Below are 67,983 nucleotides of genomic sequence, written 5' to 3'. Positions count from 1 at the left end.
TGATATTGTGTCTAACAAAGAACAACGAGCCACTGTAGGTATATATACACTTATTTCTTTCTCGCTCTGTGTTTTGCGCGTGCAAAAGAAAGTTATACTATGAAAGCACTTGAGTGGTACTGAGAGTTCCCAACGAGGCTGCTAATAGTGTTGAGGTTTCCCGAAGCGCCGAGTGTGTCCGTGTGCGTTTTCTTTCATTCGGTTGTTTGCTTACCCCATGGAATGCCTCTACTCGCCACGCGTTACCTTCGAGCCCACACTGTATCAGTCCCGAGGCAAGCTTGGCTTCCCGTTGCGTTCAGAGAACACGTGCTTCTCGAATTCGTAGCTGGCCGGACCGTAACAGTTTGCAGGAGCAGTCACTTTAATTCCTCCCATGGTGTAGAAAAAATAATTCCCTAAATGCCATCTTCACGTTACTCAACGTGTAGCCCAATTATCCTAACTCAAAAAACAATTGTATCGGGCCCGTTGGTAAGGATCCATCTTGCTAGGAAGTGCAGCCACTATTACAAGGAACACACAACACAAGCGCTCAACTTCAACTAAACGTTTATTGCAAACGTCAGAGTTTATAAAGGGGGTGAAAAGAGAAAAAGAATAAAAAATGGTAGACAACAAAAAGCACCCGTGCGAGTCCCGTACATTCCTATCCGTTATTGTCTATCACCCCATCCAAAATACATAGTTCGTTCCGCGTGAGCGAGATAGAGGGTGCACTAACACAATCAAAATCATCGCGTGTCATTTCAGCCGCTTCTACTATCAAACGGGTTAACAAATCTCTGTCCCGATAGAGCACGCACGTGTTACCGAAATAAGGCACACAACCGCACTCCTTACAATGAATCGCCAAGTGACCATCGGTACCCTTCTGCACTTTATTGTGGTGCTCTTTTAGCCTTTCATTAATGCATCTTTCGGTTGTTCCCACATAAACAAGACCACATGACAGGGGCACTCTGTAAACAACCTACTGTGCACACTCAACATATTTATTGCGATGCTTAATTTGGCAACCTTTCTTTTCTTTTGAAATAGGACAAGTTTGGTGACATATTCTGGACCATTTTTCAGGAGCAGACATAACCACTCGGACGCCCACTTTATTACCAATCTTTTTAAGATTGTGTGCCACACTATGGATATAGAGTACAACAGCCGTTTTACGCTGCTGCAGGGAAGTGTTAATACGCTGCCAATTTTTCTCGTTAGGTCCCTATGTAGCAATTCAGCGACGCTTATAACCATTCGTTGCGGGTGGCCTGCTGCCTTCAGTCACAAAACTTAATGCTCAAACCTCTTCTTGATGAGGTGAAAACAGGACTTCTTCAACGAATTAAAAAGGCACATTCGTGCAACAGACCTCTTCACTATTTTGGTATGGGCAGAAGAGAAAGGCAGCAATGGCTTTTTGCTCCTGGGCTCATAAAACCAACAAACGTGGTCATCTTGAAATTGCAACGACAGATCTAGGAACCTGAGCATATCCCAATAGGGCACTTCATGTGTTAGTTTCAGAGGCTGACAAACTGTCTCAAATGCTCCAAATGTCAAAACAGCAACACTTTGAAACTCTTTGGCATCACACTTCAAAAAAACCAAATAATCATCCACAAACCTGAAGATCTTTAATACCTTAGTTCCCGACAACCTCTCATCAATCGATCGATCTAAGTGGGCCATAAAAATATCACAACTCATCATCTTGTTAAAACCAAAAAAGTCAAAGTTCGGAAGCATATTAGAGTGCATTATTTCAAGGCGAACACCTGTTGCATACTTGGTTACGCGTTATGTTATACTTGCGAGGATCTGAGTTCTTGAAACAGATAACTGACCACAGTGTGACACTAGCAATAAATTACTTTCTCGTTCTTAGACGATTGCGTTCTTCCTCCCTCCCTTCTTCCAATAAATATTTCTGTGCATCACGAGGGCCTGCATGACCTCCTGGATCGGCTCAACCTTGACCAAACGATGCTGTTATTTGACGATCTACTAGTGTGACTTTAACGGCGCAACAACGGTTTCCTCTCCCTGTAGGCACCTTTTCAATTACCTGTCGTGTTTCGCCCAAAATGTTGCACTGACACCATTTCACGATGACCAATTTTCTCCATACGAACCCCCTGTATCCAGATAAGGCTCTGAGCAAGAGTGAAGCTCAGCAGATACTGATAAGATACATATTTTCAAAGCCGATTTTCCCATGGCACAACTGCTGGCGTCGACACTAGCTTGAAGTCAGGCTACAGTCCTGATTTCGGTGACTTGAGGCAGCAGTCTGGCTAGTTCCGATGGCGTCAGGTGCCACAACTCTCACAATGGCCGCTCGTGCAGCCCAAACTGATCCGAAAGGCAGAACAGCCATGAGAACTTCACGATATTTTGCGTGAGCCTGTGACGAGGGCCTCATACAGCATTCTGACGTCTGGGCACAGTAGGAACCGAAACTAGCTTTTAAAAAAGCATAATGCTGTAATTCCTTTTGCAGGGTGCGCTGACGCATTGCAGCACTTTTTCAAGGCTCTTAAGAGTTCAGCCTTTCATTTGACGCAGAAAACGACAACAGCTAGTTTTCACGTCATTGTCCCTTTGTAGTCACCGCATAAGGAGACACTTATAGGGATTTCGCCTTAAGATATATGGTTGCGTCTACTAGGTGAGTCAGGTACCTTATAAATAAGTGAACTTTGTATGCCGGTGCTTCTTCCTGTGAGTTCTAATCAATGTTCTGCGAACCAGCATAGCAATGGGAGGTTCATCGATTTATTACACAGGGCCCTGCACGTTTCTAGATTGGGGACGAGCCGTACGAAAGTTGTTTCTAGTAGCCATAAAGGCTATTCGCATTCGCGAAGCCATTGAGGCTGATCTTGATAATCTGTCGTCAAGAAAGCACGCCGCAACGATTAGTTCGAGCTTTTCAGCACGCAGAAGATGCTGAGCACGCTACGAGTGCTCTAAATGGTCCGGTCGAAATATTGAATGACCTTTCGGGGAAAAGAGAAAAATAATCGTTTTCATTGGTTTTCACATACACACACATGGCACGCCGGCGCCTAACGAAAGCTGGTGGCAGTCTGAGAATATCGAAAAAGGCGCGAATGCTTGCCCTGCATAATAATATGTGCTGGGGCTTTAACGTCCTATTAGCCATAGGATTAGGAGGAATACCGTAATAGAGGGCCTCGAAAATGTTGACCACATGATGTTTATTATTTTTTTAGAGTGCACCTAAACTTAAACACACGAGCATTTAGCACCTCGCTCCCAACAAAATGCTTACTCTGAAATTGAGAAGCGTACCTATAAAATATCCCCTATACTTTCAGCGAATTCATTGTACGTTGCAGTGACGTACGAAGAAATTGATTTCGAAGGGGGAAAGGTTGAAGAGTGTCCTCTAGGGCTCTGTATCTCATGGAAAATATGACCACGAGTGCAAGTTTGCGCAACTTACAGAAGGGAACCAAAGAAAAGAGACAGAGCGCTGATGTGTCAGCGCTGTGTGCCCTTTCTTGTGTCCACTCCCGTTGGTTGCGCTGATTTACACTCATAATCATGTTGTGTTAACACGCCCTATCCAACAGTTTTGAATGGCTGAAAGATATTTTGGAAGACGTGTATGCCCGATGCGCCACTCCATGGCTACACGACGGGGTTTTTTTAGCTTAGTTAAATTCTGTCTGACAAAAAAAAATGAACGCCTTCATTCGTTTCCCTACCTTTTTTCTGAGATGACACTTAGAACAATATGCTTTGGAGCAGAACAGAAGCGAACTGAACGTTGAGATTGTCGAGTCTAAAAAATTCCTGCACGTCGTTCACAACATGAGCAGTGTCAAAATTTTGTCTTGTGACATCAACACATGACATCGTCATTTGGCCTGTAAGGTCGCGCCGAGCAGGTGTGTATAGCAACTGGAGGGGCTATCTTTGAGAAAATAAACGCAATAAATGTGGAGTGGGGGGAGCAGGAAATAAAAGATGATGGCACTGTGGCTGTTAAGATCTAGCAGCTGGAACCTAACTGCAGCGATAGATGAGACAGGAGCAAATATAGAGAGAGAGACAGAAAACGTAGAGACAATTAACGTGATAGCGTTTAAGAGCTCGTTTTGCTGAAATTCCAGCGTCGGTGTCTGCGTCGGCGTGGAAGTAGTTCTTTGTGTGCAAAAAATAGTCGGGACTGAAAAATTAAGAGAGACGCAAATAAAATAAATCATCAAAATTTCGGGTCTGAATGAGCATCGAACTACAGGCCGTTAACGTGGAAATAACCTGTTCTTCCACACAGCCACGCGTCTTCGTTAAAATAATTTCCTGTGCTTAATGATGCAGTGAAATATTGTTCATGTGCAATATGCGAGGGCTTTACAAACACACGCGTCCTGTATGCAGGCTTCACAGCACGCCATGTATGCTATCGCAGTAATATTGCGTGGTACAAGCGTTTATTGCCATCGGGCGCCAGAACTTGTGATTATCATAGTGACCTCATGATTTAAAGCCATGCCACCAATTACAAAAGGCACACACGTTACTCCACATATTGGGTGCATAGCAAGTTCGAAAAGATACCACGCGCATAATTGCTCGTGATTCCAAGCATGATACTCATCACACAGAACGCAGCTATACGCGAAAGCTTCGCTGACACAAGCCTTTTGAAACTTTATCGATAACGTTGTAGTAATGCACAATTTAAACTTCTTGAGTAGCAGCATGCAGTAGTAACAATGCACTAAAATGACACTGAAGCGGTTTAAGATTCGAGAACTTGACGTGAATTCGGTACCTGCGACCTAATACAACATGCACGCGATGTCTTCTTGCGCGATTTTCGAATAAACAAAGGCGCTATATGCGAGCAAACTTTAACCAAACGAATGACCCCCCTTGTTTAATTGAGGCACAATCCTCAAGTAGGCAAGCTGGGCCGCCTGCGTCGCTCAGTCAGCCCAGCTTGCTTACTTGAGGATTGTACTTTATTTCTGCTGTGATCTGCTACCTAGAATAGCATCAAATGTGCCAGTTTGTTAGGATTTCTCGCCATTGCACCGTTCTGTTCTTCTAATTAGAGACTTTCGCCATCCGACATTCACTAGTTGTGTTTGTGCGGGGTCGAAGGATTACCAATTTCCGCTCAGCATATGGCTACCATAAAACTTTCGGTCAGCATCAGGTCGCTTTTCAAAAAATTCCTGGTGACCAGAAGATGACTGCAAAATGGGCCGCTGCAGTTTAAAGAAAAGACTTCCAACCAATGAGAAAGTCAAAGGGACTGACGACCAAGCGTGTGCGACAGAACAGTGGCGTGGTTCCTTCTGCATTTCCGCACCTGAGGGAGCCTTCGCAGCCACCATAAGTTGCCTTCCCGAATAGAAAACTGAGGCAGGGCTGTAAGACTATTTATGTCCCATAATAGCGCTTATAGTTAGTTGGTGAGCAAGCGCTAACATCAGCCGTGATCAGCTCACGGTGCTGCTTGGCTATCGCGAGCTCACTTCGAATTTAGATGGAACACGTGGAACGCAAGCGGTTACGCAGACACAGTTCATCATAGATTTTTTTTTTGCTCGTTCTGGGACCCAGTAGGCAGCGATTTCCAATTTGCAGCAAAAGCTCGAGATCGCACCTTTAGACAATATTTATCAGAGCCCTTCATCGCCAACGAAAGGCACCGTGCCACACGGGCACTTCATTTCGATTCTAGCTCGGTAATATTTTCGATCAAAATACAGAATTATCAATGCATTGATGCAAAAATCACTCAAAAGATGACCAAGACAACATTTAGATGCTACCATAACATCCAATCACTGCCGAACGCCACCACATGAAGCAAAGTCCAAGCTGTCCGCGTATAGCAGCGTTTGATCAAAATAAAGACTTTCTTGATTTTGATTATTGCATGCGTGTCCTATTTGATAAAGACGAATACTTCCGAATGCGCATATTGTAAGCGAACGTACCGCTGGCACCTATAGTTTTCATGCCCCTATAGCTTTCTTCTTCATGAGATAGGCCTGTACAACATTATTCTGCTGCTTACCATCTGCTCTGTGCTGAATTGGGCTCGTCATGGCAGTAATGCCGAGATTTTTATACAGACGTGCTGCATAACAGTATATTAAAATCAAGGTGACGGCACCTTTATCACACTGCACAGAAAAAAGAAAGAAAGGCGGGAGAGAAAAATAATACCCCAGCATGAATGTTCAGGCACGTCTTGTTATGCATGTATTCTCTTCTGCCTCCATTTGAACACCGTGCTTACAGGAGCACCTATTGTGAAATTGATTGATTGATATGTGGGGTTTAACGTCCCAAAACCACTATATGATTATGAGAGACGCCGTAGTGGAGGGCTCCGGAAATTTAGACCACCTGGGGTTCTTTAACGTGCACCCAAATCTGAGCACACGGGCCTACAACATTTCCGCCTCCATCGGAAATGCAGCCGCCGCAGCCGGGATTCGAACCCGCGACCTGCGGGTCAGCAGCCGAGTACCTTAGCCACTAGACCACCGCGGCGGGGCTCCCCTTACGGAAACGCCATACATGGCCCATATATAAGTTATATCTGGCCATATATAAGCATATATGGCAGCATATGTGGCCATATATAGGCATATATTGCAGCATATGTGGCCACATATAAGCATATATGGATGTATATCTGGCGTAGTCAGTTCATGTATGGGGTTATATACGGCCATATATGACGCGGTTGGCCCATATAAGGAGTCGAATCCGGCCAAATAAGGCACGGCCACACCATATATAACATATCAAGTGGATCCTTATATGTGGAAGTGCTCTCTTATTTGGGATGAACCACGTATATATTTAGCACCGTGATCACACTTTTATGCGAATTGTAATATATAACAATTTGTACACAAAGCTGACCTGCTTATTTTTCATAACAATAGGAGTATTAAATATATATGTTGTTTCTGCCGTGCAAAAAAAACCGAAATTTCAGGTCAGCTTTGTGTACGTGATAGTTGCAACTCAGTTGAATGCATATATGCATGCATTCGTGTAATTTAACTCGTACATTTTTCATGGCATTTAGGTTTGAAACAATAAGTTGCAATTAATACGACGTAAATAATGTATACAAGAGCAGACATGTTTTACGAGGAAGGAATCGTGTCAAGTCACAAAACGTATTGAAGATTCCGAACCTCGCTATTATTATAGAGCAATCCTATATAGTAATATGTAAATACAAAATGCATGCAACTTATATTGTTCACATTAATGCATTGTTTAAAGTGGCAGCAAGAAATAGTAATTTCAATGCGCTTTTAGCTTCCACATCGGTGGACAAAATTCCTGATTATTTGAAAGGTTTGATGGCTATATGCTCCCTTCATATAACAAGATTTCTATTAATCCTGTTGACCCCTCATCTGCGATTGCTTTCAGCAGCCATTTACTATAATTGCATGTGCAGTGCAATGTTTAAGGGAGTATTTTCAAAAACAAAAAGAACTTACGTGAATGAAACTTCCAGGCACCATTATGATTACATTAAAGATGGAACTTGTACTAATTTATTGCAAAAATACATCTTGCGTTTCCTTTGGCTACGTATAATGTTCCTGGCTGTGCACATAGTAAATTTATCGAAAATTTTATGATTGCACAAGTGAACAATTAATTTAGTGTAATGTTTGCAAGCGTCAAATAAATCTCACGTCATAGACATGTACGTTAAAAAAGGTGCAGCTGACTCACATGTGATACATATTTAATGGACAATGTAATGAAATGCTGAAGCTTTATAGCAACATTTAACGTAGGCTGCCGAATTCACAAAACTCTATTTTGTGTCGGTGTGTCATTACTTGGTCGAGGTCACTAAAGCGCACGTGCCATTATCAGGATTAGCCTAAACATTGCCTTGTGAATACAATTAGTATGACACATTTTTTGCGGGCTGGCGTGATACCTAAGCCAAACTCTACATTATGTAAACAGCCCCTTTCTGCAGGGCGCGTAACGATTCAACACGGTAGTGCACTTATAAGATATGCATGCCGGTACATACCCACCAAACTGACAAGTGTCCACTCGCGTATAGAGATTCATGGGCACCCGGACAGTGGCATTTCATTCAATGTGGCTAGATATTTTTGGACATGTCAGAATGATATGAGTGTATTAATATTATTATTAATATTATTATTATTATTATTAATAATATTATATTATTATTATTAATGGTGTTGTTGTTGTTGTTGTTGTATTTCGCAAAACGTCCAACAGCGAATTCATATGCTATCATACTGTGTCGTTATGTAAGTTTTATGAGATCAGTTATCTTGGTGTTCTTTTTGATAGCATGCTGAATTTTTTCTACTTGCATTAAATGTGCTGCCATGCGAGGCCTTCATTCTCTTCCTGTTGGCTCAACATCTCGCGAGAATCCAGTTCTCCTACAGCCTTCTACAAATTGTACACCGCGATATGTCGTCGTCAACTTGAGTACATATGCATATTTGATTTGGAATGGCCCTGCTAAATCCAGCAGTAGCGCCACTGAGTGAGTCCAGAAAAGTTTCATAAGCATTTACCCTTATCGTTTCACTAGAATCCTTTCAACACTGCTAGAATATTATATTTGCCATCAGTTAACGGCCGGCAAAATCGCGCTGAGCTGTTATTTCTTTACAAGCTAGTTCAGGGTGAGATATTCTGCCCTTCTCGGTTGTAATAATTTTGAAACTCCGCGTAAGTTATCGAGAGAGAATCGACCGTTGCATGTACCTGCCAGCTTCTTTCAACACTCTATCCTTTACAGAATATTGAGTCTATCTAACGTCAACTTTCTTAATTCGTTATGTTTTTCATAGTCTACAGTCATTTTCTTTTTGTCAGTGAGGGCTGCCCTGTCCTAACGTAGCTTTGCACATGCACAGATTCTTCCCTTTTCCGTCTTTCAGGAAGCCTTGGGCACGGTTATGTATATTCTACATTATTTTTCAGTCCCATTCCATGAATATCTACTCTTTTATTTGTTGTTTTCATTGTGCGTTGATTTCTTTTTGACTGCTCGTCTTTGCTCTTTTTATTGATTTGCATTTCTGTGGACAGTCTGTAATGTATTGTTTGTTTTTGTTTTCTTTTCGCGCACGCCAGCATGAAAGACCCTATGGTTGTTCTTGGGTAGGTTAAAAAATGATTGATTGATTATTGGTTGATTGAGTATTATTATTATCATTATAAATGCTTGCGAAGTAACATGATAATTCGGCAGAAACGCGTCTTCGTAGCCAGCGTACACGAAGCAGCGATTTCAGCTCCGCGGAATGCCTGTCTCAAAGGACTTGCACGTGCAGCTTTCTGGGCCCGCAGAAGGAAGTTGAAGTCCATTGTACGAAAAAACTCGCCTGACTGCTAGGTTGCAAGGGGTGCGCACAGAAAAAAAATACAAAAAAGGGCGCCCATCGGATGGGTGGACAATACGGAGAAAGTTGTTCGAAGGAGCGCACGTAGGCACCGTGAAGCCCTGCCGTGGCTTACACCAGTCTGTGGACAGAGCAGGAAAGAGAGTGCCGTGGCCCATTTCAAGTAACGACGAAGAAAACAGTTTGTACAAACATTCAGTCGTATGGTAATAACATTGCGTCAATAATACTTAAAAAATGAAACGTCATTCGCCAATAAGCTCAGGAAAATTTAGTTCTAGTGAAAAGTGCGTAAATCATTGATCTCAAGGAGTAATGTAGTGTGCATTGCAATATTCATTGTCAAGCCTGCGTGCACTGTATCTGTCCGCGTCATTGTTGTTTTTTTTTTGCTCACCGGAGTCATGGGTGCCGTGCTGATCGAGTTTGTTAATTTTCATTCCTTTTGCTCTTATTTCGTGTTCAACTACTGCTCCAATTTACACAAGATAATCGCGCAGCTCTCAGGAATCTACTTCGCTGTACGTGGCGAAATTGTGGACGGACCTGGAAGTGTTTTTGTGTGCGTGTGCGTCTGTACGCTGCTGGATTGGCGATCGTCAACTTTTCGTGCGAGAAGAAAATGGATACCCACGCTTGCGGGCAAGCGTTTCTTCAAAACTTCTTCCTAAAGCAGTACGAATGGACGTGGTGGCTTTAAGGTGTGAATAGGTTATCAGGATTAACAGGCTCCTTTAAAGACAAGTCTCGATTAAATGTTAAGGTAAGTTCATCATTTTCATTACCTTCGCACGTTGTTCATAAATATTATGATAACTCAAAAACATACCACATTGCATGCTTGCTGAGTAAATAACTTTATGCTAATCGTGGTTACGTCATTAGGCTGTTTTGTTTAAGCGATACGACAACACTTTCTTTTTTTTTCACTTGATCCAGACAGTGCTCTATTTAATCAAAAAATCTACATCAGGAAAATGTTGGTTTTGTGCCATTGTACTTTTCATAAGTATATTGATGTAAATATACTTGTGTTGCATTTTTCTCATTTTAACGCTTGAGGAAAAACCAAGGATAAATTACAACTTGCGCAATTACAAATGAAAAAGAGTTGCATATCTCCAACTCCAAGGGTGTCATGAGATTTATGAGCCCACGTTTGAATTTGTCTTGCGTTTGAATTTATCTTTCTTCGTCTACGTTCCACTTGTTTTTATATTTACGTGTGTTTTGATAAGGACACGCAGTTAAAATTTTGTTGCTAGTTTGATTCTTCAAAACAGGGTGCAATGTCACGGATCCAAATGGAAAAAACTTAAGAATAGTCCGTAATTTCGTTTCCGCCATGTACAATCAGGGTGATATAAGTGTAAATTTGACTGGAATGCGTACATCACAGGCGACATTATCGTTACTGATGTCGCAACATCGCGTGGTTATCTTGAGGAACTGCGCATACCCGCATACATAGTTACACAAAATAATGTGATGTCACGTTTCAATCCGTGAGCACTGTAGATATTTTTACGCAAGCCGACAAATAAAATGGTATGATGCATTAGAACTTGCTACTGTGTGAAAAAACTGGGGGACCGTTAAGCTCCGTTTTTCACAGTTGAACGTGATAGCAGTATCAATCATGTTTCTTGTGCGTAATTCAATCACTTAGTGTGTACTCTTTATTGCATGATGCTACTTGAACAAATATAATTGTGGAATAGTACTGCGTAATTGAGAAGGTTGAAAGTGTCTCAATGAAGGTTTCGCACATGACTGCATTTTGTGTAAAAAACGGGTAACACAGTTTAAAGAACAAGAAATATTATGTAATTACTGAGTTGCGCGAAAAAATTAAAATACAAAAGGAACACACCTAGATGCAGCACACACTGACAACTGAAACATTGTTGGAGAAAACAGACATACGTATATATGCGGTTACAAGAACACGTGCGGTGAAAGAAAAGGATTAGATGAGCAGACAAATTGTATAAATGATGCGCTTCCAGGAAAGCTACCTCAGTAGCAAGCAACATAAGTGAGAGTTACGTGACACATGAATCCCCAGTTTTGTTTATGAAATACGCCTCTCCGATTTCCCGCGCTATACCGTGTCACTAAATCTAGCTTTAACTACCGTATTCCAAACAAGGGCGCGCAGCCACACTCTCAACAATATGATGATTGGTTAGAGAATGGTTGTTAATTCCTTTAGAGAAGCTTTGTGATCTACAATTATATAAATAAATTCTAAATAATACTTCCCACATGACAGCGCAGTGCCGTCCATCACACGATGTCCACACTGTGAAAGAAAATGATCAGATGTCTGCTCATCTAATCATTTTTTTCCACCTCACGTGTTGTCGTAACCGCATACATATGTCTGTTTTCTCCAATGAAGTTTCAGTTGTTAGTGTGCGCTGTGTCCAGGTGTCTTCCTTTCACACTTCAAATTTTTTCGCGCAACTAAGTTAAGATGAAGTACCAACTCGCCCAGCAGAACGTGCTTCTCAATATAATGTGTGTAAAATGTTTTAGAACTTTATTCACCCACTACGCAGTCGTGAGGGAATACATGCAGTAACCAGTGTGCCTTTTGTAATGGTTGGCTGTCTTTAGACCGCGAAGTCACGTTGGTAATAACGTGTTGTGATGCTTGATGACAATGCACGCTTGTATCATGCAATATAGCTGCGATATTAAATGTTGTGTTGTGAAACCTGTATGCAGGATACATGTATTTGTTAAGCATGACAGTTATTTTCCTTGCATTTACAACAAGAGGAAGTTATTAATGCTTTATTTCCAAGCAGAAGCATAGCTGTGTGGTAGAGAACTTGCATGCCATGCAAATTGCCTGCATGATTTCGATCATCACTCATATCCGAAAATTTATAATATTTGTTTTATTTGCATTCTCTCAATTTTCGATCATTGACAAGACGATTTTTCACGGAGAGCCACCGATGCCTACACCGGAATTTTTGCAGAATGAGCTCTTTACCACTTTTACATTAATGATGCATTATTGGCAAAATGGAAAGTGGATTACGTTTACAAAGTACATTTTTAGTGTCCCATTGGCAAGAAATATTGTTAAATGCCTCCGTTCCCACGCACACAGAGACCTATAGACACCAGTTTTAGCAGTCGTTCTATAGGTCATTAGTCACAATACTTGTACATAACAAGCTTGCATACCAATAACTTTCGACCGAACTCCTTAAAAGTTGATTATCAACTCATTTAAGTTATTCAATGCACACGCAGTTCATACGGTCAATAGCAAGTCAATATTTCGTTTTGACTGACTATGGACGCTCCATTGACACACGAGAAAAGTTTTAAACATAACACACTGTGAAAGATATCTTTACGAAACTCAAATTGGGCTCTTTTATGCTATTTATTTTTGTCAAGTCGGAATCGATAAAGCGGAATATTTACTTGCACCGTACTATGTCTCAGACCGTGTTGACCATAGGTTCAAGATAAGAATAATCGCATGCAAGACTGACGTGTTTCAAAATTATTTTTTACCAAAAAAATTACAAGATGGAACCAGCTGCCTTCTAGCATTGCCTCTACACTCCCAAATATTTGTTTTATTTCATGTTAGAATTGTTCCGATTTATATGTTAGAACATGTTCCGATTTATATATGAATTTCTCTTGCAGATTGTGATTCAGGTGACTTTGATTATTTGTTTGGCTATGTATTTTTTGTATTCTACTTTTCGTAAATGCTCCCTCAATGTAATGCCAATTGCTGCTGTGGGTAATGAAATAAATAGATAAATAAAAAAGTGTCGATAAGTAAGCAATATATTTAAGCACAAAGAATGTATCTCTTCAGGAAAAGTGGACTAACAGTGACATGTGCCAACCACAAGCTTTAGATATGATGCCAAGTTACATTCTAGCAAATAGTTGTTGAGAATAACTTCAAATATATTGAGGATAACTTAATTGAACAAGAATGTTCAGGGGGTATGTACTGCCTTTGTTTTGGAGATGATAGTGACTGCATGCAGACCTTTCAACAAACAGGTATATTTCTAGCTGAAGAATGATTTGAGCAGCTATATTTTTTTCCGGTTACACAAGCTGAACTAATATAGATGAATCATTTGAATGGCTTTATATAAAGGTATCCTTGTAAGGCCATATATGAAAGCATCCATATAAGACCTTATATCGATGCTTCTATATATAGCCATATATGGCCATATACAGCAACACCCATGTATGGGGATATAAGGCCCATATATGGCTATATCAGGATTTGGACATATCAGGTTATATACGGCCCATATATGGGGATTCCATATATGGGCCAGATATGCCCAATTCCTGATGTAGCCATATATGGGGATTTTTATATAAGTCCATATATAGGATTTTTGTAAGGGTCCCTATTGTGAAACACGTGTATACACAGATATCAGCACGCAGCATAGAAATAGGGCACCCTGCACGGCAGTCGCATGCTTTCAACGCACCACTGCTGTAGCGCTGGCCAGAATTTAGAAAAAAAAGCAAAGGTATTGCAAACAAAAAAGCTGTATTTTAGCCAAAATATCCGTGGGCAAGCTTGCAGCTCAGTTCCGAGCACATGTCACCACTGCGGCAAAGTGCACAACTTGGTGCGACTATTTACAGCGAAAGCTGTATATCGCTAAGAGAAACGAAAAACCGTCCGGCTGTGGTGTCACGAGCAGTCCGCATCGTTTGCAGCGTTGTGGCGAAGCACGCGCGCCATTTGCTGCATCGGGAGTGGCGTCATCCATTCTGTCGCAGTCTTGGCACCAAGCACGCATCAGTTCTTCCCGAAAGCTCCACATCCAAAGGTGTGCCACGTACGACTCTAGAAGATCAGTGACAGTGCCATAGATTTTCATACCACCCGCTTTCGGCGGGAGTGTCTCCAATGTCACATTGGCTTCGGTTGCGGCGCCTGCGACCACCTATGGTCCGAGAACAACCCCTGTAACTAACGTATTGCGAAACGCAGTTAACCACTCATTACACTCCTTCATGGTAATGAACATGTGAGGCACATTGTGGGGCATATAAAATGAACACTCTGGTAAGCCTAAGTCTCGCGTGTCAATAACCTATATCATTAAGAAGCACGAACACGTAACCAATTTTTTTTGGCAGGCTTCAACGCTACGTCAAATTGAGCCTACTGCTAAACATCAAGACCACACGTTACAGCTCTCGCTGGTGAAGCATTTCTACGGAGTGCACAGGTCGTGTTTTTTTTTGTCTCGTGGTAGCACACTGACTCATCGCATGCTTCTTGCACGCTGTGAAGGGTGGTATACTGACGGCATCGACAACGCTGCACTCTGAGCAGTGAAATCCACAAATGGCTCATGTTTCGGCACAATGCCCGTGCGTAGCGTGGACCCTTCTGGTACGCGGCTAAAAGTGAGTGCCCACGCTCTACTGTTCCTTATCGGATTTAGTATCTAAGGTGGAATTATTTGTATCAGTTTATTACAGTGAAATCAAGCCCTTACATGTACAATACGTGACAGTCTATGTTTCTGACGCGGGTGAAGGTGGCTGATTGGGACTCGCTTTCGTGCGCCGCATCCTCGGCGCTGATATTATCTTCGGTCATCGCTCTTACACAGTGGCGACTGGCTCAATCATATACAGATATACAGCGAACTCGTTACGACTTTGACAGTCCGCCAGACTAACATCAGCATATCCGATTTCAATAAATAAATCCGGCATCGCCTGCCCGCGAGCGCAGTCAGCCGTCCTTCCGTCCAGCGCGTGATGCTTCGAGCAATCATAGGTGACGGCGAGACTCGTGATGGCGGCCGTGGCACCTGTTGCTTGCTTTCAGCAAAATAAAGTTGTTCGCGTTGCTTTCTGCAAATTTTCTACTTAATGCTGAGTTCGCCGGATGAAACTGCACATCACGACACCATAGCCTCGTTTTCTTTAAGTGTTTCAGTGTTCCTTCAAAGGGGCCCTGAAACACTTTTTCAAGTAAGCATGGAATGAAGTCACTGGAAGAGCTTATTGCCTCAAGAATTCATTGCCGGGAAAAAAAATTTAATATTCTGTCCTGTGCGAGTGCAGTTACAAAGATTTGTCGCGTGCTGCAGTTGCATTATCTCTTCTCTCGCCCTGGCAAAAGTGCTGGAAGCTAAACAAATAAAGACGGCAGGGCCAAAAAAAAATCACCCGCGCCTCGTGCTCTTGAGCACTTTTTCTTTTTTTTTCGAATGCGCAACTTTCTCAGGGTGATCGCGCACGCACGCGTGGACAAGTAGCGGCCTCCCGCGGAGATATTTGTAAGGAGCGAGTGCGCAAAGTTCAAATTAGCCAATGGCTGATAGATAAGATTTCTACGAGTGATTTATGAGCGTCTTCCTTCATTTGTCGAGAGACGCGAAAGCAGTTTTTAACCCACTTTGATAATTTATTTTGAATTCCAGGTCACGTGCTGCGCTATATAACATTTGGCTCTCGTGTTGTCGAGAGCCTCTACTACCAATCGGCACCCTTTTTTGACTATGCTCAAAAAGTGTTGCAGGGCCCCTTGGGGTAAATACGCATTAGGGATAGGATATCACTAAGACGTTCAACATTGAAAAGCGAAGCCTAAAAGGGAAGTAAACAGGCTGCGACTTTTCTTATACGCCTCCCAAACAAGTTTGCCGACTCCTACACTAGATTGCGGCAATCACATGTTCCGAACATTACCGAGCTGCGCACCTCACAGACTCTCCTTTCGAAAAACGATTCCCTTGCCAAATTTTTTTAACCAGACCAATCTTCCTGTTACACGCAGTGACGCAGACTTGCTTATGGGCAACCTGACGCATCACTGACTTCGTCGACTGGTACTTTGCCTTAGGAAACGCGCCTTGGCTCTTCGCTGATGCAGTTTTGGCCGCACAGTTCATATTTTATTTTCCTGTGGTGCCCTCTGCCATTTGGTAAAGCTAAAGACTACTGGGAGAGGCGGTATGGCCAGAACGAAAGCCCATGAGGTAGGAAGACGTCATGCGGAAGAATCGTTGCTCAGTCGTTGGCTGCATCTCGATGACGTATCACTTACGTCGTATCACGTTGCCAAAGTTGGCGGAGTCACGACGACGGGCTGTGCCTTCGCCTCCCTATGGCGGAGAAGGGTAGAGATTGATTGAATGAAATGATTTTATTGAGGCCCTGCGGGCCAGGTCAATCTTGATGGCCGCTCGCGCCACGCCAAAATTTATCACCTATAATTTTCGCAGTTTATAATTTTTGCGTCCACGCAGAAAATATAAACTTAATTTCCATTGGATACTTTTGATACACAACCCACTAATTTAAAGATTCTGCCACCCATTTCTTGGCCGATCCCCCTTTGATTTGATCGATAATTGGGTGTTAACACCCCAAAACCACCATATGATTATGAGAGACGCCGTAGTGGAGGGCTCCGGAAATTTCGACCACCTGGGGTTCTTTAACGTGCACCCAAATCTGAGCACATGGGCCTACAACAGATCCCCCTTTGCGGTGAATGTCAAAGTTATGAGAGGTACATCATAACCATCACTCCATCGCTCGGTCGTGAAACGCCTATTATCGTGGAACTATGTGGATCATCGTTCGCAAGCGAAATAGGAAAGGGCGCAAGTTCATAACGGATACGCACGTGTCAGTGACTGGGAGCGATAAAGAGCCACCTCAGGCCGGTGACTGGCTGATTACATAGTGCAAAGGTATGAGCAATATTATCAGCTTAGTCGTCTCGTTTACTCAGGAGTCATGGCTACGATAGTGCCTCTTCATATTCACGTGGAGTTCAGCGTCAACATTGCTTCGCGCGACTTTGCCGCGCATTCTCCTACGTAAGTGCTCCTGCAGTTACGTTAAAGAATGGAAGGACGTCATGCGTTTGGTCTCAGAGGCTTGAGGCTGGCGTCGAAAATACATTGGCAGCTATTTCCCGTCGCAGCTGCCGTACTGAGCGTGCGGCGAACTTCAACTAACGTAGGTGACAGCGTTTCGGCAGGGAAACATGAGCTGCAAGCGAAGCCCTTCGAAGCGATTCCCAGGGTACCTTCTTTCCCTGTGATCGGCAGCTCGTGGATCTACTGGCGCCTGTTGGGTAAGTTTATTGCAAGTGATGCTCGATAACTTAAGAGTGTAGTATGGTATCACGCACCAGTTAATAGGCGAATGTGAGTCTGCGATCTCTGCTAAGCAACTCAGTGTCGCCGTGATCTTATGGTGGGAAATCACCCTGGAGACGATCCGAATGAATAGTTATGAGAACTTGATTAGAGCGGGCACTCGACACACCGACAAGAGAAGACACACATGCAGCGCGATTAGGTGCGTCTAATGATTTAACAAAATAAGCCCATATTACGGCTCTATGATTGATAAACCACCTTGATAAAAACCGAGTGTAAGACGCGACTCGCATTGCTTAGTGCACCAAACACACTTTCAGCGTTTCTATCTATCTATCTATCTATCTATCTATCTATCTATCTATCTATCTATCTATCTATCTATCTATCTATCTATCTATCTATCTATCTATCTATCTATCTATCTATCTATCTATCTATCTATCTATCTATCTATCTATCTATCTATCTATCTATCTATCTATCTATCTATCTATCTATCTATCTATCTGTCTGTCTGTCTGTCTGTCTGTCTGTCTGTCTGTCTGTCTGTCTGTCTGTCTGTCTGTCTGTCTTTCTTTCTATCTATCTATCTATCTATCTATCTATCTATCTATCTATCTATCTATCTATCTATCTATCTATCTATCTATCTATCTATCTATCTATCTATCTATCTATCTATCTATCTATCTATCTATCTATCTATCTATCTATCTATCTATCTATCTATCTATCTATCTATCTATCTATCTATCTATCTATCTATCTATCTATCTATCTATCTATCTATCTATCTATCTATGCTTGCTCTAGTCTAAAGTCTGCCTATGTAGATATCATTCTGGAAACTATGGTGTGAACGTCAACATGAACTAAACTCTTCTTAGGTAAGCACCATCCCGACCAGAGGCACAAGGCATCCATGGAGATGTACAAGAAGTATGGCCCCATTGTGGTCGAGAGGCTTCCAGGGCGTTATTCCCTAGTGCACCTGTTCAAGGGCACAGACATTCGAACCCTGTACCACGAGGAAGGGAAGGAGCCGTTCAGAATGGGTGCCACGACGTTCAAGGACTACCGAGCGAGCAGACCGGAATACTACGCAGACGTGGGCATTCTCAACCTGTACGGGTCGACCACTGCAACCGCAAGTTCACGCGACTTTCTTTAGTTATTTTTAACAAAGCAGCCATTTGATCTGAGCGTGATCTGGCCGGTCCGGACAAAAGATGTCATCATCCTGAACTGGAACGTACTCTCTTTGTCTCCTTCATTTTCTTCTTTGCTCCCAGAGCACGGGCACCGACTTTCTGACTCGGGACGTAGTAACTCTGATGGGTTGGACAACTAATACAGATTTAGTGAAGGAGAGAGAAAAAGAAGTAAACGTAGATAAAGAGAGAAATTTTAGGGAAATAAGATTCCTCTGTGTGGCGAGATTCGAGCCCGGACAACCACTATCCAAAGGCGAGTGCCACATAGCTATTGAAGCACGTTAGGATAGCATATCACCATCATGTATATTCTATTGCATAATAAATTATTTATAATAAAATATATTATAGTATAATGTATTGTATAATACCAGTTGTTCAAAAATAAGCTTTGTGGTTTTCCTAAAATTGAGCACTAAAAAAAAGATGAAAAAACCGTCTCTCAGACACTTTATGTATCCAGGGGGACACAATGTTAGCGAATAAATATGACTGCCAGTAACCGAATTAACGAAGAACTGATAATTACTTTTTCAGTGACGGCAATAAGCGAACATATCTGTATTAAAAATTGGAGACAGTCGCACTTCTACGCAGTTACACTTGGAACAATACTTCTAGCATGCTTGGGCTCCGAGATATCCCACGGCAAATTTCATTGTGCCATGGCATGATTGTGCATGTAAATCAGCACTGGAACGAAGCTCCTCCCTGATGGGCCGTGCCAGTTGCGTGCGTTGTTTAATCTGAAAATGGGTCGAAAGCAGAGGCAAAGATGATAAAGGTTACCCTTTCACTGCCAGCTGGTGACAGCAAGCTGTGGCTCTTTGTCACATAGTAGACGAGCATTGCGCCGATCTTCACTGCCCTGCATGCGTATTCATGCAAAGCACAATTAATGGACCACTCCGCGGTATATCTCGAAACACAGACATGCTAGAAGATTTCTTCCAAGTGTAACTGCGTAGAAACGCGATGGGCTCTAACTTTTAAATACAAATATGCCCTCTTACAGCAGTCATTGAAATGGTAATTATTGACTTTTAGTTAATTACACCACTGGTAGCCACCATTATTGTCTCACTTTGTGTTTCCCCGTTATCTACAAAGGTGGTTTTTATGTTGTTCTCAGTAATAAATCTTGGGAAAATCATAAAGCCTAATTTTGAACACTCGGCAGTGTAGGCATGGGTGGCAAAAAGGGTAATGGTAAGAAAAACCGACATGAGAGAAATGAAGAGGCTAAAGAGAAGAAAGAGCTAGGACAGAAAGAGAAAGAGAAAGGAAGAGAAACAAAAAAATGAAAGGCTGAAAGAAAATGAAGGAAAGAAAGAAATGGACAGTCAGAGAACCAGAAAGAAAGAAAGAACGGAATAAATATTCGAGCCAGCAGCGCAAAAAGCAGACACAATTGCAAAAAAAACTGAGGCCCGATAGAAGAGCATTAGCTTGAAATTAAAGTTTATTCTTATCACGCAGAAAATATTAGAAAACGCCACAATCACCCAAGAACACCTTATCCCACTCCCACAACGATAATGGATAAAAACACACCGCAACATCTTACTCGACCCCTATAAAAACGATCAAGCCAATTGTGACACAGTTGAAAACACTAAACGCTGAAACCTCGCAGTCGCGTAACGCCTCCGCAAACAGGAGCCTTTATCACACAAAAAATAAAAGATATAATGGCGGGTTAGCTTCAAGAAAAGCTTACTCACAGTGGTGAAGGTTCGGGAAGGATGATTGGCTAATATAGACGAAACCCTTCTTTCAAATAAAAGAAACTTTTATGTCCTTTGTGAACACCTTGTGTATTCCGGAAGAGTTTTTAATTCAATATAATGGTCTCGAGTGCGTCAGCCAGCCTTTCTTGAGTGCTCACGCCTGCGAGTTAGCTTTCCCAGCAACTAATCTGGCACCCTCGCTTTCCTCGAAATGAAAGCTCTAATCTGAGCACCCGTTAGGTGAGTGCAAGATTTCGGTTTTTAACATTTTTAATTGCGTTGCTATTTGCTTGTGTGGTTTTTTTTCAGGGGCTCATTAAGATATTGTGGCGGTTTGTTGTCTATGATCGTCGTGGGAGCAGGCTGGGGTCCTTGGGCGCTTGTATGGCCTTCTGGTCTTTTTTAGTGATAAATTGGCCTGCATCTCGAGAATAACTTTTGGTATGGAGCTATCGCTCACCACCTGTCCCTGTTTTTTTTTGAACTACATGCTCAAGTGTGCAAATCTCACAAAGTAGCCAAGATTTCAGTTTTCGAAAGAAAGGTGGAAAGACCCAGACATAGAAAAAATAGTGTGAGCGCAGTCACTGGCTCGTCTTGTCATAATCATTTGTATAACTTCCTCGTCTGTAGATATCATCATCATGGTGTGCTGCAGCTCGAGCTCGTCTCGAATAAAACGCTTCCTCATAAAATGAAAATACACTATATTAAAAACAAAACAGACACGCAGGAAGCAGTAGAGAGAAATAATGAAATAAAAGAGGAAAGAAGCAGAAAACAACTACGCTTTTTTTTAAATTCCTTGTTTTATAAGTTAGAAGGTGCTACAGATTTTCTACGTGTAGAGTGACAGAAATGAATTATCTGATTTTCCTCATGAATGACTAGCTTTTATTTGTTGTTTGACCGCATGGGCAGTTTATTAGTATGAAGGAGGCTTCAATTCGCTTGAGTGTATTTTAATCTTTGTTTTTTTAAGAAGTCTTATAAGAATTTCTTCACTACCCATATGCAGGTTTATCTCTTGTTCAGTATCATACTTCGAGCCCATCATTCAGGTTGCAAAGTTCTATGCGGGCTGCAAATACTTTAATGTACGCGCAGGCGAGTTGATCAAGAACTTGCAGCTCCTTGACGGGACATTGCCCTCGTATAATATTCGTCCCAGTAACGGGATTCTGGCTATCGGATGAGATAACAAAGATAACAATAAAAAGGACGCTCTTCACTTGCTTATCGCACCGGCTTGCACTGCATGTTTAGAACTCAATTTTATCGCTGATTGAAGTGACCATAACTCTTGAACTGTGGCCGGTGGCGCTGACAATTACTGAGCTTAAATGCCGAATTGTTTTTTCCGTGGTATGTATACAAAGAAAGCTACAAAGAAAGCTAAACCTTGTGGGATCACTAGATCCGAAGGCAATTTAAATTACAGCTCGGAGGCGAGTGTATAGGAAACCGAGCTCTTAGTGCTGACATTGTCCACTTGATTTATTAAGAAATAGGCGACGAGGAAGAAATAGCGGCTGTAAGGGGTGTCATAGGCGTGTTCAAGATATCGTTGAAAGGAAGCAGGGGCGAAGGTTCATCACTGTCCCACCCCCACACCCGCCCTTGGGGACACGAAATCTGCCCCATACGCTGATTCAGAAAGTCAGCGTATGGGGCAGGCTTTGCGCCCACTCCCCTTCTCAGATGAGTAGGAGGCACCCTCCTCCCCTCATTGTTCCTGTTAAATATTGTGTGAACGGCGAAGATAGTCACTATCATCATTAGGGAATTAGACCGGGGTTTGGAATAAAGAAGAGGTCGATCGGGTGGGCTTCACTATGGGCAAGGTGGCTTCCTCTCTTCTTCTTCTCTACAGCTACATAATCTTCTTCCTCTCTACAGCTAGAATAACCTGGCGTTCATAAACTTCGGCTTCTTCCATTTCCGATTCCAAATGATCGATGTCAACTGTGCTTTCAATCTCCTCATCAATTTCTCTGAGAAGCTCGTACTGTTCAGTCAAAACTCGGTGAAACTTCTTCAACTCACATATTGATGGGTGGTTCATATGCCAAAGGTGTCCGATATCTGCGATCACCTGCGTCACGACCTTGCATGTTTGACTCCGCCTTTCGTAGAGGGCCTCCACGATGCGGTCCAGTGTGGGAAACAGAAGATATCACTGGCCGGCCGTGCCACGAGGCGAAGTCGGAGTCAACACGGCATCCATCCCAGAAAGTTCGCACAACGAATATCCGTAAGTTGTCGGGTTGTTGTCCTTCATGAACTTGCGGCAGCCGAAGAATACGTGAGGGCTCCCGTCTCGCGAGCCTCCAGTCGATGCCTGCTCTCACGTTGATTCACCTTCCAGATGTACGTAGTCGGCCTCCATGGACTGTCCTGCCTTGCGATTATCGGGCCGTCGTCATGAAGGGCGAGTCAGGACGGAGCCAAAGTAAACGTGAGGGCAACCGTCTCGCGAGCCTCCTGACGATGCCTGCACTAACGTCAGTCCATGGGTGCTCCTAGTGGTCTCAGTTGCAACCGGAGTCACGCTCCCAGGTCTCGGCGGTGGTTAGGCCTCGCACATCAGCTTTGCCCACGGCGGCTTCACAAAAGTCCGCGATGCTACGACGGCGGTCGAAATTCGTGAAGTCTACTCCGTCTCACTTCCGAAGGTCCTTCCTCCCGGGCTTTGGCACCAAAATATTGATAAAAGGACGAGCCGCCTTGCCCGTGGCGAAGCCCACCCGATCAACCTGTTCTTTATTCCGAACCCCGGTCTAATCCCGTAATGATGATTGTGACTATCTTCGTAGTTCACACAATACTTAACAGTTCCGACCCGAGCCCACGCAATGAGGAGGGTTCCCTTTGGCCTGGTCAACACGCCAGGGTCCTCCTGTCTCGCCAACCGCCGAATGTTTGACTGAATTGGCCATGTTCCATTCTGCCTGGTCACGCGTTCGTTTTTTTTTCCTTGCTCGTGCAGTCAGAGAAAAGCGTGGCTGAAGGTTCGAATGAGCACACAACAACATACGCTGCGCGTGCGGACAACAATGTCATACTTGCCCATCATGAACAAGATCGCGGAGGAAGCCTTGGACTTGCTCGAGCAGCTCATGGATGAAAACGGCAAAGTGGAAAACTGCTTCACCTTCATGCAGCGATGGGCCCTGGAAAGTGAGTGCCACCAAGGACGTGGCTCTACCTCCACGTGAGAGAGGGTGGTGGTATGGTGAACTCTAATGTGGATGATTCATTACCTCGGTTTTAAGTATGTATTTGGGAAAGTGTCGTGACCTGAACTTGACTTCACATTTAATCAACTGGAGGCTTCAAAGTCATAAAAATATTAGGGTTTATTGAATTGCGATGAAAAGAAACTGAATTGTGAGGAATAGAAATCTAAGCAAATCAGGATTTCAAAAGTGCCGAGATATGGCACTGCAGGTTGTGCGTGACTACAAAACAGCACGAAAAACCACAAGACATCCAAAACGAGAACACATACAACTCTGACTCTCAAACATTTGTTGTAAGAAACGTACGCATACACACGATGAGCACGCACATAATACTGTGTCATCAACAGCAAAACTGAGACATACTATGAAAACTGCTTCCGTTATTGCAATACTGCCCAAGGAAATGGATTACTTACAGAAGCGGTTCTTTTAATCAGTCTCAGTTGTCCAAGTTGTGGCCAATTTACGCTATGTAACGCAGTACTATGCGTGTGATTGTCATGTGTATAGGTGATGCATTTAATTTTCACGATAAATTGTTGAGAGTCGGAGCTGCAGGTGTTCCCTTTCCGTGTGTCCTCTTGTTTGTCGCGCTGTTTTGTATTCAAGAGGGATTGCAGAGGTGAAATCATTGATCATGTTCTACAAGACCTTACTATCTGTAAATTTGTCTGGTTCTTTGTCTGTTTACTTTTCTATAAATATTACGAGTAACCTCAATGTTTTTCACTGGATGACCAACCTACAGGTTAAGGAATACAACAAGATTTCATGTAAAAATATATTTCTTTGAAGAAGATAGCCGGTGGTGGTGATGGTGGTGGGGGGGGGGGGGACTGTAATAGGGGTCCGTAGGTTATATAGCAATAGGTAATCGTGCTGTAACGTAACTGGACGAACGGGACACAACACAGTGCGTAGTGCCAACAGCTGCTCATTTTAAGATCAATTTCCATACATATTAACAATTTACCAACAATCTTAACTTTTTTCAAAATAAATTAGTCTCATGCAAGAAACACAGGCCTTAAGAACCTCATGGTTATGTTCTCTAAATAGCTTCAGGTATTTGCCTTACTACCCATGTACCTGCGCTATATATGACATAACAACACAAAATAAATAGATGCTTGCTTGCGATCCATACTTTAGTGTGTCGAGTTCTTCCAAGAACATCACAGTACAATCAGCCAAGACATTTCTCTGCTTAGAAGCAAGAAAACTCGCTTCAGAGCCAATTAAATATTGTCGTTTAATTAACACGAATGTGAAAGCGCCAGTGGAAAAAAAGAACTGTCTCTTGACTTGCCAGCCGGTAGGCAGCCAGGTGATGTAGACGGCTTACAGTCGTATAGCAAAAGCAAAGTAAGCCATTGTTTGGCTTACTTTGCTCACTTTGTTTGGCTTACTTTACTTGGAATAATAAAAAGCCTGCTTTTATGTCCTAAAACCAAGGTATGCTTACGAGGGACGCCATAGTGAAGAGTTCAAGATATTTTGACCATCTGGAGTTCTTTACCGTGCACTCACATCGCACAGCTACACGGTCCTCTAGCAATTCACTTGTATACCGAAGCACAACCATCATTGCAGGAATTGAACCCGCGACCTTAGGCTCAGCAGACGAGCACCATGTCCGCTACCTCGGCGGATGCCGGTTGAGCGCGTAGTGAAATTTCCCCGATGCAAGGTCGAATGTATCGAATGTTTTTGCGTACGTAAATTAAAAAAAAGCGCGATTTTTGTGTGTTAGACAGTCGAATAGGAATTGAACGAAAGCACGATGCAGCATCTCATGAAGCAAAATAAGCCAAAACCTCCGTAAGCTTACGTTACAAACTAAAAGAATAAAAGGCCCTATAGGTATGCCTCCTAGATGAACGCCGACTGACAGTGTGCAATAAATGTCAAAAATACGCATATGACTTGAGTGTCTGACATAAAGTGGTGGTTTTTCAATAAGAGCATTTATTCTCTACAGACGTTGGCCTTTTTGCACAATATCACATTATCATTACCATTTCTGACTCGCAAGCTCATCGAAAAGCTCGTTATGCAAATGTATGGATAATGTGCTTAGGTTTGCTAGCAGCTATAATTACCGGGCAGACATCCATAATAGTTTCCTGATATATGTACTAGTGATGATTCAGCCACCACGGAAATCATGGGTAGTACATTAATTCGCCAAAATTTTCGGGCTGGCTGCTTCAAACGTACTCAGTGTGGATTTCTTTATTGTGGTGTTTTAGCGTGTGTTTCGGATAAAATAGTGGATTGTTGCGAACTTCATCAGCCGGTTTGAGTTGACGAGCCTAAATGGCCAAGACAGTGAAGTCGAACTTCACCTTGCGTGAAAACGGCTGCAGGTGACACGGATTCAAACAGAACCGAAAATACGAAGCCTAGACAAATCCGTGCTCTGCCTATATTTCTATTGTTGGCTCAAGCACCACGCACTGCAACTCTCATAGACGCTACCATCACAATTCACTCTATTGTATTACTATGAAACTCTATCTTGTATATAACTAACAGCCACTACCGATGGGAAAACACAGTTCTACTAGGCTGTCATTATAGCTCCTAAATAACCCTAAAAAAGAAAAAAAGAAATTGATGCGTGCTACGCCTCCTTGAATGACAACTTAAACTTATTTCCGGCAAAAGTAAGGAACTGGTCACAAAATCAACGCAATAATTTCGGCACCAACAGCCGGAAACAGTTCAAACGTGTTTACAAAAAAGATCTGATTATCATAGACAGTCATGCACCAGCGTTTTCTATTGGAAAGTTGCATGAGTAATATGTGTTACGGCTGCATCATCTGTGAACTTCTACAGTGCCAGAGAGTGCACGGTTAGTTAAACAGTAAACCAATTATTTAGCCGTAACGTTAAATCAAATTGCGAAAAGTTACGAGAAAATAAGCGGAAGTGGTTCCTTGGTAGGCGGCTCTTACGCGAGCTCGAATACTCGAGTACAAAGATAATACGAACATGTGCGCCATTACGCTATCTTAGCTATCTTAATATAAACGTTCGTTCAAGTTCTATGGCTAAAACCAACATGCTGCGGGCCAGCTTATTTTCTGTCATTGAATAAGCACAGGAAATGAAGCCACAAAAGCTTCGGCAGGAGCGAGTGAGTCACGACACCATCTGGAAACACTGTTCCCACATTTCACGAGTTACGCATGGCAAATCATGCGATGAGTCAAGCGAGAATGGCGTGAAGGGGGCTGGAGTAGCAAAATCTGACACGCATTCAACCCATATCTTGTGTATCACCAAGAACCTTAGCTTCCACAACACACCGAGACGCCATTCCCCCTCCCCCCATTCGGCCTACAGCAGCCTGCAGCTTTTACTCGCATACTGCTAGCAGTGATCAACACTAAATTAAGTTTGCTGATAATTCTGGAAGATTTGTATACTACACATGACTGCTGTTAAGTTACAATATACAAATTTCGCCAAATGTTGTCATACTCTCGCTATGTAATTGTCAGTGTATATCAACATCGGCTTTTTTTTTTTGCCAGAGTCACTACGCTCTTGCGGGCGCTCAGACACTTAGGTGTTGCCATGTTCTGGCAGCCAGCATGTATTCATAGCACATGGCAAAGTAAAAAGTATAAAAAAGAATTTCTTTCCCGTGTTCTGCAGCAGATTTTACTCACTAGCCAAACTCACATGCATGACCTTCGAAACGCACCGCATGAAAGCTTGTTAAAGTACTTCAGACGTTCCCTGATGATGGCGAAATCGGTAGCAAATACAAGATAGAGTGCATCATGTTCACCTCACAACCTTCATCTAAGATTTGGGTGGACGTTAGAGAACCCCAGGTGGCCAAAATTTCCAGAGCTCTCCACTATACGGCGTCTCTCATAATCATATGGTGATTTTGCGACGTCAAACCCACATATAAATCAAATCATCGCCATCATCAGTGCATCAGTCAAATTACATGCTTCTCGCGTTCTTATACAGGGTTTATTGAGAAAATTATCCGCTATGATTGAAAAATTATTAAAAGGAGGCATCTGCGTGCTATCCGCGGTTTTCCCTTTACTGTGGCAGAAGACGTCCTTAGATGTGTACTAACAATAATGATGGCAGTAATTCATGAAATCAACACAATTTAGTTTTAAGCAGTCAAAATAAGCGGTTGAGTCAAGTGGGCGAATTCAATTCCTGCCTGCGAGTAGTTCATAGCAACTTTGAATTTTAAGTGTGAATACACTTTATAAGCGACCCCAAACCATCCACCACCGTCGGCGGCGTCCGCAGTCTTCTCTCAATCTTTAAAAGAAAGAGGACTTGGCGGGCCGCAGCGCGACGCTCTACCGAATAAGCCACGGACGCGACGCAGATATCGGTGTCAGTAACGCGCCTTATACCCCCTCCCCCTTCGCTCGCTCCTCCGCTCTCCTCGCTCGCTGCAGCAGCGCGCGCACCCCTCTCTCTCGCGTGCCCGCCTTCTCTCTCAGTCTCCCGTCGAGAGCGGGTCGTGAGGGGGAGTAAAGTTAAAATCCGTTGGCATTTGCCAGTGCGTTAACGTAAACTCCCCCGTGTCATCAAATTGCGATTCCCAGGAACCATTACACCATAAAGGCACCATAGTGTGTGTGATTAATAAATATAATAGTGCGAATTAATAAATACCCCTCATAGCATCACCCCGTGTATTCGCACTTAACCATGTTCACCCTCGGGGAAATGCTTGGGAGTTTTTTTTTAGAAAAGCCGTCAGGGGTAATCGCTGCGGGGCGATGAAATCTGGCGAATTCAGCAGGCGAGACCGAAACCGACGCATCAAACACCATCACTAACATTCACTTCAAGAACGCCTTCCGTGACGACACTGCTTCCCTCACCCTTACCAACTACCAATCTACGAATCGTTTCGTTGTGGCGTGGTCCTTCCGCATGGCCGCTTATCGACGCTGCTTCAATACGAAGGAAACAGTGTCATCACTGAGGGATTTTTCGAACTGAATGGTATATGGATGCGCTGTCGGGTGAGTCTGTGTCGCCTGATAAATTAGTCAGATTTCATTGCGCCGCGGTGATCACCCATGGCTGCGTTTCACAAATTCGATAGTTGTTATGAACTATTCGGAGGAAGGACTTGGGTTCGCCCATTTCACTAGACCGCTGATTTCCACGAGGTCAAAAATGTGTTAATTTCTACAAATGCTGATGTAATCAATTTTAGTACGCATCAGAAGATGTCCACTGCCTTTTTAAAGGAAACGCCACAGGTAACACGCTGATACCTCCTTTTTGTTATTCTTCAATATTCATGCACACATTTTCAAAACACCATTAGTATTTCCTTATCCCTGTTTCTACTTTCACTATCATGCTTGTGTACAAGTTGCAGGTATGTGGTATGCAGCCGTGCATAAACTTTTTAGAGTTTAGAGCCATGTTGGAACAATGAAGCAATGGGGGGAGGGGAAGGTATCCTAGCCCCATCCCCCGAAATTTTGACGAAGGGGGTACTTTACCGAAAACAAACGATAAAAATTGGGTGTTCAAATAGTAACAGCCTTCAGCAAGAGCCCTGCCCCCCCCCCCCCCCCCCTTCCCCTGTATCTCGAAAAAATTCCTGGCTACCGGCATGTCCCAAGTTCGCGGGTGCAATTCTGGCTGTGGCAGTCACATTTTCGTGCTGGTGACACCCTTTTGTGTGCGTGGTCGTTGTGTAACCTGGTGCATGCTGCCATATGTCAGCATGTTCAATAAAGTCCACAAATATAGAGGCCCCTGTAGTTTGATTTAAATGCATGTTAAAAACTACAGGTGCTCGAAATTACCAGAGACCTCCAGTGCTGACACACTATATCGCGGTTTTGGCACGTAAAATTCGAGAACCAAAAAATATAAATTTTATTGACAAGTTCTAAACTCTGCATGTATATTATTGCCCCGCAGGCGTTGCCTTGACGTCTGTTGATGCCAGGCTAGGCTCCTTGACTCATCCGCTTGATCTCAACCTCGAAGGCCCCGCCATACTCGAAGACATGAAAATGATCGTCGCCTGTATGCAGAAGTTCGCATACCGGTTTCCATATTTTCGATATATCCGCACGCCCACCTGGCAGCGATTCGAAAAAGCCATGGACGACTTCACTGTGTAAGGAGCATTCAACTTCCGTGCTTTATACTCCATTAAAACGTGAGATGACAACTCTTATAAACAGCCTCTCAGTACAAGTGAACATGGTGGGATAAACATTTATATATGTACGGCGTTATGGAGTCCTTAAAATAGTTCGAAGGCAAAGCTGCAGTCGTTTAAGCCCGGAAAATGTCATTTCAGCAAGTTTGTTGAGACCCGTAATGGGCAGAAGCGCAAAATACAATGACAAAACGATACGAAATACTCCACACACCTTCACGAAGTGAATCATGACGAGCGGGCGCCGCTCTGGGTATCGTATTTGTAAGAGACCGCACGTTACCTGGCGTAAAGTGTATATACAAACGTAAATTTATTTCGCCCAGTCGTCTTAGGCACTTCAAGGCGGATAAAGGAAAATGCTAAAATAGAGGACATGCCTTGAAAATCATTACTTGATCCCGCCATCTTACCGGTGGCAAGATATAATTTTAATGTGGGTAACTTGTTGGGACGTAGAAAGCTCGACATTTGCTTCTAAGCACAGTTTGGTAAACATTCACTACATACTGTTCTCGATAAGTTATTTCACCGGAAACCATGATCGCTTACCCTAAAATTAGCCTATGTCTATCTTGAAATCTGTTGTAAAAGCTTTTTGCGTGCGCGTGTGTGTGCGTCTCACATCTGTTTTGACTATATCAATGGCTATATATTGTGACTACAACTGAAGAGAATGATAACTCCTAATGAGCTTCACCTCTAAAACAATAAACGTGAGTAACGCTTGGGTATAGTCCCTCTGAGCTGCTTTTTTTCTTGTGCCGATGGCAACTTGATAAGTGACTTAGTTAATTAATACTTCTTTTCGTTTAGGAAAGGTGACCACTATAAAAAGTATTTTAGGATAGCTTGAAACCGTCAGAGCAACGTAAAACATACTAAACTAATAACTGTAATTCGACAAAACATAAAAATAAGGACGGTCCAGAGTAACATTTCAGGCACTTTATGACCTCCGTGGTGTTCTCTATGTACTGACGCGTTCAGTAGCGCGATGCCACACACCTGCCAACTAACACATCGCTTAAAATATATGTAGTACCAATAAGGAGGAGCCCAATTTAGGCAGAACTTGATTGTTTATATGGTTCAGGCGCATATTCCGACACATCGAGGCTGCAGCCGAAAGAATGACTTCTGAAGATTCGGCTCACGAGCCAACCATACTGGAACACATGTTGCGAGAGAAGAAGCTGTCGTTTGGAGAAATTCTAGCATTCATCAGTAACTTCAACCTCGCGGGAGTGGACACGGTGAGTATACCAGGAGGCAATAAGCTAATATTGCGAGTTCTGCTCGATTCACTGGAGTTTATGCTTATGCTTAGATTTCCTGCGGTCAATTTTGTGGTCACAGGTGCCTTAGTACCTACAGCATTCATGAGAACTAAGGGACAATGATGCCAGGAAGAGCATAGGGGATGCTATTACTAGTCATTGAACGTAAACGTAGAGCAAGAAACGTCGACAAAAGATAACTTGCTGCCGACAGCAACCGAACATGCGACCTTCAAATAGAGCGTCCGACGCTCTACCAACTGGCCCTCCTTACGTCTACTTTATAGGGTATATACATAAGCATAAATAAATGTAGAAGTGCCTAACAAATAAAATGAGCCCTTAGCGTAACCCTTCTTTCTTTAGTACCTACAGATACGTCTCCACGAAATAAAATTTTAAAGCCTGTTACGAGATACGAATTATACTTAATCGATCTTGCCCTATACGTGTACGCGTATGTGCACTTATAAATGAGTGTGAAATGAACAAGTGTTTTGTAGCGCCGCCATCATCATCATCATCATCATCATCACTGTCATCATCATCATCATCCATATACAGTCACTACGCCACGCCTCTCGCACAGCTCATGAAGTTAGAGGTGCAAGTCAGAGTAAAACACTTTAGTCCATTTCGTCTTATTGTAATAAGGTGGCGAAAAAGGTACGGCCCCGTCGGCTGCCGTCACGTCGTCTCACGTCTCCTTCTCTTGCTACATTGGTGATCCGAAGAACATGGTATTCGACGAGTGACCTACTGCCATGCTTTCGCGACTCTGTCCACCAACGAAGCCGTCCCACCCGGTCTACACCCTAGCGTGGTTCATGCAGCTTCACGCCATCGTCGCGCTGAATGGCATCCCCGCAAACAGCTGGTGCACGCCGTCTTGCGCATGCTTTCCTGGTTGAGCTCAGTCATTTCACTGCTGCGTCGATATCAACCCGATGTCATACGACTTCCTGAGCGCCTTGGTTTAGGCCTGCTACGTGGAAACCTACCACCCACTCCGGGTGAGCCGCGAGTTCCAGGCTGCCCCACAACTCTACGAGCGGTAATAACTGGACAGAGGTCCTTTCGTGCCGAACACGGGAGAGGAGTTGGTCCCTGGTTACACGTCATTCAGCCTCACGTCCTGCCACCGGTGCGTTGATTTATGCTCCCGACCACCCGCTCAAATAGGTACGGGACGTCCCTGCTGCCTTTGACTCATACACTGAGAGCACCGTTTTTTCTAAACCCTCTGTCTATGCTTTTCTAGGTGTGGTGACCATCTGCACGTTTTCTCCGACCTTCACGAGCCATGACACCTCTGGCATGTCAGGTTTCACGACGAATACCTTACCGCTCGACACGCAGTCTGCCACGGCAATGAACATTGTCTTGCCTGCTATTGGCCCCACAATCACGCAAGTATCACCACCGACGGTGGCAGACCGACCTGACTTTTCATCGACCTCGAAACTTTGAGCATCTTATCAACGAACATCATCGTCCTCGAAGTCTACCGCAGCAAAACTTCGTGCCCTTCACCAGCCAGAGCCGATCGTGTGATATGCGGCAGCCATGACTGAAACTCCCGAGAACCCATCATCTGGCTCGTGATCGCCACATGTAGAGCAGACCACGTGAGTCCTACCGACTATACAGAGAGGCAACCAGCCTATTACCCCGCATATACATACTCTGCTTTACCGGCCGAGCAAAGTTTTTCAGAGAGTGCAGTTGGTGCATCTTCGAGTCCATCTTCCGTGTCCAGTGCACTTCCTGTCGTCCCCAAATTTCGTTCTGACGAGCTACTAGCTGTCACACAAGAACAATCGTACGAACATTCAAGGTACGAGCTTGAATGCTGCCCCAGCACCAACGTCCTTCCCCACCTGACGCTAAGACATGAGCCAGCATGGAAACTTTATTCGTGGCATTAAAGCACAGATGGCCTCGTTGTTGACCCATTCCATAGCTAGTTTGCATGCCAGCGTTCGCCAATGGCCGGGCCCGTGAAGAAAAACTTGACACACTTCGGTTCGCGTTGCGCAATTGTAGGAACCACTCCTATCCGCACACCGCGTACATCCACCATACACTGCGACTCACAGGTTTGGAAGGACCGTGGCTTCAAGGTTCCTTTGACTCAACAGTCCTTGTGATCTTCCACCTTCACGCAACCATGTGCTTAAGAATCTGTACCTGAGTGCGAAAAGCGGTCACCTTCGCTGACAGGGCTTGTGCCGTGCCCAGCAGATTTCCTTCATGCAAATACGACGCCTGTGTCCTCGACACCGACGGCTCCTTCCGGCAGCTTGCCTTCGTCACGACTTTCGGACGCCACGCAGCCTTCAGAGCCGCCCGGCAGAGACCCACTGGTTCCCGATGGTCCCTTCAGGTTGGCGACCTCAACTGCTCACGGACGCCTTGTTGGGCGTTCTGGACACTTCTATACACGCACCCATATTTCTCACTTCGCTTTCATCGTTGTGGGGGGCAGTGAGGGGTAATCTGTAGTGTAATAATCATCATAATCATTCCCATTCAACATCAATATCATTTTCAAGTCACTTCGCAGGGCCTCTTTCCGAGCTCTTGCCTATAGCTAGAGGCATGAGCCAAGTAAGAACGCACGCTCTCGAGGCCTGCATCCGCCACCGCAGCCACTCCGCTTCTCTTTGGGGAGAACGGCGCGAGCACGTCAGCCACCTTCACGTCATCTCACGCATCCCTCTCTCGCTTCACAGTGTTATGAGATGACAACATGAATGAGCCAAAGCTTCCCGAGCCAATGATTTTTACGGGTTATACACTTGTGGAAAGAGCACTCGGACATGATCGATGTTGGTTGTATTTTTTTATTTGGCTCATTTGATGACGCAAGACGGTGCCCCAGCGGTGACTCTTTAAGTGGTTCTCATGGGTTTGAAATTTTATATACAAGAGTGTCAAACGTGTTAAGAGTATAGTTGTCGAGAATTCATGGCTATTTTGCACCGAGAGAAGCTATGGCAAGATTAGAACGTTTAAAACACAAAAGAAGGAGGAGAAAAGGAGAAAGGGAAAAGAACGGAAGGACAGGGGCGGGGGTGGCATAGCTAGTTCGTAGACTTGCTGGCTACCCTTCTCTAGGTATCTAAACCTTTTTGTGCATTGAAGAAGAGATTTTATACAGAGCCAAAGTAGTTCCCTGATTCTTTCTTTAGAACTCCAAAGCCGTGACAATTTGTGTTCATACATTGGTTGAAGCCCGCTTAGCACCACTGGTCCACTGAAAATGAAGGCAACACTTTGACCAACAAACGCATATGTGCCACAGAAATTGGGTCAATTTACTGCATGCCACATCCACCGAAAAGAAGGCAGCGCTTAGCCTAACAAATGACGTGCGCGTTACCATGACCACCGCATTGTTACGCCATAAATTGTGATCATGAAGTGTCTGGTTTCTATACCACCACCTCAAAGCTGAACAAAGTTTGCTTAATAAAAAGCAGTGACCATCTTAAAAGAAAGATCTTCTGCAAACCATTGTGTGAGAGCAGTATCTGATCAAGATAGAATAAAACTATACTACCACACGAAGCTTAACAACGACTGTGTAACTAAGAGCAGGGTTACAACATATCTCAAGTACTTGCAAAGTATAAAAGCGGGTTAGCCTTTTTTTTGCTACAGTGAATAACTTGCCGAAATTTTGCACATGCGCTTTATCGTGACTGCAGCCTTTAATAATCCATTGATTCGTCTTACCGTTTCAATTGGCCAAACCAGTCGCAGTATTATCCGCCACTGAAGAAATTCCGTCTGACCATATGAAAATGGTGTGGGTTTAGGGTTTATATAAAAATGAGGTATCACACACTGCGATACCCCATGTCCAGCGTTTTCAATGGGTACGCGTCCTTGTGCAGCACATGTATATGGGTGGTGTGCTTTAATGAATACGTAGCAAGATATTACTTCTCTACTTAATCGTGTGCCGTACGCACTGACCGAAATTTTCAGACGGCGACAGCAGCAACTTTCCTTCTGTTTCACCTCGCGAAGAATCCACGGGCTCAGTCGAAAGCACGAGAAGAAGCTATAGCTGTGCTCGGTGAACACTCCAACACTGTTGGACCACACCAACTGGAGAAGTTCTCCTTTCTGAAGGCCTGCCTGAAGGAAAGCATGCGGTGAGCGCTATTGCCTTTCAGCGAACGCCTCAACTCACTTCTTTTATATAATGAGATTACAGTGCGAATTCAAATGCCCCGAGCCACGTGTAAATGTTTGTGAATAGGCCTTACCAGGTGTGAAGCATTATTCAGTGAAAACGTGTTCTGAAGGACGTTCTGGTCTGTACTTGGCTTCCGGTTATCATTTTAAATAATGCAATAATTATGTGGTATAAATTACTCTGACAAGTTTACACCCAGCTTAAGACACTGTTAATGTGAAAATAGAGTTGATCCCTCGCTTAGTGACTCACTCACTGCTTTTAACGTTTGATATTAAAGACGTAAAAGATTACAGGCTACAATTTTCGAGACACCACTTCCCGATGGCGTGGTTTCACAGTTGTCTTCCAACTGCGCCTCAAGGGTTGGATCTTGGCTGCTGAGGCATTCTTTGCGCTAAAATCTACGTTACGCCCTCTGGCCCCTTTGTGGAGCAAACGAATTCATCGAAGTGCTTGCCCAATAGCTGACTTACCAGTTACACTACCGAAACCTACTCACTGTGGTCGAGAGCCAACAACGATTGGTAGTAAAGTGGGACTTGCTGCAAAAGCACGCACCCATGAAACTCTGGCTAATTTTATTCAATTTCTGAGCTTCTTGAGCGCCAACAATATTGGGACACATCTGGCTTCATTCAAGGACCACATCCTTAGCGCGTGGCAACAACTCGTTAGCCCTGGTTATTCATAACAGATTGATAGATAAGCTAAGCTAATTTTGGCTTAACATCACTAAATGATTGCTAAGGCTAGCTAGTGTTTCCTAACCATCGATGATGCTGCTCGGTGATGTTAACACACGGTTAGTTGTAGATAGAGTTGGCAAAGGCGAGGTGCAGTGTTACGAGAGTAAATTTAGCTTTTTTATTTATAATTGGAGTTCTGTGATAGCGCTGTTAACTAAAGAGTGACGAGGCCTATTATATAATGATAATATAATAACAATAATAATAAGATATTATTATTATTATTATTATTATTATTATTATTATTTTTATTATTATTATTATTATTATTATTATTATTATTATTATTGTTGTTGTTGTTGGCCACAAGCCATGCCTTACGTTGGGCCACGGATTAGTCAAGCCGCGGTGCCCTTATTTCGATGAAGGCAATATTCTCCAGCCCCACACACCTATAGATTTAATTAGGTGGCTGTTAAAAAACACTACGTCGATATATGCGGAGCCCTCCACTACAGCGTTCCTCAATATTGCCGCGAACGTAATAACAGACAGCGGCGATGGAATTTGATGGAATGGTGTTTTCGGCGTGGCGATAGGCTGTAATAGTCCTGCTGGTCGGACAGGTGGAGTCTTACGGCGTTGGCAGTCGCGGCATGTGCGGACGTACTGCTTGACTGTCTTCGCGAGGCGGGGCCAGTAGTATGAGCGGCGAATTCTTTCCAATGTGCGCGTGTAGCCAAGGTGTCCGGATGATGGTTCGTCGTGACAAGCATGTAAAATATCGTCCCGAAGCGAGGTCGGCGCAACCAGTAGGTAAATAGCCTGGGTATGGTCGAAATTTTTCCTATAGAGGACTCCATCCCTGATGCAGAACGAGGCCAGCGAACGTGCAAAGTTTCGAGGAAGGCTGCGTTTTCGGCCTTCGAGGTAGTCAATCAGCGGGCCTCCATGTCGTCGCGTTGTTGTTGATCCAAGTCAGTTGCTGACACAGAGGAAAGGAATGTATCGTCCTCTTCAACGTCCACGTTCGTACTTCGAATTGGTGCACGCGAGAGACCGTCAGCATCAGTGTGTTTGCGTCCTGACTTGTGAATGACTGTAACGTCAAATTCTTGCAGACGAAGGCTCCACCGTGCTAGACGACCGGAAGGGTCTTTGAGGTTGGCGAGCCAGCATAAAGAATGGTGGTCACTAACTACCCTGAATGGTCGACCGTATAAATAAGGGCGAAACTTTGTTATAGCCCAAACAACGGCTAAGCATTCTTTTTCTGTTGCAGAGTAGTTTTTCTCTGCAGATGATAGTGTTCGACTTGCATAGGCAATCACGCGCTCTACGCCATTTTGCCATTGAACCAGTACAGCTCCAAGTCCGACGTTGCTGGCATCCGTGTGTAGCTCTGCGGCAGCGTAATCGTCAAAGTGACCGAGTACAGGTGGGGCTTGCAGATGGTTTCGTAGCGCGTCAAAGGCGTGATGCTGATAATGACCCCAAACAAACGGTACGCCGTCTTTCGTAAGTTGATTTAGCGGTTCAGCGATTTTAGAAAAGCCTTTGACGAAGCGTCTGTAATATGCGCAGAGTCCCAGAAATCAGCGGAGGTCGCGCTTGTTCGTTGGGACAGGAAATGCGGCAACAGCTTTTGTTTTCTCAGGGTCTGGGTGTATACCGGCGTGGCTGATGACGTGACCAAGAAATTTTAGTTCCTCGAATGCAAAGTGGCATTTCTGAGGTTTGAGAGAAAGTCCAGCTGTTCGAATCGCCTGAAGAACTGCCTGTAAGCGCTGGACGTGCTGCTCAAACGTGTCCGAGAAGATGACTACATCGTCAAGGTAGACAAGGCACGATTGCCATTTTAGCCCAGAAAGAACCGTGTCCATCATTTTTTGAAAAGTATCTGGTGCCGAGCATAAGCCGAAGGGAAGGACCTTGAACTCGTAGAGTCCGTCAGGAGTAATGAAGGCGGTCTTTTCGCAGTCACGCTCATCAACAGATATTTGCCAATAGCCGCTGCGTAGATCCATGGAAGGAAAGTAACGAGCATTGCGAATGCGGTCCAGCGAGTCGTCTATTCGTGGTAAAGGATACACGTCTTTCTTCGTGATCTTATTCAACTTTCGGTAGTCGACGCAAAATCGCAGAGTGCCATCTTTTTTCTTTACTAACACAACAGGGGACGCCCAGGAGCTGGTCGATGGTTGGATGACATCGTCCTTGAGCATCTGCTAGACCTGTTGGCGTATAACGTCTTGTTCTTTTTGGGAGACTCTGTAGGCATGCTGTCGAATGGGTCTCTCGGTAGGCTCGGTGATGATACGATGCTTGGCAAGCGGTGTTTGCTTAACTTTCGAAGTCGTAGCGAAGCAGTCCCGAAATGAGCCGAGTAGCTTCAAAAGACGTTCCCGTTGTGCAAACGGTAGACACTGGTTTACGTCGAGAGTGCTTGCAAATGTCATGGCGGAATCGTCGCACGACGAAAGAGCAGATAATGTTGAGGGACCAGGGACGTTGGCAATATCCTCAAGGTATGCGATCGCAGTATGTTTGGTAAGATGGCGATACTCCTCGCTGAAATTCGTGACGAATAGGCAAGCCTGCTTTCTACTGGGCTTAACTATACCTCGGGCAACGCAGATTTGTTGTGCAAAAAGTAGGGACAAATTTCCTTCTGCAATTACAGCATCGGGGATGTCTTGGTCACATTCAACGTTGATAAAAAGGCTGCTGCGGGGAGGCAGAGTAACAGATTCGGAGGATACACGTAGGGCGGCGTTCGATGAGCGGGCGTTTTCCGGTTCAGGATGAAACAGGTCCTCGAACGACACCTGCAAGTCTCTTAGGTCAATAATTGCGCCGTGTTCGCGAAGGAAGTCCAGCCCCAGAATGAGTGGACGGGAGCACATAGGTAATACGAGGAAAGACCCTGTGAACGTCGAAGCACGGACTCGAACACGGGCTGTGCACATTCCAGTCGGCGTGACGAGGTGGCCCCCTGCCGTGCGCAACGGCGGTCCTTGCCAAGGGGTAGTTACCTTCCTCAGTTGGGATGCTAGGGTGCTGCTCATAACCGAATAATCGGCGCCGGTGTCGACGAGGGCAGTGACGACGTGATTATCGACGTGTACGGTGATGTCGGCGGAAACAGTCTGATGACTTTCGGAAACGACTGGAAAGTCAGAACGGTCTTCGTCGGGTCTTTGCGTCGAAGGAGGCTCTTTGACAGTTCGTTGGGATGCGGCTTCACCCCCAGGAGCCGCGGTTTCTAGTTTCCCCTGTGGGGACTCGGTGACCGGCCTCTGAAAGGAGCAAAAGATGACGAGGGAATTCTAGGTGACGTGGGGTGGCGAGGTGATGGTGATCTTGAAATAAGGCGTTGACGAAGACGAGGTACGCTTCGATGTCGCGGGGACGCTCACCGTAACGCGGGCACCGAGCATCAGGGTGAAAGCCACGGAGACCAAGTTGGCAGTACTGGCAGTTACGGTAGACGTGACCCGCTTCGCCACAGTGGTAGCAGAGTGGACGGTTATTGGACGTACGCCACACGCTGGCCTTTGTGGCGTTCTGCCGCGATCCAGACGGATGATAAGTTGGTGCACCCGGAAACCTTGAGGCGGGTGGCGGAGTCGAAGAGGCGCCCTGGAATCGATGGCTAGCCTGATCCATTCTCCCCATGGTGGGATCAGGGCCATGTGGTGCAGGAGATCGCAGAGCCGCCGCATAAGTCAGTACAGGGGCCTCAGGCCTTGTTGGTGCGAGTGGGGTGACCATCTGTCGGATCTCATTTCGGATTAAGTCTGTGAGAGCACTTACGGGTGGTTGGGGTCCCGCTGCTTGGAGTTGGCGCAGCCTGTCCCGCACGACGCTTCTTATGAACTCAGCGAGGGCATGCCTCTCGCTGTCAGCCCCGATAAAGCATGCAGCAGGGGTCACGTCGTGGCGTTCATACTGTGACGACCTATACTGGAGAGTACGCTCTATTGTGGTTGCCTCATTTATGAACTCTGCCACAGTCGTCGGTGGATTGCGCACGAGTCCGGCGAAGAGCTGCTCTTTTACCCCACGCATTAAATGCCGCACCTTCTTTTCCTCGGACATTGCAGGGTCAGCACGCTTGAAGAGTCGCAGCATGTCCTCCACAAACATCGAAACTCTCTCGTTGGGTCGTTGGTTACGAGACGAGATAGCCTGCTCTGCCCTTTTTTTCCTTTCAGTGCTGCGGTACGCATCACGAAACTGTCGGCTGAACTCATGCCACGTCGCAAAGGGACCCTCGTGATTCTCGTACCACGTTTTGGCAGGGTCTTCTAATGCAAAGTAAACTCTCCGCAGCTTGCGAGCTTCATCCCATTCGTTGATGTTGGCAACTCGATTGAAGTGGTCAAGCCAGTCGTCAACATCTTCATAAATGTCTCCATGAAATGAGCGTGGTGTTTGCGGCGCATGAAAAACATTCGGGAGAAAAGAATAGGCCTCGTTGGTTTGACTCGCCTGGTTGTTAGTTGAAGTTGCCATCTCGTCTTGAGAGAGGGGACCATACTCGGGAGATAGTCCTCGCAGGCGGCGACTGCTTCTTGCCGTGCGAGCTGTAGCTGTCTCCAAGTAGCTCGGTGTGTCGGCTGAAAATCTGCAGCCGAGGCGCATTTACCCAGCACCTCCACCAGTGCCGCGAACGTAATAACAGACAGCGACGAAACGACGTCTTGCTTGCCCTCAGACCAGGACACAAAAGCCCTCTTCTTTCTTCACTTCCAAGGGATTCCACCTACAGTTGATGGCTCATACCCATTACCTGTGACAATATAGTATCAATGTTTTGGGACACAAAACTTCAACACTTATCATTGTTATTAATTTAAGAAATCGTTGAAGAAGGACACGTTTTTCACTGGCAAGAGATAAGCTACTGAAAATATTATGTGGACAGACAAATTGCAATCGATCGCAGCCTACTGTTGAAGTATTAATGAGAACTGCTACTCGAAAAAGAGAATCACTTACTTTAAGAAAATGTGTGCCTAGCAAAGGTGAGAATGAACTCGAGAAAGGAATAACAAAACTCTAACCTACCGTTTCTTACGTGTATAAGATCCCACGGAACCAAATGTGAATATTTATCAACCATTCAATACGTGTTCACTCGCTACTTGCAGGTTGAAGCCCAGCCTGCCAGGAATCTACCGAAAACTGGACCAAGACGTCACTATGTCCGGCTACGTTATTCCAGCTGGGGTTAGTTTTGACACGTCATAATACTCCTTATTATGATGGTGTACAAGTGAATGGCAATAAATCAGTTGAAAAGGAAGCCACGAAGCTTGCGATGAAAAATTCGTAAACATGGGATGTGTCCTGGAGCCGATGTTCCGAAAGGTGGACTTATCTTTTCAGTAGCAGGCTTCAAAAAGACAATTTCATGGCGGTGGTAATGCTGTAGACCCGTGTGTTCAAATTTGGGTACATGGTAAAAAACCCCAGGTGGTTTCCGGAGCCCTCCACTACGGCGGCTCTCATATTGTGGTTTTAGGGCGTTAAGCCCCATATATCAATCAACCAAAAAGACAAGTTCCCTTGGCTAAACATCGGCAGCACCACTCATTTCCTGTTCACAAAATTCTCATCATAAATCAGTTTTGTGATTTAGTAGCATTCGTGTAACCGTGAGATCCAACTAAATCGAACGGCATAATGGTTGTTTCGCCAACGTGTAAAAACGAGCCCGTAGCATGGAAAACAAAGGGACATTGTATTTATAGTGCCCGTTCCTGTGTTGATCAGAGTCGCTGTTGTCGGCGTAACTGCTAGAGTGGACGAGGACGAAAGAGAGGGAAGAAGAGGCTGTCTCGAGCAGTTTTCCGCCAAGAAAGCCAGCGAGATTGTCTGCAATGTTTGGTGCCTGTTGGCGCTTCTGACAGCGCAACACATGCCTCTCGTGCAAGAGGATGTATGTAGGCTTGCGATGCTTCGTAGAAGACGTGCACAGGTCGAAGGGGCATTGTGTGCGGAACGCTCTAGCGGACGCTTGACGGCGATTTTTAGTCCGGCGCAGTATTTGGGCAAGCCGGCAGCGGCGGAAGTTCGCGATGTCAGGTACACCGTGTTATGCCTGTTTCGCACGCGAGCGAATCAGTGGCAGCCACACGCGCGCAAGCGAGATTTCTTCACATGCGCCGGCTTTGGAGCGACGCCAGCCGCTCTGATGACCAGTGTTTCCTGCGCGCTGCCGAGTCGCTGCGAGCTCTGCCCGGCTTGCGCTACCACTCCTGGAATCCGTCCCTGCCGCCGCGTGCTCTCCACATCACTGCTCCCCCAATGGTCAGATGTTTTGCCACGAGTGAATTTTTCTTCTAACTCTGGCGATGTTTACGGCAGTGTGTCGTCGTCTGTAAACGCTCGAGAAACGTGTTTCGGGCTCGTTCGACGGCTGCCGCTCCACTTTTGAGGAAAATCGCTCGCATGTGGCCCGTGGGATAGGCTTTACCTTGACGCGAAAAATCAAGCATTCCTTACTCTCACCCGGTCTGCGCCACGTCAACTTGACGTGTGCACATTTGCTCTATTAATCGGAAACACAGAACACCTAAGCAGTTGCACTAAGTATTTGTAGTAGGCACTGTCGTAATCTTCGGGGTTTTTTGTCGTCCGAGGTTATAGTTGCTCATTTTAAAAATTCAGTGAGTGCTGCTTTATGTCGGCTCAGCTAGACAAAAGCCCGCGGATGTTGCCCTGGGTGCTAAAATTACCTCGGCACCTTAAAACGTTTTAGCATAGAGTTTATTTTATTGCATTTCTGTGCCGATACACTTCACCAAACATGATAGGCCCAACTGTATATTGATTTAAATATCCCTAGGTTCCCATACTCGTGGACGGTTTCGTCGCCGGCCGGGCCGAAGAAAACTTTTCTCGTCCGGAGCAATACATACCAGAGCGCTGGCTGAAAACAGAGCAAGAAATTCTTCCCCACGACGGATATGCTTCGCTGCCCTTCAGCTTTGGTCCGCGAATGTGTCTGGGCAGGAGGATAGCAGAGCTGCAAATATGCACACTCGTCGCTAAGGTAACGTATGTATGAATACCTTTGTTTACTCTGAAGGGCGCAATAGTACTCTTACCAATGCTGTCTTGGGAAAACGTGGTACAACTTGAAATAGAAGTATGTCGGATTATTTAAGTATTCCTGCAAGTTCTAGCATTAGCGTCTCCAAAATAATGCTTAATACAATAATAAAGCCTAATACAATCAGAAAAAAATTCATTCAATTGTTTCAATTGTTTTGTACCAAAAAAACTAGGCCGTTGTATATAGAGTCAGCCCAATGCGTTTTAAGCGCCCTCGTTCAGTACCCGATCTCTAAAAGCTTGATGTCACGCAGGTAGTTAATCTGGTTGAATGTGCAAGTGGCACGTGCGTTGCAGGCAACTTTGGTCGACGTAATAGCGAACAATTGTCCTTCATAACCTTCGAACTCTTTATGATTTGTTTTGGTTACAAATAAAGCAAACACAATCGCAATTGGCAACCAGGCTTTTGGACTTCAGGCGCACATTGAACGTTGGCAGTGTGTCTGCGTACTCTCCGGAGTTTTATGGTGGCGGCTTCTTGCAAACCAACCTGAAAACCCTCCTCTACAGGCACAATAAACTATATAAACATGTGCTTTATCTTTCGTAAAAGTTTAAAAGAACCGCATAACAATATCCACGCATTCTTAATTCTGCAAATGCTTTTTGAGCATCAATACGGTGAGCATTGAGAGCATTTTATAGCACCAAGTTTGTCACAAATTTCAATTAATGTCACGTCAACACTGACAACGTTCCAAGATGTCGGCGTTGGTTAGCGGCCTCGTGGCCCAGCTTTTATCCTAGAGTGAGTGTACGATATACAATAAGCCGAGACTGCGGTGCAGGGTCCAAACCACCGGTGGCTACTAAAAGGGCTTCGACTTACCAAAAGTCGACCACACAACGCCATGCAAGCGTTGTCTCAAGTCACATGGTGACGCATAGTTCTTCAAAAGCGGAGCTTAGTCCGGAGTGCTCGAAGAAAAGGTTGAGGGCGAAAGTGGTGGAGAATGGTGACTATTTAGTTTTCGTTGCTCCCTTGATAAATATGTTCCGACTGAACCATGGTGCCAAATATTTGTTCGAGCAAATGTTGAAAAACCATGCCAGGGACCCTCCAAAGAAGTGCGAAAGCGTTTGTCACAACATCTTGTCATAAACTTGGCTTCAAAACATCACCGTTTATTCGTTCATGTTTTTGCTCTTTGTAAAAAAAGAAAAGTCCCTGAAAAGCTTTTTCTCATGGGCTGCGGGAAAGCACGTTTCTCTTTTGTACATAACCCATGTGCATAGTCTTATGTACTTTTTTTTGTAACCATATTTGCATTGACCCAAAACCATACAAATATTAATGTTCAGGACACCTTTCCAAAGCTGACTGATCACCATTTTTTCCTGGTCTCTCGCAACACCTTTGAATTCTCGCAAAATGAAATGAAAATGAAGTGGCACAGTGGATTCAGCAAAGTGTAGGGGCAGATATCTCTTTGATGTTTGAGGATCAGTCGAGCTAAGACTCTGGACATCCGGTAAAGTTAACAACTCTACTTCGAAGCAGTTTAAGGCGCGAGCTTGCTTCTGCGACAATGGCGGCAAGACGCAATCATAAAAATGTTGAGCTACCGCTACGTTGAGCGAAAACACAGGCAGAGAAGAGTTTCCTAGCACAGCCTGAACGAAACACTTTTCATTTTAAAATATTAGTAATTTCGGACAATATACATTGCGAATCACGTTGCAGAAATATGCTAGGTCTCCAGTATATGTTGGCTTTCGCCATTTGGGCATAACAAGTGTCCCAGTATAGGGAACTCAACATTAAACTTGTTGAGTACTTTACATTCGTAACACTCAAGAATTCATGATTACATTGAAATAATGGACGCCCAAGGGAAGGGGGTTCCCATGATGTGACGGATGACGAAAGGACAGCTTCAGAGTATACTCTCTGGGAGAAGGTAAACATATAAGGATCACAGATGTAAACAAAGGCGCAATTCATAAATTTAAAGAGCTTCTGAAGTACGCCGTTATCTTGGTGATAAATTCCCTCTTTTCAAAGTCGCCTCTTGAGGTGTCTACGCGAACAGTTTGTCGCCCAACAGTTTTCTATTCTACGGCCACACTTCTCAATCAGTCTAGATGTACCCGTCACTGTAATCTCCACCATCGCATAGCGTACTTCTCTCAACTAGCGTTGGAGGTCAGCATGTTTCGCAGCGAAACAAGTTTGCCGGCGCAACAATTTTAGCACTCAGCATTGGCACTCGGCACTTACGGCTGGCATAGCGTACTTCTTTTCAGTCACATACGGCACATATGCACGAAATGCGACTTCACTAGTGGCCACCAGCAAATGTTTTACACTTTTTGCGTTTCGTTTACTGAATTTGACGCACAGTTCTTTTAGTGTTTTCTGCCACGATTTTCTGATGACGGCGAGGTTCACAGCGATCCACGTTATGAGTTCAATTTCACTGGGAACAATGGCGTCTTCTGTTAAGGAAAGCCGCTTGACAAAAATATGCTAATAAGACTACGCTATACACCACACGCTACTGTCAGTTTACACCTTAAGTAAAGAGTTTTTCACTGGAATGCAAAATACTTTTTTGAAGCGACTTTACTAGCCAGTACATAGAGCAGGAACATCTCGTAGGCGCGATATATTGTCTGCACATTTGAAGTGGTGCAGGACGAGAACAAAGGTGTAGATCATTGCGAAACCTCAAATCATCTTTCTCTTTTAAGGCATTTCGCTCAATTTTACAGGCCTTCAAAACAAGGCCTGAAAAGTACATAGTCATGCACTGCCAGACGATGCATCACAAAGTCGCACGTACGGTTCAACGAAACTCTCTGTGTGCATTTGGTTAGGCGCCAAAGTCACAACAAAGAAAATCTTGGTCTAAGTGAAGTACTTTGAAATATGTAAGGGCTTCAGAAAAAGCGTACTCGCGAGTGCATCCCATCTTCCCTCCATCGGTTACATTCTCTTTGTATCATGCAGATTTTGCTGAAGTACAACATAGAGTACCCGAGAGAGGAGCTTGAATTTCATGGTCAACTCATAAACATCCCAAAGGACCATACCGACTTTTCCTTCAAGATGCGCCGACCAGAGGCTAACAGTAGCGACCTGTAGTCGGGTGCAGCTTTTGAAGTCGATCTGCGGCACTTCCATCTCAAAGGCGGATGCAAAGAAGCGTGCACCGATTGGCGTGCATTCCATAGACTGACGTCGAGAGCTGGACGGTTGGTGGACCAATCTCAAGAGAACATTGTCGCGTACATGAACTGGAGTATTTCGTTAGTCGCGGTGGTGATTAGCTACCACACTTCGGTCGTCTACAGGTGGGACGTCTCTGGACTTCTCAAGTTGTAGCCAACTATATATGTGAAATTCGCAGCTGCTACCTCCATGTAGCTGTGAATAATATAGCAGTGGTGTGAAGCCATCTTTTCGTTGCACTTGCAGATTTAAGTACATACATGGCCGGGTAAAAAAATCTAACGGTTTGAGTACCTATGTCCGGAGTAGTGTAAAACTTACCCACGAATAATAATCGGGCATTGGATGCTACCCCGTGTGTCGGTCTGGTTTTGCTAAATAATGAGGCGGGGGGGGGGGAGTGATTTTAAAACAAAAAAAAGTGAGCCCCGTAACTGTCTCTCAGGGAGAGGACACCTCAACAGTAGCTCACGAGGGATGGGGGTAGGGAGAGATTAAAAGGATAGAATTAAAAGGTATAGAGATAGAGAGAGCGGCACGACAGAGCGAGGCGTAGGGAGAGCGACACACGGAAGTAAGGAGAAGATAGGAAAGGAGCATAGGAGTATAGGAAGATAGGAAGTAGGAGAAAATAGGAAGATAGGAGAAGATATTAAGGTAAGCGTAGGGCGAGTCCAGTCGGCCAAGCTGCGCTTTTGTCGGAGATAGCGGGGGCCCAACCGCTCGGCACGAAATGTTTAATACATTCCTTATCATTTATCTATGCACACCTTTTACGCGCCATGGTGCACGAATGAATATTGTTACGAGGGAGAAAGTATATGTGAAGAATATATTTCAAGCGAATGCGTACAACGCTGCTGCAGGCTATGCACGTTCCCCTCAGCACTTCGTCGTCCTCATTCTCAGGTATCCACTCAGCCCGTGCCATTACCCACCGGCGGCAGAAGCACCGTCACGGTGCGAACAATCTTCGGGGCGTCAGTAGAATGGTTTAAGTCGAGAGACGTGCACTATATCGGTCAGGACTGAATCTATTGCTGACGTGGTATGGAGTGTAGCAATTTATCTGGTAACCTTGCGTATGACGCGGTAAGGGCCAACGTAACGGGACCTGAGTTTTTCGCAGAGACCGACACGTCGTGATGGCAACCACATAGAAATGAGTGACCCCGTGGAGTAGTGTGCGTCGTGGTGCCGGCAATCGTAAGCATTATTTAGTTAAGCTGCGAAGCACATACACGATCCCGGATGACTTCGCGTGCGATGTCAGCACTGGCCGGGGCATCACGAGCATAGGCAGTCGATGAGGTGGCGTCAGAATGAAACATGGTGTCCATGGGGAAAAGCGGGTCATAACCAAACATAAGGTAAAAAGGTGAAAATCCAGCGCTATGATGACGTGAGCATTTGTATGCGAAGGTAACGAAAGGTAAGTGGGTGTCCCAATCTTTATAATCCTTGGAGACGTACATCGCTAACATGTTTGTCAGGGTATGGTTAAGGCGTTTGGTGAGGCCGTTGGTTTGTTGGTGGTACGCTGTAGTGAACTTGCGGTGAGTAGAGCAAGATCGCAGGAGCTCGTCGACAACTTTAGTTTGAAAACAGTGGCCGCGGTTGGTGATCATCTGACCAGCAGCACCATGACGCAGAATGATGCCATGAAGAATGAAATTGGCTACACTGCAAAAAATATTTTCTCTTGATGACGTAAAAAGGCGTAGGTAACATGCCGCCGGCCACTTCCGCAAAAAAAAAATAGTACACCAGGAATCACATAGAACACATGCAACATACAGCCCGATCATCTTTCACAGAGATCTCTGAAATGAAGAAATAAAGTAACGGCTGCTATGGAACAACACGTGCTCATCAGGGCAATTTCTCACACATTATTCATAACACTATTGCTACATGTCCGTAAATAACAGACGTTTCTTCATTGCATTCAACATGAGGCATACGTAATGAGCAGATCTTTCTTCTGCAAGTACAAGGTCATTCAAAATTTCCCAGGCCACTATTCCAACTAATCCTGTGGAAGCGTCACCTGAGAACTTTTGACGGCACCTGCACATGCTAAAGAATTTACGAAGTGAATTCAAATGTTAAAAAATCAACAAACAGGGGTTTCCTATTCATTTGAGTCAAATTTTATTTTCCCATGATCATAAAACGAAATACAGCACATACATGCTACAAACTGTGTGAACAAAAATTGTCAACAAAGTTATTTTATTGTTTCGGTTTTGTATGTGGAATTTAAAATACGAAGAAAGAATATCATAACTTCCAGATACCCAAAGCAGCTGTGTTGTTTGCCTATTGTAACAGTATTGTCCAGACTTCTTTTCTGAAAAAGAGGAAAAAAATTTTGTCAGCACAACCACACCAGGCGAGTACACAGCAAGAAAACAGTGCGAGCACAATTAAATTATTCATTTCAAGACTCCTAATAGGCCGTGTTAGAGACACTGGCTTGCAGCACAAAAATAAAAGATCGCAGATAATAAGTAAAAATACGTATCCTACAGAATGAAATGGCTGAAAGCACAAGCAACTTCATAAACACGCCAAAATATTGGCTAACAATTTTAGTTGAGGTAAAAGGAGCGAAGGAGTAATTCAATGTATTGAACAATACAACGATTAGGGTTATGCCATGCAAAATCACCCAGCACTTTTTTGACCACCACGAGTATGGCGCAAAAAATTTTCACGTTTCTTAAATCCGGAAACTTGTCCTGGTCATTTCATTCCGTTGTCAAAAATTCGCTCCCTAGTAATGAGGGTCTGTAGTATGGCGCCGACTGAGCTAAATGTCATCAAACAATTTTTTTTCAATAGTCCTTTTGCAATGTATTTTAAATTTTGTATATCAATTCTGTGAGAGCTTTTCCCGCGAGCAATAATGAATAATGTTGCCAGGTTTGGGATTTTTTCTAGTAACATGGCAAGTTCCAAGGACACAAATAAAATATGTGCTGGTGACCTTCTTGACATGCTACAAATTAAAATAATTTACACACTGAAGTTTGTTTAGCAGATGATCGAATTTCACTTTTTTGAGAAAAGCTCTGTACTCAGCATTAAAAAGCTTGCCATGATGGTCGGCCAATAAACATGCAAAACATTTCATTTTGAAGCTCTATGTACTGCCTCAATATAGGTGAAGTTACTAAAGGGTATAATTTTTAAACTGGAGAAGTATTTTTTTAATTATGTATCTGCACCAGCTTTACCCCTACTTAACTCAAGCGGCGTAAAGCACTCGCAAGGGCAATCTTTAACAGACTTCTACAGACCTTGGGTACGAACAGCAAGCTTGATGCAGAACAATTGAAATCGGAAAGGGGCTATCATCTGCATTCCATTGCCAACATTGTAACAAATGTATGCAGTCAAAAAGGCCAGCAAGTATAGTGTCACATCAAAAGACGAAAGCCGCACTCGTATTTGAAAATGATGTTACGAACTTCCATCTGGAGGCCTTGCCTTGCAACAGGAAAGCTGCTACTCATCACAGAATAAACTCTTTAATTGCTATACAAGTGGGCAATGATGGGTCTGATCTTACTATTAGAAAAGTGACCTAAGCATGCGCTCTCCTAATTAAGGTATAGTTGCTGGATTTTCATACAAATCCCTTCACGGCACTGCCACTCATCCCACTGAAGTAATGTCAAATAATGAACAAATAGTTTGGATGCCCCAGAAGGAGCTAACTTGACTTTTTGTGCTCTAGCTGACTAATTTGGTATGCTGTCAAACGCAGTAACAATGTGCCAGCGATGTTTACAATACTCTTGCTGGTTGCCAGCACTAAATTTTCGCACTCACTAGGGTTCGAGGTTGCCAGGGTAAAGTTTTTACACAGAAATTACAACTGCGGGTCTTGAAGGTCACCTTTCTAAGGCTATGTTTTGAATGAGTGATGTTGAAAGCGAATTTCGAACTAGATAATGACAACAAAGTAAACATCATCTATATGGTACAAGTTTGTTTCACACGCATAACGTAGAAGAACATAAACAATGAGTATGAAATCTTGACTGTACTGCTATAGCGTCATGCAACGAAGATATAGGTGTGATTATGAGCTGCTTGATCACCTGTCACTGTTCCATGCTGCTCGACTGAATGCAGAACCATCCAGAATTGGCAGTGCAGGATGCAGTGAAAATGATGGCGCTTGATAACTTGCTGGTGATGCGGTGGCACAAATTCCTGCAACATCAGTTCACCAAGGTGCTTGTGGCATGAACAGTCATAGTAGCGCTGGCATGAGAGGCGACAGATTGCCCAAGAACAATACAAGCAGCACCTTAAAGAGAATAAATAGTGTGACATTGTAACTGCTGTGTCATGACCCCGTGATATAAATAATGTGCCATGCTTGTCTAACGTGATGTCAAAGCTTTTTCATCACTAAGGTGTGCATACCTGCACACTACTGTCTGTGGGATGTGGGTATGACCCACATGTGATTCACTGCCTATGTTAACTCAGGAACAGCAAGAGTGCACTTTGGAAATCTCTGAGTAAGCATAAGGAGACAATACAACAGTAAATATGTTGCCAATAATCGCAGCTTCACAGCGAGAGAAAAGTTTCACTGAAAAGATACAGTAAATATCAGTTGCGGCTGCATTTGAACCTTGGAATTCCAGGGGGTGTACATAGCCACACTAGTGGTTGTAAATGCTCCAGACAAGGCTAATCAGACATCGTATTGAAGCAATGTCAAGTGTGTTTGCAATGTTGGCTATCCTTGTTTAAAACAATGTAATAATAAAGATGTACTCGTGTATGACTCAACAAGCTGCAATAAAGCGCCGTTTTACCTGTCAGAAATTATGATATGTGTTTCATGGCACCGTGGCATGCACCTGAGTTTGATAAATCTGAAGTCTGTGCTCTTAAAAGCACAGATGTGAGTGCAGGCATAATACTGTACTATCAGCTACTCCTGAGGCATCGGTGCGATTGACATATCTGGTAAGTCCTTGATATGCTGACAGCTTCTAAGTTTACAAAAAAATATATATCAAATTAGTGACAATCGACTCAAGGAGTAAAAAAATGCACCCAAGACAGCTTGTCATTGAATCTTTTACTAGAAATCGATCTCTACTAATCATAAGATTCACTGTATTGTATTTGGATTTAGTCCACGAGAATGTTTAGAAAACCACACTTTTCAAAGTTATTTCTGTGCCCTCTGCTGCACTGTGAATGATAATTATATTTCAGGTATAACACTAACATAACTTTAAAAAAGAGCATGTTTACAACGAGTGTGTTAAATCAAATATATGTAACAAAATATAAAAGTGTATATGGGCTTCAAACACGTCTTGACACTAATCACGTGAGCCAATTACTTGCCCTGTAATATTTCTGTTCTCGCTGAAAAGAATAAGGGCTTTCCAATTTGGTACACTAAAGTTGGCACTATTGCAACCCATGATGTAAACCATTTTACAATAATTAAGCTAGTAATGAACAAGGCATATAGACTTTAGAGTGTTCAAACAAAGGTATACCTTTTGTGAATGTAAAAGCTTCTGCTGAGATAAATTGTAAGGGTTGTGCCCCATTGAAAAAAAAAACAATCGATTCTCTTTCAGTCTCAATATTAAGGTATTAATTCTGTTTCTAAGTGAAAAAATGATTTGATTCTATTTCATTAACACCATTAAGGTGTCAAATCTGTTCTTTTTAAGGTAGAAGTGGCATCGAAGATATTAAGTAGCTCTCACCTTTCGAACTTCAAACAGAACTGAAGAGAAAGAACACAACTTTTTAATGAAGCTTCACCTTAAAACAATCAACTACCTTCATGATAAGTGCCCCGCTATGGTTTTAATTGTTTTTTTATTTTTCTAATCTTTGATCAGCAGTCTTAAACTGTAGACAACACCAGCCATATAATCTGCCAGGCTTTAATAAACGCCAGTAGTTAGCAGTGTCTTCACATTCGTTTTTTTTTTCGTCTGTACGTCTAAACTTTGCTGCAAGTACTCAACGGCAGGTGGCACCACATTGTTACTTTAATAGCAGGCATTATCACTTTAATACAGCTGTATTGGTTCATGACAAAAACATTCTTTTTTTTTCATTTCAATAGATCCTTTTCTTAATTGTGGTGTTCTTGCCAGTTCCAAATCTTATCGCACATGCATCGGTGTCACTTACCAGTGTTGCATAAGCACGCTATTCGAACTGTCAGAAGATAGCTGCATGTGGTTAAACGCACCCTGGTACGGTTTGGATCTCTGGTTTACTCATGCAGGCTAGTACTGGATAGCAAACTATTAAAGTAAGCACGGACAAAATCGATATGTTGTTTAAATGTTCCTCATGCCTGCGCAGCTAGTACTCACCATAAGGATGCATTGCTTCAAGGTATAAACACGAGCAAGCACATAGTCCAGCAACCACATCAAAAAAGTTTTCATCTCTTAAAATAAAAAGCGACTTGATGACTTTCTCTGACAGTAACCAAAGAAGCTTACAACTAAATGTGTTATTCACCATATTTTTTACTTGGACCACCTTAATGCTAAACTCACAACCATTTACAAAAACAATATCTTTGCAACTTATTCACCATCTATACAAATTATTGGGCAGTGTACACGTATTCAATTATTTTTGCCACAGAAAGAATACTCTGATAATCAGCTAATATAAACTATCATATTTCACTAAATGTTATCTCTCTATGAAAAAATCCCCAATATGAACCACATTCTTCGTACACTGAAAATCCTACCATTTTTCTACACAGGAAATTTGTTCCTAACCGCATTGAGGATTAACAGATGTTTAAATAAAATTCCTGGGGTTAGACGTCGCAAAACCACGATATAATAATAAAGAACACCATGGTGGAGGCCTCCAGAAATTTTCACCGTTAGGTCATCTTTATCGTGCACTGACATTGCACAACACACGGGCCCTTACCATTTTCCCTCCATCAAAACGCGACTATATACCACGGCCGGAATCGAACGCGCGGTCAGCAGCCGACCACCATAACCACAATACCACCGCGGCAGACGAAGCAAACTCTTTTTATTATTTTTTAAACGCGTTTTACGAGTAATGGTTTCTAGCTTTCTGGAAGAATTCACATGCCGCTTTACATTTCTTGAGCTAAAGTTCTCTCCGATTGTTCGCACCTCGGCGCTACCTGCCTTCCGCCACCTTTTCTTAGACAACGCCGAGAAGATGAACTTCGGCCGGACAGGGAGAACACGCGTGTAGACTGCAGTGCGCCAAGATTTCACGGTAGATATCGCGTTGTCTTTCAGCGCGCGGCGTACCAGCAGCGTAAACAAAATGCCGCCAGCATAAAAGGAGGCGCACACATTAGACGGCCCCACTATGGCGTTGACAAGCCCGAACACTGTTGGCATAGAGTAATGCAAGTGCTGTGGACAACTAATAAGAGTGCAATGAAAATGTCACGCGAAAAATGTAAACAAGACCAACACAGTCCACTGGCTAATTCCGTAAATGCTGTATTTTGTGCTCTCAGTTCGTACTCCGCCTCAGAAAAAAACATGCATGATACAAGCCGCGCGAAACCGACATCGACAAAGGAGCACAGTGTTTATGGCCTCGACTTTAGCCGAAGCGGCCTAATCTGAGATATTGCATAGGTACTACACGACACAGATCATTATTGGAACTAGCTGTAACCCAAACGGCGAGTAAATGAAAAGTTAGGCACTCACCTCCAAGATGCACACCAGATAAAAAAGCAACGCCAGACGGGTCCCGTTTCGTGTGTGCGCCTTGGCCTTTGAGGAGGGAGGTCGGGCTAGTGACTAGAGCAGTGACAGCCGACCACATTCCTCCACCGTGCAGCCGACGGATGAGAGACGATGGCGGTGCGCTTGCCGCGGTCGGATGGTTCCTCTTTCCGCGATGCCCGCCTGTTAGGGAACAAATACATTTTCGTAGAATAAAAGCGGTGCAGAACACGTCACGGCCATGGATGCAATGATGGTATGCGATGGCCATATTAGTATAAATTTATGGAGGTCATCCGTATTGCAAGTGATTACCTTCATCTATTTTTTTTTGATGACGGAGGAAGGACTTGTTTTTTGCACTATTCAGTCAAACAATATTGGTAAACGTGTGCTGTATCCATAATATTCGCGAAGTGGTGAAGTCTGTGAATAATAAACGTGTGCTATATCCTTGATGTTATGTTGGCGAAGGGGTGGGGGGGGGAGTGTGTTTCTTTTTTGCACACTGTGTCCGTTTTTCTGTCCGTAAATACGCGCAATTTTTTGCAGTGTACATCAGTAGCGCAGCTGGTGGCGAGGGCTCGTCTAACAGCATACCACGTTGCGTAGTCGGTAGCGATGGCAATTACCGGTAGCTGACGTGGGAAAACGTCCTAGAAGATCGGGGCCGACTCGGAAAAATGGCTCATCTGCTATTTCAATGGGCTGAAGGGTACCAGCAGGCTCCAGCGCAGGTGTCTTGCGGCACTGGCAGAGGTCACACGCCACAATGTATTGTTGCACAAAACGATAGAAGCCAGACCAAAAGAATCGTCGGCGAATGCGGTCATACGTGTGTGGCACACCTTGGTGTGCAGCGGTGGGTGCATTATGAAGCTGGGTCAAAACGTCTGAGCGGAGATGCAAAAGAACAACAAGCAAAAGCTCACCACCATCAGGGTGGTAATTGTAGCGGTGCGAGATGTCGTCGTGAAGGACGAACATCTGTAAGGAGTGGTCAGGGTGTGGAGATCGCAGACCATTGATAATAGGGCGCAAAGAGGAGTCGCGGCGTTGTTCAGCAGCTATTTTGGTGAATGCTGTCATTGAAAGAACGAGGGCTTCTTGTCCATCTTCCATCATTTTAGGGAGATCGAGTGGATAAAACAATTTTCGCAGGCATGCTAAAGTTGCGTCGAGAAATTCCCTATTTCATGAACCTGCCAACGCACAAAAGAAAACATTACGTACAATCGGAATTTGCACGTATCAGTCTAGCAGCCCAGTATTTGTTTTGTGGATTGATAAGAGCGCTCTTAGCCGTACTACATCACGTGGTTACTGACGAGCTACAAAAAATGGAAAAGTATCAAAGCCACGATGAAACCATACGCTCGTTTTGTCGGCACTCTCTATACGATAGGCAGGGCACTGATTCTCACATGAGTCGACATGCACTCGATCGCTTCTTGAGAAACCCGAGTATAAGTAACGTTGTCAGATCATTTATATGAGCGACGACTCCATTTGACTGTGCCAGTTTTGTAGAGGATCATAATGGTTTGTGAAATAGTTATCTTGCTTTAGGCGCGTGTTTTCGCGCACTGTGTATCGCTTATGCAACTCGCAGTGCTTATAATACCACGAGGCAGACCCAAAAACCGAGCCAAAGAAACGCGTTTACCTCCAGGTCATGAACTCTAGGCGAAAGGGCTTATATAAAGCATATTAGGAAGTACAGTTGGTTATATATAGCCCTTCTGTTATTCTGCCTAAATTGAATATAACCAGTTCTGGTTTTCGATACAGCTTGCTTTGGACTGCTTCCCAGGACAGGTGGTGCTGGCTGACACTCCCATGTTTAAATTCACATATAAAAACAATAAAGTGGCTGGGGGGGATAGCCGCCGTGGTAGCTCAGTGGTAGAACATCGAACGCGTTATTCGAAGGCCGCAGGTTTGGTTCCTGCTCATGGCAAGTTCTCTTTTTACCTACTGCTCTTTCTTCAGATTTACATTACAATTGGGTCTAATAACTTCCCCTATACATTCTTTGGCATTACTGCATGTAGATCTCATTAATAGTGTGTCAAAACATGGATAAACGAGCCCTTAAGTATACACTCTTTCCGATATATATATATATATATATATATATATATATGTGTGTGTGTGTGTGTGTGTGTGTGTGTGTGTGTGTGTGTGTGCACAAGTACACGCAGTCAAGTCGCTCGTCGCTGCCGCGCCCCGTTACAAAATTCATGAAATGCCCCTCAGAATTACCGCTATTTGTAGGCGGTGCATCTCTCATCTGACTACATTAGAATTTAAATCTTTTCGAGGCCACATACTGTCAAAAAACCGTCCGTGCGTCCATCCGCCCGTCCGTACGTGCGTCTGTTTGTGCATGCGCACGTCCGTCCGTGCGTCCGTGTCTGCGTCCGTCCTTGCATCTGCCCCTGCGTCCATCTGTGCGTCCATCGGTGCGTCTATCCATGCATCTGTCTGTGTGTCCCTTCGTCCATCTATAGTCAACAATCCAAGTACCACCATCTCGCATCTTTTCATCATATATTCCGCATATAGAAGCGCCGCTATCCAGCGGACATTCCAAGGACTAAACGAGAGGTCGCACACGTACACTTTCATACGGCTTGCGCTTTGCGTCTACTTCTCACCTTTAACCACCTCGAGTTCACGGTATATACTAGTCCACTGTATTCTTGGCCCTGCGGCCAAACGCTCACTAAGCATTTCTAAAACCAAGGAGGTTACGCCCAGCGGGTATAACCCACCAACCCTTTCTTGTCAGCTAGTGCTCAATGTACATGCCAATGGCTGCTGATTGGAAATGAGAGACAGGAGAATTCGGCTTTTAGTTATCGCGCACGCGGCGAATTTTTTATTATTCAACAACGCACAAGAGAAATCTCCCACCGGCACCACCTTGCAGGTCAAAGCGTAAGACTGGTTACGCACTACGATGTGTGGCAGCTTGGGCTAGTTGGTATGGCATGACGATAGTTATAGCGCGAGAACAAAACGACGACACAGTGTCTTTCGTGTCTTTCGTGTCCTTCTTGTCTCTGTGTCGTCGTTTTGTTCTCGCGCTATAACTATCGTCGTTATGCACTACGACCACGACAAGGGACGAACGGGTGTCGCGTTAAGGAGCTTCACCGCTTTTCTCTCCCTCGTTCACTATTTCGCGATCACATCAGACGACTTTATGCTCTTCCATAGTACAGTACCTTGTACTCTAAATCGTTAAAACGTTTTCTAAACAGACAATATACGCTTTACTCTGCTTCGTCAACTGTATACGTTCGACGTAGAGCTACCAAAACCTTTTTTTTTGTGGGGAAGGGGGGTAGTGTGCAGAACAGCTCCTGAAAAGAAATAAAAATTTCGTGGTGGCAGAGGTTCAGATGCTCTCCTTCTCTCCATTCTACTTACGGCCTTCTTGTTCGGTGTGTTTCAACTCAAAATAATTATGATTTTCAAAATCTCTGGAGCCGAGTTCTTGTTTAATTAACATTTACCAGGTGTTTTAGACCACGTGTTTTAGATAAGGATTTTTTCCCATAGTTTTCATACCTATATATGTAACCATTTTAGCGGTATAACCTCAAGAAAAGAAATAACTTTCGATCTCTCACAAGAGATTTCATGAAGCTGAATTTAAGTACTGTGGCCTGTCATCCCTCAAGGGTTATGACAGCATGTGCTGCTAGACATGAATGATGGGACACAAAGATATCCGCGTTAATTATTGGCCCCGTATTTCCATGTTACACTGCAAATGTCGTCGAAATAGTCTCGCGTCTAGAGAGAGTGATAAAAACGTATATTTGACGTTCTGCGCAAGAAAATTGGTAAATGGTATTCTGGAAGCGCTGCGTTAGAGTGCCTCGAGTATGCAGCGGAGGCGAACGAGCGCATCAAGTCACGTCGCCCGTGAGACACGAGCGCTATCTGGCTGTTATCCTGGAAAACGGGGCGCGTGGCGTGCGTGCCCGTCTCTGAGGTGATAAGGTGTAGAACGCAAGGCAACTGTTAGGTGCCACCACCAGTTGTCGTCTTAACGAAGCGTTGGAAACACTGGCCTTTTCATGCAAGCCTTGCGCGGTCAGCGCAGCGTGATAAACGCTGCGGTCCTCAGAATTACTTATGTATGTCTTTTCTAGTAAAAAAAATACACATACAGAATATATACGTGCTGTTATGGTGCCTCAGATATGCGCAATAGTTGCTTTTTAATGGACCATCGCACAGGTATGAACAATATTAGTGCGCGCTTAGGATGGGGTCGGCCGCTTGGAGTATTGTTTGGTCATATTGGTGCCGTGTAAGGTACAGTTTAGGGTGGACAAACAGACAATTGCACAGACAGACAGACCAAAATTTCTGTGCCGAAGGTCCCCAAGAAAGACTGTCGTCTTTAAAAAACGCACAGAAAGCGCTTGACAGTTTTTGCGCACAGCGCGAGGCGCTTTTAGTGTTACGGTCGATTGCAGTGCGCGCCCCTGCTACGGTCAACGTGGAAGGGATCAGGCGGCGAAGCGCGTTCACGCCATGCAACACTTCTGGTACATCTTACAACGCTGCACGCCACAGACTCTATCACGACTTAATTTAACTGACCTCGACGACCATCAGTGACCCCTTGTGGTATCGAAGTAATCGACCTAACAGAAGGACACAGATGATATAAAATGCCAGACTCACTGGCTTTCGGAAAGAATACAAGCGTAACCGAAGCGTGTTGCCCGATTTACTTTGCTAACCCATTGACGGCTGCAGCGAAGAGCACATGATTTGGCGGGTAGCAGCCTCCTTGAGGCTTCAGTTTAAGAGCGCGTCATGTTCGCGAGCTCGTTCTGAGAAGGTGCGTATACCATGTCTATAGCTCCGAAGTGTCTGTAGTAGCCTGGTGATTCGCAAATGGCCCAGTTCCCGGAACTTTAGAGGCAAAAAATCATCTATTGTTCATGCGCTATGCGGTGAATGCGTTGTGTTTTTTACTGGCATGTCTCTCGCTATTCCAAAGCGGACAGTGGGCCTAAACCATATGATGGAATACGGAACATTATTCGCAAAACATTTACTATAGGTAATTTTGAATAACGTCGTAGCCCAAACATGTTCGGCGCAAACCTGACAACGGGGAGTAAACGGAATGAGATTTCTTATTTCGTGCTAAGGCCACTGAAGTTTCTTGTGGTCATCTGGTGTAACGACTGAAGCTTCAGGATATTCACCTATGAACACTTTTGCAAGTGAAGCAGTGGTTCTTGTGTGAACACCGCTGCTGCGCGCTTAATTAAACTGCACTCGGGAGACAATGAAGTGTTTTCAAATAATTCGATTTGGAAGGAAATCAGTGTCAGCGCTCGGAAGCTCTCAAGTTTTAAGAGAGCCCCCTATAGGGCGAGAAATTGAGTACCAGATGGATGCCCAGAAAGTGCACATACCGACCTTTCTGTTATCTTTTCCCGTAGCCTCCACGACGGTGGGCGCTCACACGCCGCGCACCCGCCGTCTCGGAGGCCATGCTCTTCCTGGTTTGCTTTCTTATAGGGCCGCCAGGGAGGATGTCGTCGGGGTAAACTTCCAATGGAAGGTATTGTAAGGTAAGCGAATGCAGTCTACTTGCAGAGTATTTCACTCAAATATATAAAACTGGTTTTGACACCGGATGTTCTTGTCGGATCGTTTATTAACAGTTTTTGTCTTGATTTTTATTTATTTTCATGCAGACTATTGACGTAATTATCTTACGTGAAGTTCTCTGTTGTTCCTTTAATTTAAGCTATGCGGCTTCAGGGGCGATGAAAGGGTTTGTGTTGTATTCAAAGCCTGTGTCAAGTGAACTCTCGCTGTCATGTTTAGCTACAAGTACTTGAAGTTTCAGTGCTCGTATTACTTGGTTGAAATACTTCCACAGCGCTCGTTACGCTTTGATCAGTGAAACGAAGCCATTGTTGAAACTTCTTACATATCAACATTTGAAGCCATGAAAATGCACGGACTAGTAAGTATATACCATAGAGGTATACACTCAGTGCCTTGGTTTGTATCCATTCGCTTTGCGTATCACATGAAAGCGACGTGCACCAAATGTATACAGGGTGCCCGAGCTAACTTTAGCCAGAGTTTAAAAATTTGCCGGCACACGTGATTACCACACGACCAAATACAGATTGCTGACCATTGCCCGGAGTTATTCATACTATTTTTGTGTTCTGAAATATTGTTTATTAAGATAAATTTATTTAACTAACATTTGAAAGAACAACGATGGATGAACATTTTCAATTGAAAAGTTGTAGGTTGGTTTGCAAAACGCCTGATTAGACAATTTTCAACCTTATCTCTGTTAACTATTAGTGTTTTTCTGCTAACTACAAGTGCCCACAAAATACAAAAAGTACCACGTGACAAACTCGCTCGCGCGCCAGTGCGCACGATGATTCTAGCGCTCCTTAACGTTCCGCGTACGAACGACCATAGCATTTGCGCGATTGTGCTGTCGCGACGGGGCCGCAACGATGATGGTGGCTTTGCACCGATGGTGGTCGTATTTGTACGCATGTGCGCGTATATATTTACTCCGGGACTTTGAGATATTAGCATTTAGCATTCGTAAATAATAGGCAAACACGTATCAGCGAAGTACTTGTTACGTGGTGAATTCAGACGTCTCTTGTGTTTTGAGAGACGTCTACGTGAAACTGGCTTAACATGGCTTATGAAGAGTGGTCTGTATATATCTATTTTGCCTACTCTTCAAGGGTTGATTCTCCGCGCCATTCTTTTCGCTGTCAGCAGCTTTCGTGCTTACTCAACTTCAAGTTTCGTCAGTATGCGCATTTACATTGCTGATTCCACATTTGGGGGTGAACTAAATAGCAAACGCCCGTGTAAAAATGGACGACTATTCTTGATTATCACGCAAAACAGAGTTAGAAGCACGAGTCACACAGCCAGTGAAGGTGCACGAGCATGAGAAAATAAGTCATGTTATAATCACACCAACGTCATGCTTAAACTCTTAAGGCACATTTACATAATACTCCGCTTTTCACATCAGGTGCATGCAACGCTGTGGAAGCTACGCAAGATGTTAGGCCAGCAATGTGAGCGAATGCGCTTGTGTTATGCTAGGCCTTCATCGATGTAAACGCTCTTGGGAACCAAGCATGCACGCGCACGCACGAAGTCGTGACAGGCTGTAAATAAAATACCAAGAAGTGAGAACAACGAGAGAGAAATAGAGAGAGAGAGAGAGAGAACAACTTAATTGAAAATAAACGAGCCCAGTCCGCGTTCAACAATAAAAAGAAACACAGCCTATCCAAGTACCGAATGACGACGAGTTCGGCAAAGTGCTGGAGGGTTTGATCACTAAACCGTGAACCATCTGCGAATATTGCCCACTACATCACATAGACGTGACAAACACTGTATATATTTACTGAAATTTTCTTATTATTCGTAAGTGGTAGCTATACGTCACTTCTGTTCCCGCTTCATTATAACGGCTTTATGGTCGCTGAAGTAGTGGATCGGTGAAGAGGTGTAGTGGAATGTTCGGAAAGACTAAGTAGTCGGCAGTTTGCACAGATGTAACTATAGGCGGTCACGTACCAGCAAAGGGTGGACACAGTGGGACAAAGTATGGTCCTTTAACGCGCCTTTGGATAAAAGTACACGACCATCTTGCATTTGATATGGGCTACCTCTCGATGATGATATATGGTGTTTTTTGGCGCTAGGGCCATTTGATGGCCAAAGAGCGCCAGTTCATGAGACAAGGAGTGTGGATAATGATTGTGATTAGCGGCTGTATAAGGGCCATAAAATTCCTCACAGTAAGGCGGGTAAAACATACAAGTAATAAAATCATGACCATGCCGTGAAAGGTGCGTGTGGTGTGAATAGGTGACAAAAGTTGGTGATAATGTAAAACGACGGTGGACATGTATGGCATTAGCACAAGTACCTCACTCGTTCATACCCTTGCGTCCAAGGGCCGTGAGGCAAGTGCTTTCCTGTGTAGCCACCGCAGCAAAAACCTCTCTGGAGAGGTCGTGCTACGGAATGCCCGGATATACAATATGAAAATTATGAATTTCTTTTAAAAACGCAACAATGATTTATGACTAAAAAGCGGTTCCTTACCAGCGAACATTGCAGGGTGTAAAGGTATATGCTGTCGGTAGGGTAATAAAAAATGCTGTTTTCTTAGAGTTTCTAAGTGTTTGCACTGAATTAACATGTGAAGGACTGTTAATGCTACACCACATCTGTCACACAATGGTGGATCGCCACCGGACAAAAGATATGTGTGTGTCGTGTATGTGTGTCCTATCCTGAGTCTCGTTAGTAATACCTCTGTATGACGCGATTTCGATACTGGCAGCCAATGACCAAGGTGTGGCTTAATAATGTGTAGTTTGTTTTGTGTGTGTGTATCCCACTTACGCTGCCAGTAGTCCCTGAGGTTTCGTTTGAGAGACGGCTCAAGATCAAGGGCCGGGATTAATATGGGTGTAGGGGCAGTGCTTTTGTGGACGGATGCAGCGAGCTGATCAGCCCTCACGTTTCCCTGGATCTCACGGTGCCCTGGCACCCAGCACACTCCAACATGTTGTTTGAGTGTGTAGAGTGTGCACAAAATGGAGTAAAGTGAGACAAGGACCGGGTTTTTTTGTTTTTTAAGACTGTGCAGGGCCGTTACCACACTGAGGGAGTCTGTATAAATTAATGGTTTTTGTATTTGTAATTGTTTGAAGTGTTTAGCTGCCACAAGTATCGCGTAAGCTTCCGCTGTGAAGATACTTGTGTCTGGATGTAGAGGGCCCGCATCCGAAAAGGATGGGCCGACAGCAGCGTAGGACACAAAGGAGTTAGACTTGGAGGCATCTGTAAAGAACTCAGGACGTGTGTATTTGTGTTGAAGTTCCAGGAAGTATGTTCAGATATGGGCAATAGGTGCATGTTTTGTAACTTCTGGGAAATACACATCGCAGTCTATAGTCTGCCACTGCCACGGTGGCGGGTATGCTACAGGAGCCATTAAACTGTGTTAAAGTGACACTCCAGCTTCTTCAGCTAGACCGTTCAGGCGAACTGAGAAGGGCTGCCTCATCGAAGGCCTGTTTTGAAACAGAATGGAGCTCGACAGATCAATAATAGTAGAGTATGAGGGGTGCTTCTTGTCTGCTTTCACCTTAAGAAAATATACAAAGGACATGTAAGTTCTCTGTAGATGAAGCGACCATTCATTTGACTCAACGTAAAGGCTTTCTATATTGCTGGTGCGAAAAGCACCAGTACAAAGGCGGATGCCCAAATGGTGCACAGAATCCAGCATCTTCAAAGCACTTTGAGTTGCAGACTGATAAACAACGGCCCCATAATCTAAGCGGGTGCGAATGAGGCTTCGATACATATTCATGAGGCATTGCCTATCACTACCCCAAGTAGTACGTGACAACACTTTTATAGCATTCATGGCTTTTAAACATTTTGTTTTTAAATACTTGATGTGCGGTACGAAGGTCAACTTGTTGTCCGAGATCAAGCCTAAGAATTTATGCTCGGCTTTGACAGACAGACGTTGCCCATTCAGTCGTATATCAGGTTCCGAGTGCATGCCTCTCTTTCGAGAGAACAAGACACACGTATGTTTTCGCGGGTTAAGTCGGAATCCGTTTTCCTCTGCCCATTTGGAGACCTTGTGTAAACCCTGCTGAACCTGCCGCTCACACATTGCCACGTTGCATGACTTGAAGCCAAGCGGAACGTCGTCGACATATGTACAATAGAACATATTGCGGGGGATGGACAAGTGCAAAGAATTCATTTTGATAATAAAAAGTGTGCAACTAAGTACACCACCTTGTGGCACGCCTGTTTTCTGGACAAATGTTTGGGAGAGAACACTGCCCACACGGGCACGGAATGTCCGGTTTGACAGGTAACTTTCGATTATGTGCAACATTCTTCCGCGCACACCAAGGTGGGACAGGTCTCTTAGAATTCCAAAACGCCACGTTGTATCATAAGCCTTTTCGATATCGAGGAACACCGAAAGAAAATATTGTTTATGGACGAAGGCGTCTCTGATCTGTACCTCGATACGAACAAGGTGGTCTGTGGTGGATCTACTTTTCAAAACCCGCACTGAAATGGGTCGAGCAAATTGTTTGTTTCAAGGATATGTACAAGTCGGCAGTATATCATTTTTTCGAAGACTGCACAAGCAGCTTGTAAGTGGAATTGGCCTATAACTTGGAGCTAAAGAAGGGTCCTTGCCCTCTTTCAAAATGGGAATAATAATAGCCTCTTTCCAGGAGGTAGGGATAGTGCCAGAAATCCAGATAGCAATGTACAAACAAAGTAAGGGTTTTCGCGTTTCGATTAGTAGGTTTTCAGCATTTCATACACCACACGGTCAGATCCTGGGGCAGAAGTACTGCAGGAGTTTAGTGACGTTCGGAGCTCAGCTAGACTGAAAGCTTGGTTATATGCCTCGTATCTGGTGCATTTGTGTTCGAGTTTTTGCTTTTCTATTCTTGTTCTGTATTTTTGGAAAGTGTCAGTATAGTAAGATGAGCTGGACACCTGTTCGAAGTGTGCACCGAGGAATTTTGCCTGATCTTCTAAGGTGTCACCCTGAGTGTTTACGAGTGGAAGTGTGTGTACTTGTTTTCCTGCTATCATACCGACCATGTTCTAGACTTTAGCCTCCTGTGTGTATGAATTGATCCCTGACAAAAACTTCTGCCAGCTTTCTCTTCTGGCCTGCCGACGCGTTCTCCTGCCTTGATACTTTATTTTTTTGAAGGTGTCAAAACTTTCGGCTGTCGGTGAGTTCCGAAGCAACCTCCATGCTCTGTTTTGCTGTTTGCGCGTGTTTCGGCATTCAGAGTTCCACCATGGCACACGCCGTTTTCCAGGGTGTCCATTTGTTTGTGGGATGCATTTTGTTGCAGCATCAATCAAAAACGCTGTGAAATAGTTGACAGTAACATCAATATTCAAAGTACATATGTCATTCCAACCTAGAGGAGCAATGGTATAAAACTGTTCCCAGTCGGCTCTGTTTATGAGCCATTTGGGAACACGGGGTGGACACTCAGTTGCTGTAGTTGTGCTCAGAACTACGGGGAAGTGGTCCCTTCCGTACAGATTACTGACGACTTTCCACTGGAGTAGAGGCACAAGAGATGGAGATACTATGCTTAGGTCTATTGAGGAGTAGGTGTTATGTGCGTGATTATATTAGGTTGGTTCTTTTCGATTTAGGAGACATGCGCTCGACGAGAGAAGGAACTGTTCAATCAGTCGACCTCGCGCGTCGCAACGAGAGTCTCCCCTTAGCCTGCTATGCGCATTAAAGTCTCCAAGGAGAACATAAGGCTCCGGAAGCTCATCAATTAAAAACTGTAAGCCACGTTTTTGCAGCTGATAGCTAGGAGGAACGTAAATAGTACAGATTGTTATCAGTTTATCAAAAAGAACCGCTCGAACAGCCACTGCCTCAAGGGATGTTTGGAGTTGTAAGTGTGTGCATGCAATTCCTTGATTCACTATGATGGCAACACCCCCGGATGATGTCATGGCATCATCACGGTCCTTTCGAAAAATAACGTATTTACGAAGAAAATTTGTGTGTTTTGAATTAAGGTGTGTTTTTTGTACACACAGCACTTTTGGTGAGTGTTCGTGTAAGAGTTCTTGGATGTCGTCAAGGTTTCTGAGAAGGCCCCTGACGTTCCATTTGTGAAGAAGAAAGAGCGTCGTTGGCAAGCAACATCGCCACCGCTTGGGTACTGGGTGCTGGGCTTCGCTCGCTCGGCTCGTGCTGATCATCGCCGGCATCTGCTTGACCGTTGCTCTTGCACGATCGTGTTTCTTCGTAGGACCACCGTCGCAACAGTCGTCAATAAACCCTTTTTCAATTGGTGGAGGTGCTGACACTCCCCGTCGCCTGAACCTAATTTGAGTATAATTTGAGTGTTCATGGTGAATGTAAAATAGTGCTGTGTGTACGAAAAGCGAGTGGCTGTTTAGACGGGGAGTTTGAGTTCACCTAACAGGGCCGTCACCAGGCCCTGTTATTTGCTTTTTTGTTTTCTTGGCGCGCTACAAGGAGCCACGCCGCTCTTTCGGCACCAAGGGTACCGAGGTATTCATTGCCTCCTCGGAGGCACTGGATGCCCGCATATGCTGGCTGTTAGTTCAGATTTCGGGCCTCGCCTGGTGAGGGGAGTCCTTGAGACCCGCGGACTTTGGAGTCTCCGGTCTCTGTTTGGGAGATGGCGGTGTAGCATGGGCTACAGCTGCCTTGGGGGCAGGTGCCACAACCGCCGGCTCGGTATGCGCGGGCTGAAGGAGTGGCGAGGGCTGGTGCGGCGGTGCCCCCTGACGGGCCGCATCAGCGTATGTAGGTCCATAGAATGGAGCGACTCTTCGCCGTGCTTTCTTAAATGATATGTTCTCCTTCACCTTTAATGTAATTATTTCTTTTTCTTTTTTGCAGGAGCGTGAATATGCGGCATGGTTTCCTTCGCAGTTTACACAGTGTGGTGGTTGTTTACAGTTCTCAGACGCGTCGCCTAGGACTCCACATTGTGCACAAGTCTAGCGACCAAGACAGGTTTTAAAGCCATGGCCATACCTCTGGCATTGGAAGCAACGACGAGGGTTTGGTATATACGGCCTGATAGATGTCTTCGTGTACCCTGTTTGAATGGATTCTGGTAGTTTACTGGATGCAAACGTGAGTATTAAGTGTTTCGTCGGTATTTACTTATTATATCTTCTGATGATAATTCTCTGTACATTATTGACATTTTGGCTCTTCCACTATTCCAAAAGTTTAGTTTCGGTCAGGTCAAGCAAGTCTGCGTCAGATACCACTCCGCGAGTGATGTTCATAAATCTGTGTGGTGTTACGGTGATCGGTACGTCACCGAACGTTGAGAGGCTGTCTAGCTTTACAAATTGTGCTTTGCCCCGAATTTCGAGAAGAAGGTCTCCGCTAGCCATTTTGGTTACTTTGTATCCAGCCCCGAGAGTTTCAGTAAGACACCTGGCAACTACGAAAGGAGATACGGTCCTGGCTTGCTTTCCGGTTTTTTTTTCAGTGAATGACGTGGAAGTGGGGAAAAGTTTCTATTGGCTGGTTGAAAAAATTTATGTCGTCGGTGCGTACCCGCTTTAGGCCGGTACGATCAGACAGTAGAGGGAATGCTCCATGCATGCCGGTCTTATTTTTGTTCAGCAGCGTTGGCGGCCACCCACCACGGAGCCCAACAAGGGGACGCTGCAAGTTTGCAGGTGCTGAAAGCTTGCAGACGTCAGCCGTACAACACTGCCATAACTCAATGTGCCTAGACCAAGGTAGGCTATTTGCACAAGGGTTAACCCTTGCCGCCAGGAGAATTGGAAGTAAACAGAAGAGATAAGTAGACAGGACAGACTAAAAGAGAGAGATAAAGACGAAGTTGTAGAGAGAGATAGAAAGGAAAAGGCGACTGCCGATTTCCCCTGGGTGGGTCAGCCCAGGGGTTGCCGTCTACGTGAAGCCGGGGCCAAAGGGGTGTGTTGCCTCTGCCGGGGGGCCTTAAAGGTCCAATCACCCAGCGTCGGCTCAACCCCCAGGATCCCCTTTCCCCCGGACACGGCAAAGCCACGTACGGCTAGGCGCGGGAGGGAGTCACAACTCCCCCGTTAGCTCGGGTCCGTGGTGTCGCTACACACCA

The 67,983-nt window shown here is 44.5% G+C and overlaps 1 protein-coding gene across 1 annotated transcript; it reads left to right on the top strand.

The window, feature by feature from the left end:
• Positions 1-17,245: 17,245 nt before the first annotated feature.
• Positions 17,246-46,811, top strand: LOC119169752 (putative cytochrome P450 49a1). Its single transcript, XM_075886830.1, has 9 exons — positions 17,246-17,565; positions 18,484-18,721; positions 23,530-23,720; positions 29,732-29,933; positions 31,075-31,234; positions 35,255-35,424; positions 41,314-41,392; positions 43,014-43,220; positions 46,239-46,811. The coding sequence occupies exons 1-9, from the start codon at positions 17,334-17,336 to the stop codon at positions 46,371-46,373; spliced, it is 1,614 nt and encodes a 537-aa protein (XP_075742945.1). The 5' UTR covers positions 17,246-17,333; the 3' UTR covers positions 46,374-46,811.
• Positions 46,812-67,983: the final 21,172 nt, after the last annotated feature.

Source organism: Rhipicephalus microplus, chromosome 2 (genome assembly GCF_043290135.1).
Source record: "Rhipicephalus microplus isolate Deutch F79 chromosome 2, USDA_Rmic, whole genome shotgun sequence".
Lineage (NCBI taxonomy): Eukaryota > Metazoa > Arthropoda > Arachnida > Ixodida > Ixodidae > Rhipicephalus > Rhipicephalus microplus.
The sequence above is the reverse complement of the archived record's forward strand: the minus strand, read 5'-3'. Positions and strand labels throughout refer to the sequence as shown.

Coding starts and splice junctions, on each gene's coding strand:
- LOC119169752 (XM_075886830.1), top strand. CDS start 17,334: ATGGAAGGACGTCATGCGTTTGGTCTCAGAGGCTTGAGGCTGGCGTCG. Junction 17,566..18,483: donor GATCTACTGGCGCCTGTTGG/GTAAGTTTATTG, acceptor AACTCTTCTTAG/GTAAGCACCATCCCGACCAG. Junction 18,722..23,529: donor GACGTGGGCATTCTCAACCT/GTACGGGTCGAC, acceptor TTGCTCGTGCAG/TCAGAGAAAAGCGTGGCTGA.